Source organism: Ostrea edulis, chromosome 9 (genome assembly GCF_947568905.1).
Source record: "Ostrea edulis chromosome 9, xbOstEdul1.1, whole genome shotgun sequence".
NCBI lineage: Eukaryota > Metazoa > Mollusca > Bivalvia > Ostreida > Ostreidae > Ostrea > Ostrea edulis.
In genome coordinates, this window is record NC_079172.1 from 46,886,835 (window position 1) to 46,947,782 (window position 60,948).

General features: G+C 35.1%; 4 protein-coding genes and 1 long non-coding RNA gene across 24 annotated transcripts in view; 2 read left to right on the forward strand and 3 right to left on the reverse strand.

Moving 5' to 3' along the window:
- LOC125657528 (Kv channel-interacting protein 4-like) overlaps positions 1-2,625 on the forward strand; it is a 190,611-nt gene extending 187,986 nt beyond the window's left edge. For all 12 annotated transcript variants that reach the window (XM_056149401.1, XM_056149402.1, XM_056149403.1 and 9 more), the window contains one exon: positions 1,097-2,625. In XM_056149401.1, coding sequence (XP_056005376.1) covers positions 1,097-1,144 — 48 coding nt within the window. In that variant the 3' untranslated portion in view covers positions 1,145-2,625. The remainder of the gene's footprint in view (positions 1-1,096) is intronic.
- Positions 2,626-13,765: 11,140 nt separating this feature from the next.
- LOC125659399 (uncharacterized) lies at positions 13,766-32,394 on the reverse strand. 2 transcript variants are annotated; one of them, XM_048891067.2, is made up of 15 exons: positions 32,339-32,394; positions 30,464-30,595; positions 29,526-29,603; positions 28,649-28,817; positions 28,173-28,249; positions 27,862-28,006; positions 27,367-27,422; positions 26,945-27,070; positions 25,652-25,723; positions 25,535-25,564; positions 25,152-25,360; positions 22,089-22,328; positions 20,360-20,423; positions 16,526-16,800; positions 13,766-14,286 (listed from the first exon to the last, which is right to left on the reverse strand). In XM_048891067.2, the coding sequence occupies exons 1-15, from the start codon at positions 32,384-32,386 to the stop codon at positions 13,785-13,787; spliced, it is 2,223 nt and encodes a 740-aa protein (XP_048747024.2). In that variant the 5' UTR covers positions 32,387-32,394; the 3' UTR covers positions 13,766-13,784. The 2 variants fall into 2 exon arrangements, with proteins under 2 accessions (XP_048747024.2, XP_048747025.2); XM_048891068.2 differs by lacking the exons at positions 30,464-30,595; positions 32,339-32,394 and having other exon boundaries at positions 28,713-28,817; positions 29,526-29,602.
- A 3,554-nt stretch (positions 32,395-35,948) lies between these two features.
- LOC125658281 (shootin-1-like) lies at positions 35,949-57,592 on the reverse strand. 8 transcript variants are annotated; one of them, XR_008798605.1, is made up of 20 exons: positions 57,427-57,592; positions 56,143-56,195; positions 54,820-54,880; positions 54,500-54,594; positions 53,375-53,531; positions 52,996-53,093; positions 52,574-52,655; positions 51,710-51,804; positions 51,190-51,336; positions 49,790-49,925; positions 49,103-49,196; positions 46,917-46,969; positions 46,748-46,774; positions 46,548-46,654; positions 43,170-43,214; positions 42,282-42,338; positions 41,251-41,404; positions 40,936-40,972; positions 37,972-38,106; positions 35,949-36,193 (listed from the first exon to the last, which is right to left on the reverse strand). XR_008798605.1 is itself a non-coding variant. In XM_056149410.1 (19 exons), the coding sequence occupies exons 1-18, from the start codon at positions 57,491-57,493 to the stop codon at positions 38,006-38,008; spliced, it is 1,629 nt and encodes a 542-aa protein (XP_056005385.1). In that variant the 5' UTR covers positions 57,494-57,592; the 3' UTR covers positions 35,949-36,193; positions 37,972-38,005. The 8 variants fall into 8 exon arrangements, 6 of the variants coding, with proteins under 6 accessions (XP_056005385.1, XP_048745454.1, XP_056005386.1 ...); XR_007363676.2 differs by lacking the exon at positions 46,748-46,774; XM_056149410.1 differs by lacking the exon at positions 40,936-40,972.
- On the forward strand, positions 55,783-57,582 carry LOC130050188 (uncharacterized). Its single transcript, XR_008798606.1, has 2 exons — positions 55,783-56,532; positions 57,004-57,582. It is a non-coding gene; the product is annotated as an uncharacterized LOC130050188 (long non-coding RNA).
- Positions 57,593-59,324: 1,732 nt separating the features above from the next.
- Positions 59,325-60,724, reverse strand: LOC125658846 (uncharacterized). Its single transcript, XM_048890273.2, has one exon. The coding sequence runs from the start codon at positions 60,664-60,666 to the stop codon at positions 59,956-59,958; it is 711 nt and encodes a 236-aa protein (XP_048746230.1). The 5' UTR covers positions 60,667-60,724; the 3' UTR covers positions 59,325-59,955.
- Between the last annotated feature and the right edge of the window lie 224 nt (positions 60,725-60,948).

Genomic DNA, 60,948 nt, shown 5'->3' on the forward strand with positions numbered 1-60,948 from the left:
TTTTCGGAAAATTCTGTGACCTTGGGTTAATTTCGTCCTGCACACACGGCAACTCTCAGGTTAATGGGCGGGGGGAGGGGGGGGCAGGGAGGTATACAACCACTACATAGTGATACAGAAGGTACTAGTCGATGCTGAATTTATCGAGTAAGGATGAATTGCTATGAAAAGTATGCATATTAAAATTATGCATATCAATATTTCATGTAAGGATTTTCCTCTTGGTTCAAATAAGCCATCATCAAAAGCGTACATTTCACACATGAGCACATACTGTGCAATTAATATCAGAAAATTATAATTCTGTTAGATTGAACTTCACCGATAGATTGCTACTAAAGGATTCAAAATCTCATTAATAGTGATAAGAGCTGCCCATTTGGGCTTTGAAGGATGTTGATTCCTAGCTGAGAACGGCTTCTATGGTAGGCCGCATCAGGTTGATTAGCGTCGCAACACTTGGAATTCTCCAGATCGATACAGGTCCCTTATTATCATGGATACCGTCATTTATAAAACCAGGAAAACCGATTTAATACCTTGTACTTTCGTATTTGATGATTCCTCGCGGCTAGATGGATATCCTGTGCTTTAAGTTCTAAGGAAGAAGAAAAAACCTTTTAAAAATATCAATGCTATAAGCATGGGGGTGCACAATCTTATTTGCCCTGTCAATTCTGAATGTGTCCACATATAGTATATATACGTAAATAAAAAATACGTATAATTTGCTATTCACGAAGTTCATGACAATTTGCTTTTCCTCATTATTTGAAAATGTAACCTTTTAATAATTGGACCGTAGATAGACAACCTGGAGATGGTTTGTTTAACGTCCTTTCCAGGTTTTTCTTACTCATATCGTGACATTTACATGTACGTAGTAGCGGGGCATAGCGGCCGTCAAATTCCGATGAAATCTTACAATCAAGACTGCATATAATCTGTATCGTAATGCGCAACAGTCAATATTTTTTAAAGTGGTACCGAAAAAACGGAATTTTGAAGATTAAACAACCGAGTAATGTTAACTTTAATTGTAGATTGATATTTGTGAAGTTTGGCTAAAACGTTTTTGTTTTCTCTTTATTTTTAGGATGAAAATATTACCAAGGGGATGGCTATTTTCGATACAGTCCTTTAACGAATCCGTGAAGCGGTCGAACCAAACCTTTTGGGTTGTTTTCTTGCCAAAGTGTTTGAAACGATAGAATGTTGATATCGTCGATGTGAGTAATATTGGAATACTACATTGTGGTGGAAACATTGCCAAAATAAGCTCACATACCCTATCCAAGTCCACAAGACCAATCAATGTTTGTCCCAAGTGTGCACTTCCGGTCCGGTTATAGCGGAACCGGTTGGAATATGGAAGATATACTGTAAATCTACATGCCTTTGTTTACCAAGATCTCATTGACCTACCGTTGTCTGCGAGATTATCGTTTAGATCTCGTTTTAACTATGGTCATATGCGAGATTGAAAGACATACGTTAGTAAAATCAAAAAATCTGGTTTATAATAGATTGGTAAATGATGTCAATTTTGTAGTTTATCAAATAGAGCTGCCCCGCGCAAGATCTTCGATTTTACAAAACCATGTATATACATGACCAAAATACAGGGAAGGCATTAGGAAAACGTGTAATGCAGGTTTCAAAAATCAAAATATATATCGTGATGCTGTCTTTGCATGGGGCAGAACAAATACCTGTGTTATGCATGTAGCTTTATCTTAGTAATGTTAAATGTAATTTCATTACATGACGTTTTTATTATTAAACGTCATATACATTATTTCATGACGTGTTAAATTTTTTTTTATAGATAAGGTACTTCGGATGTTCTATGACGCTAATTTTTTTTTTGTACATGTATGTGTTTTTGTCTCAATGCTAGTTGTTTTATATTTGTATGTTCAAATGTGTGACAAATGTGCACTTAAAAACTCCAGACTAAGTTTTGTTTAACTTAACAGGCGAGCCACTGTAAATAAAAATATGTTAACGTGACAAGTTTGATACAAATCTCTTGATTTATTCTGTAAAACCAATAATATCATGGGATACTTGTAGACATATCCCTATTTTCTCTGCAGTGCTCCAATTTGTACATTTAAAATTCTAATGGGTGACGAAAAATCATGTTTACCTTCCAATGCAAGATCAAATAAGAGATCTAATAAAGCTGAAATATTGCTAACAGTTGTTAATATAAATGATAATTTAATCAATGGTTAATGTCACTTTGTCTCTATTAAGGTATTGCGATGCCTCAAATAGAACCTACAGCAAGCGCAAAACTTGCACAGAAATGCCCAACTTAATATATATATAATGTTGTATGTGCGTAACTGATAACGCGGTTGCTAACTTACAAAGGTTGTAATCGTGTTTTCAGAACTGTGATTATCGATGGACATTCCTTCCCTTTAGTTACAATGACATTAAATCGTTGAAATGACCTGTAACCTTTTTCAAGTCGACGTTCAACAGAATACAGTATTTATACTTTTAACCCCCACCCCGTGTCAGGAAGTCCCATGTTTCCATTTTACTTCATCGTTTCAATGTACTTTTTTAATTCTTGGAAATTGTTGCCAATAAAAAAGATACAAAACGCTATTGACATTGATTTATTTCATTTTACCATTGCTTCCACAACTTGGAAAAAAAAAATCAATGTCCAATTACAAAGCAGCCTCTTCAAGAATAAAACTGAGGAAAATGAAATCTGTATCGGAAATGGAGCTGTAATGTGAAGTGCTGAATGCATAGCAGTATGGCTGGTGTATCCTAGATCCAAGTTGTGCGTAAAAATGGTAATACAGTATTGAAGATGCCACATTTCAAGATGTTATTAATGGTTGTGTGCGTGCTGAAGACAAATGTGAGAATCATTTCCAGGACAAATTAGACATTGGGGATATTTTCCATTTCCATAAACTACCAAGACAGAAATAAGAAATCTCAAATTACATATTACGTTTGTATCAAATGTTTTTCCAGATTTTACTTTTAATTGTTTTTATATTACATAGATGCTAATATACTAGAAATAAGACAAGAAGCACGTGGATTATAACGCTCACCTGAATCAATGATATTATACAATTATTGCTGTTTTTGAGGTCCATACGATGATTTAGACACCTGAGAAGTACAATATTCACCGAGCCCGAAGGGCGAGGTGAATATTGTACTTCGAAGGTGGCTAAATCATCGTATGGACCTCAAAACAGCAATAATTGTTTTATTATATGATTAAATGATCAAAAAACCCTTCAAGATTGTTAATGTGACGACCGGAAAACAAACCTGCTGAAATCTTAGCCGAACTCAGTGAGAAACGCGGAATTTCATTGGACGGCAAAAATAAGTATAATCGATCGCGTCAAATTGGAAGTACCGGACCTATTTTTGGTCCTATGTGGAAAAAATAATTCCTTATGTTCACCTGGAAGGTCACGTGCAGGTAGACATAACGTAGTATGATTTCTACATTGTTGGATCTCAGCCAATTAGAGAACTAGGAATGATTCAATCATATAATAAATATAGTGGCTAACAGTTAAAATAAAACAAAACCTTCTGTTAGAACTTACTACAACCTTGCATTTTAAAAAAAATTACATTCATTTATTAATTCCAAATCAGGGATCTTTCGGCATACAACATACATGGTTATCAAACAGTGCATACAAGTATGACTAGTTACATTTACAAATGTGATTTTTGTATACAACACATTTTAGTATACTCGATCATAATTATCATATTCACAAACTAAATTTTTAAAATCATTCTTTTGATTAATTTATTTATTTGCTTCATACACGTTGGAAAAGATATTCTACGTTCCCCATGGGTAACAATCTCCTATGTAGAATCTGGGAGGTCATAATTCCTAAAGATTTTCACGTATACTGCGTACAAGGTATATCTATCTATAGCTATTTGGACATTAATTTTTAAATGCACGTACTTGTATTCTTACATATATAATTTTCGCATGGGATACTTTTCTCCTATTCTAGCCCCTGTGGTCATTGGTTGAATCTGAATCTACAGTATTTGGGGATGCTTGCATATCGAATTCAGAGATAATAACCAAGTGATTCTTAAGAAATAAGAGGATTTTAAAGAATTTTTCCTATATACACACATGCCTAACTTTAAACCCACGTGGTTGGAAACAGAGGTCATGGGTTCAACATTCTCGGACCTTCCTTTTATAATGAAGCTTTCATGCAAGATCTTGCTTTTCTGGTTTATTGATTCTAACAAAACTACCTGCCCTTAAACATACTTATTTTAACCACATCTTTATACTATCTTCATTTGAAGAGAGTGATTTCCCTTACCATATGATGCTTTGTTCAAACTTGGTTATAATTGGCCAACAGGGTCTTGAGAAAAATCCAAAAATATGAGAAGTTGACAGAGGATGAACAAATCCTGATTTTCGGCTTCGGTTAGCTAAAATATTTCGTTATGATATTGTATTTGTCTAAGGTTTGCACAATATCGAATTTGTCCGTATCTTTGACGGGCCTCAACAGGAGCTTCCATCTAGTATGACGGAATTGAATCCCGAAGGTCGTGTTCTAATTAAACTGCTATGGTCTCGGAGGCAATATACGGGATATAAGGTTAACTCTGAATAATATATTGTCTGGTAATCACCCTTTCAACACTGAATTAGTGATAAATATTGTTATAATGTACAACTGGGAAAATCTTCACTTGGTTACGCAGTGATCTGTTCGCTGGTGTCCATTTAATAAATTCTTTGCTTGCCCTCTATCGACTCTTTATTACAAAATTAATAACATAATCAGTAAAAAGATATTTCTTAAGGGAGGCTAAACGATATTTCTGTCATTATTATTATTTATTTATTTTTTTGGTGTGCACTCTATCTAAAAACTTTGGTTATTTCTCCTGTATTTTTACATTTTTATAAACAGAAAATAAAATGAAATGTATATAAATGAAAATATACCATCATCATAGAAGGGTTCCATGTTTCAAGTCAAGCACTATATTCAATGTAAGTCCATCGTAGTAATTCATAACATTCAATAAACAAAAACACAAGTATGTAATATAAAAACAAACCACACACACACACACACACACAGAGAGAGAGAGAGAGAGAGAGAGAGAGAGAGAGAGAGAGAGAGAGAGAGAATGGCTACATGTACTTTCTGGTTCTTCCCCACCCTGTCTTCTTTCTGTATACTTACTACCAATCCTAACATTATAGATAGCTTTCCTGATATCTATATATGATTTATAAACTATCTACCAATCTTTGATACAACACAACTTAGTTATCACTGATATAAATTACATCAAGGGGAAACCAATCACTTTTTTAATTGGTAGATCTACAACTGTAGGTAAAATGTTTGGGGATACTTCCTTAGCTTGCCGGGGCAATTGATTGATTGTTTGTTTTACGTCCCGTCGAGAATTATTTTCTCATCTTCAGACGTAACCAGCTGTAGGTGAAGTACCAGAAATTTAGACCTATGCTTAGCACTCAGGGCCGCAGCAGTGGGGGTTCTTTATCGTGCCAACGCCAACTGCGACACGGGACCTCCGTTTTTAAGGTCATATTCGAAAGACTCGTGATTCTCACTTCTAAATGCCGAGTGTTTGGCGAACGGGCAAACAATCTATCAAATCACTACCTATTTAAGTCTTAGGTTTAACACGGCCATGACACGAACCGGGCTCGAGCTCACGACCTCCCAGGTACGAAGCGAACGCTCTATTACTGGTTCGATGTTATTTCATTGGTCCAAATATATACATTTCTTAAACCTATCCAGTTATACACTCATAAAATCGCTTGGGGCGATGACAAGAAATCTCCATCTGGTTCTGTCTGGGGGCGGTGTCGAGAGTTACATGTAGTCCTTTGTCTTTCAGCTCTCTTTCTATTGTTTTGCGCCAGGTGTCCTTCGGTTGCCCCCGTTTTATTATACGGGGGGGGGGGGGGGGGGGGGTTCCAGCGTATTACTGTTCTGGGGAGCGAGCTGGGTGGCACGCAATAAACATGTAGCCATATCCATCGGCTTGCCATGATGGTGTCATCGTTTGATCTAGTCTAATCCGAGATTCCTCTGACTCTTACCCCCGCTTTTATATTTGACATGTGCGGGGGAGAGTCAGAGCGGAGTCCATATTGAAAAGTGGGAATTCAGCGACACTAGCTGGTGTTTGCTGCTTTACCTACCTCTTACAACTTTATTTCGCGGACCCATCTTCCAAGACGCGAGGATTCAGTTATCGGAAGATTATTCTACAAATACATCATGATTAATACGATGCTATCGCCGTTTAAACGATGGAATTTCGTGTTTATATGTGCTGACGTCATGCGCAAAGAAATCAAATGGCGAGGCGGCGACCTAATTCAAGTGATGCTCCATTTGTCGGTGTTAGGGCCGTTTAAACGGCGATAGCATCGTATTAATCACGATCTATTTATAGATTTATCTTCCGATAACCGAATCCTCTCATCTTGGAGGATAGATCCGCGAAATAAAGTTGTAAGAGGTAGGTAAAGCAGCGACACCAGCTGGTGTCGCTGAATTCCCACTTTTCAATATGGAGTCCGCTCTGACTCTCCCCCGCAGAATTAAGAAGTCACAAAATAAAAGCGGGGTTAAGAGTCAGAGGAATCTCGGATTAGATCTAGTCCTCAGGTCTTCATTTGAGATGATGATCGGCTAGAAGATACATAGCAGACACTTCCAGCTTTTTCTCAGTGGTGACGGTAATCTTCCAGCACTCTGAGCCATACAGTAAAACGCTGCCAGGCGCACGTTTGTACACACAAACGTCCACATCATTTTTGCTAAAAAAAAAAAGGGGGGGGGGGAGAGTGAGTGGGGGATTAGGAATATCAAAAGGTAGTGAAGGGCAGTATTTATGGCAATTATATTTGTCCTCTCCTACTATCAGTCAATTACTTGGCCTGTCTAAACCAGTTAACCACTCTATCTTTCTCATTTTTGCTCCGCATTTCGTAAAAATTAAAAAACAGAACAGACCTGGAATATGGATGCGTAACAAATTTTATAAAGTGTACGAAAAATGCGTTCAGGACGGTCGAATATACACATCGAAATCGTCTAAAATTTACAGCTGGACCCATTGGGGACCTTAAGGCGGCCCCCAAACCTCCTGCCTACTAGGGCGTCCACATCAAAAGTATTCTCTTTAGAGAAGTCGAGAGGCATAGCCTTCATCGACTTCTCTTCGCAAGCATTCATGTTTTGATTCTGGAAAACGTGTAAATGCCGGAGTCGGTGATGGTTTAAGCTTCGACCGACGTTTCGACTAAGTCGATGAAGGCTATGCCTCTCGACTTCTCTAAAGAGAATACATCAAAAGTACCCTGGCTACTGACATTGCTGTTGAAGAGTCGAATCTTCGTCTGGACGCCGAGGACGGTGGATCTCCATATCATACAGCTATTAATTAAACTTCTTTTTAAGTCGATTTGTAAATTAAACCGAAGTTTTATGAAATTCATGAAATTATTTAAAAAATTGATTCAAAAGTTTGGAAAAGACTACATTTTGTGAGGAAAGGATTGAATAATTAAACTATGTACTATTTTACAGTTTCTGTTACGCCCTATATCGTCAATATTTATACCCTTAGACGTGTATTTCAATTGTGTAATTTGTGATATAAGTACGTGTATTAAGTGCAAAAAGGCCATCGTTTATTAAATTTTCAATTTACTAGTATATTGTCAGAAGCCACGAGTTGTATTAATTTTATGTAATGATTGATTAGTGTTGTTCTGTTGTGTTGATACCAACAATCCAACATACAAATCAAGTTCATAAACTGTAACACACTGTAGCTCAATAACTACAATATGTAGCACTATAGCCTCAGTTTTTCTTCTAATTTCAAAATTCCCATTCAATGTGGAAATCAAAAATATACCCCCCACCCCCCAAAAATGTCAAAACTAAATCTCAGGTGCAAACCTCTTAAAGTCATGCTTCTGACGAATTACATTGTCTTCTGACGACGAGTTACATTGTCTTCTGACATCGAGTTACATTGTCTTCTGACATCGAGTTACATTGTCTTCTGACGAGTTACATTGTCTTCTGACATCGAGTTACATTGTCTTCTGACATCGAGTTACATTGTCTTCTAACAACGAGTTACATTGTCTTCTGACATCGACTTACATTGTCTTCAGACGAGTTACATTGTCTTCTGACATCGACTTACATTGTCTTCTGACGAGTTACATTGTCTTCTGACAACGAGTTACATTGTCTTCTGACAACGAGTTACATTGTCTTCTGACATCGAGTTACATTGTCTTCTGACGAGTTACATTGTCTTCTGACAACGAGTTACATTGTCTTCTGACATCGAGTTACATTGTCTTCTGACATCGACTTACATTGTCTTCTGACATTGACTTACATTGTCTTCTGATGAGTTACATTGTCTTCTGATGAGTTACATTGTCTTCTGACATCGACTTACATTGTCTTCTGACATCGAGTTACATTGTCTTCTGACATTGAGTTACATTGTCTTCTGACGAGTTATATTGTCTTCTGACAACGAGTTACATTGTCTTCTGACATCGAGTTACATTGTCTTCTGACGAGTTACATTGTCTTCTAACAACGAGTTACATTGTCTTCTGACGATGAGTTACATTGTCTTCTGACATCGAGTTACATTGTCTTCTGACAACAAGTTACATTGTCTTCTGACAACGAGTTACATTGTCTTCTGACATCGAGTTACATTGTCTTCTGACAACAAGTTACATTGTCTTCTGACGAGTTACATTGTCTTCTGACAACGTGTTACATTGTCTTCTGACGACGAGTTACATTGTATTCTGACATCGAGTTACATTGTCTTCTGACATCGAGTTACATTGTCTTCTGACGAGTTACATTGTCTTCTGACATCGACTTACACATTGTCTTCTGACATCGAGTTACATTGTCTTCTGACATCGAGTTACATTGTCTTCTGACATCGAGTTACATTGTCTTCTGACGAGTTACATTGTCTTCTGACATCGACTTACACATTGTCTTCTGACATCGAGTTACATTGTCTTCTGACATCGAGTTACATGTACATTGTCTTCTGACATCGAGTTACATTGTCTTCTGACAACGAGTTGTTTTACGCCTCAATGTGCTACATTTTATCATATCATATTGTACGTAAATAATCTTGTTAATCCTTCTCCAAAATAGTACTCTTTTTATATTTTTCATGATGCATTATTCAATGTTTTAAACTGTACATCAGAAGCTACAGCTTTCAACACTCTAATCCAAAAGTAACAGGGTTTTTTTTAGGAATGCAAGAATGGACTCTATTCAATATGCCAATTCTTATGACACATACACGTATAGCTACTTATGGTGGTATCTGGTATTACTTGAAAATAATATCTAAAGCAGCAGGATGCTGGACCCCGATTCAGTCACAAGATGCATGTCTAATGTATAATAGAACATCCTTACATGTTTGTGGGATCTCCAATACAATTCAGCTGTAGGAAATTGAATATCCCTTCTTATGGATTAAAATTCGTGATTACTGTCTGGGGACTGTTAATTGATGCGATTGCCTTACAGTGATCAGTGGCAGGGAAAGGTCATTCTACAAACTGGAGAACTACTCGGTGGCGGCATGAATTTTGCAAAAACAACAAAATCAAACAATTTGCAAATTAGCCCACGATAGCAATTAATGACGAGCAGTAGTTTTTACATTAAATGCAACCTGATTTCATCACTACATATAATGCTGACCAAGCCAACCTTTAGAATCGATGCAGCCGGAGATCTGTCTCCAAACACACATCCATCAATGCTGGGGGCAATGCTTCCTTCGTCTGTATAAATACATGAACAAACCTGTAAGGTTATGAATTATATAAGAGCACTGCAAAAAGAACCAAAATACTGAATAGCACCAAGTAATATTTACATGAAATATGCCATTAATGATACAGTACACTGCTGAGGTACATGATATAACATCTGGAACCATATGTATGAAAGGTGAAGATAACCATTTTGTACATTTTCTTGCCATAAAGAATCTATATACAAAATAAGAAAGCCCCACCTAGAATAGTTCCGGATGTATTTGATAGGTTGTTTTCTTAAAAGTAGGTCAAACTCCAAGTTCAAGGTCAAAGATCATGATATGAAATGAAATGTCTTGCAAAAAGAAATACATACATATATACACACACACACGTATATATATATAATATATATATATGTATGAAAGGTGAAGATAACGAACAGCGATCAATCTCATAAATCCCTTAAGCAATACAAATTAGATAGTTAGGCAAACACGGACCCCTGGACACACCAGAGGTGGAATCAGCTAGGTGCCTAGGAGGAGTAAGCATCCCCTGTCGACCGGTCACACCCGCTGTGAGCCCTATATTTTGATCAAGTAAATGGAGTTATCCGTAGTCAAAATCAGTGTGCCAAGAACGGTCTAACAATCGGTATGAAAAACGTTAGACAGCATTTGACCAAATGACAGGTTGTATTGGCAAACTAGATCGTTATAACGACCATAGAAATTGGAAAATGCTGACAGTTAACAAAACTGTTGAAACTTCTGTACCATGAACTTGTTTGTCAGTAGCTTGCCTCGATTTAAAAACTGACCATACGCAGAACAAACTCTTGCGTATCGAATCACTTGAGAGATATAAACTCCATATGCAGGTGATAATGGAATATTGCTACATAAATATGGGAAGATGACGATGGAGAAGCTGAAATCATCCCGATTGTCATAAAGTTGAGTTGTTAGTTTGCCGTTAATATCTACTTTTAATAAAATATCTAAGTATGAAGCAGAAGTAGACGACTGTGTGGTGTCTTTTATTTCGAGCTCACGGGGATATATCTAATCGACATATGAATGAAAGTTATTATTGTTAATAGATAAAACGTCGTCGATATATCTAAATATCGAATTGAAGGCCACAGCAGGAGATTTTTTCTTGTCATTTAGTTTTTGAATATATTCTGCATCATATGAATATAAAAACAGATCAGCTAACAAAGGAACACAATTTGTGCCCATGAGGATTCCAACAGACTGTTAGAAGACCTGATCATCAAAGACCACGAGGATATTGTCAGCGAGGAACTCTAGCATATTTTTTATTTCAACTTCTTGTGCATGGATTCTGGTATTTAACAAAATAATTTTTGGGATGATTGATCACTATATATGAATATTTCCGTTGTCCATTTTTGTTGACGAAGCAACTGTTGTTGATCTGAGAAAAGTTTTGTGATTTCAAGTCAGCTAAATGTTCTTTAGAATTTTTTAGAATCAACATTTGATTTACACCACTTCTGGCATATGTAGTCGCACAGTAAGTTTGAAGTATACCAGATATGAAAGATCTGCCATAAATAGTTCAAGACATGTTGTATAGGTCACACTTTCCTGCATCACATGAAAGGCATTTCCATTAAGAATGTATAAACAAATTATTAAAGCTCTAGCTTAAATAGTTCAAGAGATATTTTTAAAGGTTTTTCCTATATATATCAGCATATAACACTTTGATCCCCTATTGTGGCCACATCCTACTCCTGGGGGGCTATGATTAACAAGCTTGAATCTGCACTATGTCAGGAAGCTTTAATACCGCATGGTATGTAACAACGAGACGTTATGTAACAATTTGTTACATACCGTAGCACGAATGGCGATGCTATGTAACAAAATTTTTGTGTTACATAGCGTCGCCATTCGTGCTACGCTTTGTAACAAATCACCCCACAATGATTAAAAAGAATCTACAAGTCAGACTTTGTTTTTTCCACTAGAATCACCCCAAAAACGTAGCAGTCCCCACGCAGTATGTACAGTAACAATTTGTTACATACTGTTACCATCTGCAGCACAACTTTTCAGGCCTAGTGGCTCTTAAGAATATTTTTAAATGACCCGACCAAACTTTTGCATTTTTGATTATCTCCTGTTTGGAGAGAGCAAGACCTTCATTTGAACAAACTTGAGTCCCCTTTACCCATTTGTACCAAGTTTGTTTGAAATTGGTCCATTAATGCAATGGTTCTTGAGAAGATTTTTAACTGATGCCACAAAATGTTATTAATTCTTTAGATTCTCTCACTTCAAAAAGGGCATGGGACTTCATTTAAACAAACTTGAATCTTCTTTACCCAAGCTAGCTTTGTGGCAGGTTTGGCTGAAATTAGCCCTGTAGTTCTTCAGAAGAAGTGGAAAATGTTAAAAGTTTACAGATGGACATCACACAAAAAGTTATCAGAAAAGCTCACTTGAGCTTTTAGCTCACATGAGTTAATAAAAAGATATCAAGAATATCATTGTAGAGGCTATAAGAAATGTTTAATTTAATATAAAATTTCCATCATAGTACTTAAATTACTTTAGTTCATAAATTTTTAAAGACCTTTATTATCTGCAAGTAATGTTTGGGAATTTTATTGGTTGTTTGCATTGCAATTCAAGACAAAAAGATGAAATATTCAATAAATCATGTTTAGTTTAAGGAGTCTGAATAAAATTAATACGAAGTATTCAATTTTCATATAAAATAAAAGATCTGAAAGCAAATGCTTTGTTTTGTCAGAAATGTCAATCAATGCAAAGAAAAAAACTCCAAGTGACTTTACAAACTGCCAAAGAACAGCAATTTTCCCATGCAGTGAATGTATAGCAATTATTTTTAGTTGAGGCTATGCATATCAATCGATTGAACAAATGTGCATTGTGTATAACCTGCTGTTCTATTAAGAAGTTATTTTCAATCAAGATTGGATGTCAACGGAGTGGACGAACATCAGCTGTGTATTGCCTGCTGTTGTATTGCAAATCTGAACACTACGGTAGCTGCATTATTGCTAGTCCTGTATCTAAAAACAGTTAAAGGAGGAATGACACCCCCAGAGAAATCTGATATGGACGGAAAGTGGAGAATATGTACAGTATATTTTGAATTGAAAATTGCCTTATTTATTTTTAAAAATGAAGTTTAAGTAGAAAGTAATTTGGAAAAATAATAAAATAAAAAACCCGATTGACTCGAACCCAAAATCTACCGATCAGCAGTCGACACATTAACCAACTGAACTAGTCAATGAAAAGGAATATACAACTATTGCTGATATTTATATTTCATTCATGTTTCAGAAGGAAATCAGCCATGTGACCACAGCTAATATGTAAAATCATGGTGGCAAATCGTACGACTTTGACATGATCAAGTTCTACAAACGATAGAAGCAGAGAACACTGACACAGTTTTTTGGCGGTCGGAAAGTTTTCGACTGAAAAAAAAAACCAAAACTATGTCAGTGTCCTCTGCTTCTATCGCACGTAGAACTACCATTTTAGTATAGATTTGTTCCTTAGAAAATTCTTCAAATGTTGATATAAGTTATGTGACAATTCATTATTGATAAAGACATTATTTACTCATTTGAATTTTCCCTTGTGTTGACTTTCGTTGCCAATTTTTTGTGTAATTGATTCTCCATTGTGAAAATGAATGCCAAATCATGGAATTCAAACATACATACTACATTGTACCTCCAAAAGGACTGTTGTAATGTGTTCTTTGAATGGTATGGATGCCAATGCTTTCATAAATGAACAGATTTTTTTCATACACCAACTGAATACAAATAAAAAAGACTGTTTTAAATGATGGGATATTGTTTTAATTAGAAAAAGATTTCGTCTAAAATAGACAAATCTGGTTTGCGAGTAGTTTCGGGGTCACTTTTCACCACAGTTTTTCTAATTTTAGGTGAATGGGTATCACTGGACTCAGTTCGTCTTTTCATCGGCTCTCTGACTTGAGACTTTGCGGTCTCACTGCGGTCTGTGTGCGTGTGTTTGGACAGATTTTGATTCGGCTTTAATCGAGTCCTGTGGAACACATCGGAAGGGCCTGGTTCCTGAGAATCTGGTAGACTGCCTTCAGAATCACCCCAAACACAGCGCTGTGTTTCCGTTGGGTCCTTCTGCTTGCCTTTCTGTGGAAGTCTGGCTCCCAATTCGAATGACTCACCGGTTTTAAATTTCTCTGATTTATAGTGTTGGAATTCCTGGTCTGTGACATTCAGGGCATTTTTTGGAGTTTCTTTATCAGTGTTACGTAACCGTTTCCCTAGTGGAGATTTCTGAGTATTGCTTCCTTCTGCAACTTTCTTTAGCTGGAGTCTAAAATTGTAATACATCAAACATACAAGCCTAGTATTAACTAGTGATCAAAGAGTTGATTAAAGACAACACAAGATGTGTGTTCATGAAACTCCTTCCCCTCCTCCTCATGTGTGGCCATGTAAGTTATGACACATTCAATCAATAAAATACTTTCTTTGTTGTTTTATCGGGTGATGAAGGTAGCTAGCATAGTAAAAAAAAAAAAATAATAATAATAATAAAAACATGAAAATTCATATTCATTATGTAAATTTATTCTGTAATGATTCCTACATTCATCACCCAATAAAAAAAAAAAAAAGAAGACATTTCATTGTTTATATTTATATTTTTTTGGGGTATTTTTTAAAACTATAAACTAGATTTCAGTACTGAAATTTATATTTATATCATTGACCATTTCATTACTTTAATGGAACAACCAATGCACCCTTTGACCTTGACGAGGCTCCATATTTGGTATGATTATGGGGACAGGTGGTACTAAACAAGATGCCCATGCATGGGCTACATTGTTTACCTGAGTCACCTTGGCCCATACCTAATTTAGATTTTCCCTACATATTCACATGTAAAACTTTTATCCCTATTGTGACCCCATCCTTCCCCTGGGGGCCATGATTTTTACAAACTCGAATCTGTACTATGTCAAGAAGCTTTCATGTAAATATAAACTTTTCTGGCCCAGTGGTTCTTGAGAAGAAGATATCAAAAGATTTTCCTAAATATTCGGGTGTAAAAATGTCACCCCCTATTATGGCCCCACTCTACCCCTGGTGGCCATGATTTTAACAAACTTGTATTTGCACTATGTCAGAAAGCTTTCATGTAAATGTAAACTTTTCTGGCTCATTGGATTTTTAAAGATTTTCCCTATATATTCCCACGTAGTGATGTGCAATCGGACCAAAAACCATAATCGGTTATTGGTAATAATCAGACACATGTAATCGATTATAATTGAAATTATCATTTTTAAAGTGTTTTCCCCTCAAAATAGATAACAGAATCATTAAACATATGGAAACAACAATGAACATTTAAATTCTTTTTTGTTTCCTTTGTTCACAGGTAAATAAATCAGAATTTCAATATATCATGTAATGGAATTTATAATCACAATGTCTCAAAGATATCAGAGACAGACTCCTTTATCTGACTGTGTGAGTATCATTGTTGTTACTGTCCTTCACTTCTCACATTTTGTTTGCTTGCCCTTTTTTTATATCAAGTTTCACATACAGAAAATAAAATCTGCACAAAATTGAAGTGATTTCCGGATTTTTTCTTCTTTGAGACAAAGATGTCGGCGACTTTTATTTTATAATTGATTATTAGCATCACATATCTCTGAACGACCGACAATTGATCATTGGCAACAATCATTTCATCACTATTCCCGTGTAAATCTTTGATCCCCTATTGTGGTCCCACCCTACCCCTGGGGGCCATGGTTCAAACTTGAATCTGTACTATGTCAAAAAGCTTTCAAGTAAATGTAAATTTTTTTCCTCAGTGGTTCTTGAGAAGATTTTTAAAGATTTTCCCTATATATTCGAATGTAAATTTTGATCCTCTATTGTGGCCCCACCCAATCCCCGGGGGCCATGGTTTTAACAAACTTGAATTTGCACTATGTCAGGAAGTTTTCATATGAATTTCAGCTCTTCTGACCCAGTGGTTCTTGAGAAGAAATTTTTTAAATGATCCAACTCTATTTTTGTGATTATCTTCCCTTTGAATAAAATTGAAAGCCCTTCACCCAGGAATGCTTTTTGCCAAGTTTGGTTGAAATTGGCCCAATGGTTCTGGAGAAGAAGTTGAAAATGTGAAAATTTAAAGACACACACACAGATGACAGACAACAGGCATTCAGAAAAGCTCACTTGAGCTTTCATCTCAGGTGTCTATTCATTATTCATTTCATTATTCACCGTTTGCTCTGCGTGCGTTCACCGTGCAAGTGGGAAAGAAGAACGTTTCAGGGACTGTAACAGCTAATTTATGCTATGCGTGAACCTACTTCTTTGTGACTTTATTGAATTTAAAAAAAAATTGTTAAAATACCTTTAACATTGTTACAGTTGATTTGCGAATTTTTTAAATTTTTTTTGTTAAAATCTATGTCATCTTTATCCACTTGTACAAAATTGAACCTATGCCAAAATTTCCTGATTCACAATAATACCTGTACTTAGATGTTGTTTATTGTTAATGTAATTAATTAAATCTTTACCCTGTCCTGGTCTTTCGGGGACTAGCCCTCCTGACCCCTGTGTCTGCCATCAGATCCTCTAGTACAGCACAATTACGACCGGTCCCATCCCTGCTCGGTCCTGGCCTCTCCCTGTCCAGTTCCCTTGCATTACTATTCGTCAATACTCTTGTTTTCAGATTACGGATTTTGGTTGCAGAAGTTGGTTTTTTGTTCTTCAGATCTATTTTTGTCTCCTTGGTTAAATTTTCACTTACTGACCTTGTGTCAGTTGCTGTAGAAACATTCCTGCCTGCCTGTAAGTAAAAAATAAAAATGGCTGTAACCGCCTGTTAAGCAAATGTTCCATGAACACAGCATACATGGTAGGATATCACAATGTACATCTACATGTACATACATCTATTAATTCCAAAGTCTGCCAAGTTTTTCGATTCATTTTGACACTGAGCAATGCAACTTTTTGCCTCAGCAAGAAATTGATTACATTTGTAAATATGTGATATTAAATTCTACTTCTGATCTGAGTTGATCACAAAGCTGAAAGATGGGGTTTTGAACCAGTGCATGATTGTAATTAACTGTAACAAATTATTTTTATTTAAAAAATAAAGTTTTCCCGATACTATAATTTACTAGTTCTGCTGACAGGTGACTAGTCCAGCTGCCAAAGGCAGATGGCCTAGTCATGAAGCGTACCAGTGTACCAAGTTTGGTGTCAATCAATAGAGGAGTCAACATATTACTATATCCGATTTGACTCTTGACCATGTGAACCCAAAGTCAATAGGGTTCATCTACCTCTTACAATGTACCATTGTACTATGTTCGATGTCTGTCAAGGAAAAGGCTCTCAAGATATTGAGTGGACAATACCTTTACCTCACTATGTCCAGAGTATTTTGACCCATGACCTCAAAATCAATAGGGTCATCTACTTCTTAAGATGTACTAGTGTATCAAGTTTGAAGTCTGTGAAACAAAGGGCTCTTACGATACTGAGAAGACAAGACCTGGTTTACAGACCGATTAATCGACAGGCGCAAAACAATATGCCCCCTCTTTTTCAAGGGGGGGGGGGGGGGATAAAAATAATTGCATTGTATTCTGTAATATAACAAAAATAATGTATGAATTTTTTAAATAAAACTTCACTACATATATCATGAGTTATCTTTCTTTCAAGAAGTTGGAGACATTGGTTCTGTTTAAGTTTCCCGAGACTTATTTACAGTACATGTTCATTTTTTAACTCTTGGCTTGCTCTGAAAACACTCATGGATACCATCAGAACCCCTTTCCTGATGTGCCAGCTGTCAGTATTTAAACAGCATCCTGAAGATATATTTTTACACATGCAATGCGAGTTACCGAACCTTGCTGAGGACTGTAGTTTACATCGTTGCAAGCCACGCCTATTGACTCTGTTTGAACTATGTCAAATGAGGTAGGGTAGGTACTACAGGACTCGGTAATCGTGGCTAGCGACGATGTGGAGTTTATTAAGTAAATCATACTGGTCTGTGCATTTTGCTGAGTTTTACACTTGAAATATAAAACAAGACGAAATGCTCCTAATAATGACCAATTCCAAAGATGGCCAAGGTCACAAGGACAAATATCTTGGTACCTGTAGAAAGATCTTATCACAAGAAATGCTCATGCGCAATATGAAAGCTCTAATGTTTACCATTTAGAAGTTATGACCAATGTCAATTTTTTGCCATGATTTTAACAAACTGAAATCTGAAATATGTCAGAAAGCTTTCATGTAAATATCAGCTTTTCTGGCTCAGTGGTTCTTGAGAAGATTTTTAAAGATTTTCCTTATATATTTGTATGTAAAACTTTAACCCCTATTGTGGCCCCATCCAACCTTCGGGGGCCATGATTTGAACAAACTTGAATCCGCATTATGTCAGGAAGCTTTCATGTAAATCTCAGCTTTTCTGGCCCAGTGGTTCTTGAGAAGATTTTTCCTATATATCTCTATGTAAAACTTTGATCCCCTATTGTGGCCCCATCCAACCCCCGGGGGACATGATTTGAACAAACTTGAATCTGCACTATGTCAGAAAGCTTTCATGTAAATGTCAGCTTTTCTGGCCCAGTGGTTCTTGAGAAGAAGATTTTTAAATGACCCCACCCTATTTTTGCATTTTTGTGATTATCTCCCCTTGGAAAGGGATATGGCCCTTCATTTGAACAAACTTGAGAGCCCTTCACCCAAGTATGCTTTGTGGTAAAATTTGGTTGAAATTGGCCAGAGGTTCTTGAGAAGAAGTCGAAAATGTGAAAAGTTTACGACGTTGCCGCCGACAGACAACGGACAAATGATCAGAAAAGCTCACTTGAGCCTTTGGCTCGGGTGAGCTAAAAAATGTTGGTACCCACATAAAGGTCTTGTCACAAGAAATACTCATGTGAAATATCAAAGTTTAGCACTTACTGTTCAAAAGTTATTAGCAAGGTTAAAGTTTCAAACAGAATGACAGACAGGACAAAATCAATATGCCCCCCCCCCCCCCCCCCCCCATCTTCGATCTCGGGGGCATAAAAATCATTATCTACTTGCATACATGTAAAGTACATGAAGATCTGATACCTAACATCTTGATTATAACATAAAGTAATAAACCCCATGTCTGTCCTGAAGCCTGACATCTTCATTATAAATGTAGCAGTCAGCCGGTTTCAATCACTGGTGGCCAGATAGCTCAGTTGGTAGAGCACCTGACTAGAGATTCAGGGGGCCCAAGTTCGAATCCCTGTCTGGTCCATTGCATTTTCTCCCTTCCTGTTACATTTGGTGCCGTAGACCAGCCCCTGGAACTGACAGGTGAAAATGTCTGCCAGGGGATTAATATCCTGGGTTGAGGTGTAAAGACATTTTAGGAAGGAGGAATGTAGCGGTCAGCCGGGTTTGATTGCCGGTGGCCAGATAGCTCGGTAGAGCACTTGACTAAAGATTCAGGGGTCCTGGGTTCCAATCTCAGTCTGTCCTGTTGCATTTTCTCCCTTCCTGTTACATAAGCTTTAAACCAGACTGAGCTGTACTATGGTACAACGGTGGAATTCAGTTTGTAAATTTATATAAAGTATAGCTGTCCATAGTTTTAGATGTATAAGGTTATAGATGTACTGTATTATGGATATTTACAGAATTATTGTGATCTCCAATGCACAAGTGAGTAGATATCATGCTAATATACCCCCAAAACTAAACTATTTTTACTTTATAAGTTCATATAGACTGTTTTCTAGTTTTCCAAATATGATCTATATTCTACATCTTATCTATTTTCCCTGTAGATTCTACAGCGAGTACCTAGGTTAGGTACTATCTAGTCATAAAAGCCCACACTTTAAACTACTGTACATACTTTCACTCAATAGTGATGTCACATCTGCTTAAATAACTCAATGATTGTGATGTCATATTTTGTTTATAAGTAATAATGGACATAAATAAACACTTCCGTCTCCTACTGAAAATGTAAACAACTGTGCACTTCTAATATTAAAAGTGCATAGAATTCGAAAAATATGTAATAAAAAAGGCAATTGATTGAAAATTAGGAAATATGTCTGCTGTTTGTCATTGCTCAGTCTGCTTTATTACACAATGATCTTGGGCATATTTCCGTCAATTCAGTCGATAACCTATTAATGATGCTTCAGATTTAATTTTCAAGAATTTCACGGATAAATAATTGTTAGTGCGACATCACAACTGACTGCATCCCATTGCATCTATGGGAATATGCACATGTATGTCAACAAATATAAACATTTTCCTATCAATACATAGAATTTTCGACAAATGTTCTGTAAATCTAAATATTGTACAAGTACCTGCTTCAAAACATGTATCGCAGCTTCTCGGAGCTCCTCTTCTGTCATTACATACACTGTTTCTCTAGAAATAATGACCAGCAATTGATACACATATTTTTAAATCACAATAAGACATTTTGCTTCTTACTTTGATCTCAGAAGTTATGCTACACTTATTGTTATCTACTGTGGAGTCATTTTAATTTGTGGGGGTCCAATGTTCGTGAGTAAGCAAAATTTTGCTGGTTTGTGGGGATGTAATTTCGTGGGTAAGCGATACGATGTTACTAGGAGAGATAACTCTCCTTGGTTTTAAAAAAAATGTTCAAGGACACATAACTTTGTGGGTAAGAGTGACCCACGATATCCACGAACATCAATCTCCCACGAACAATGACGATTCCACAGTAACTTGATCATTGTAAAATTTGATGATAAATATGAAAATTTATCATTTCTATTTGTGAAAGTAAATAACAGAAGTATTCATCAATGATTATTGCAAACTGATAAAATATTGATAACAAAGTTATTTTTACTTCTTTAAATCATAAAAATGATTTTTAAGCCCGTTTCCATGTTAACAGAACAGTCACTTTCTTCAATATCATATATTTGAATAATTCCAAGATTTCTGACTGACTGAGATCCAAACAAACTAGAAATAATAGAACATTTGGTTCACTTCCATGGGCCTTTTAGATAAATATAACATTTAATTTCTTCAACATCAGATAAAAAATAAATAGCGAATTTCCAAATTGATACAAATCGTAATCATCTTTTTGTCGCCCAAAACATGCATCTCTTTAACATCTTTAACTAGGTGCACTCTAGCTGCATTCAAAAATGACTGACAGATATCATTCTATAAGCTCTAGTAGCTGGTTTCAATGTTTGGAATTATTCAATCATACAATAAAACATTAAATGTATTGACCTCAAGAATGTCAATAATTGTCTAATGAGTACAGTATGTTTCCATGTTTAAACCACATTAAGTTTCCCTTTCCATATTTACAGTACACTAAGTTAACCTTACATATCTGCACCACTCCAATCTTCCCTACATCCATATTTACACTAAATTTCTCTTTACATGTCCACACCACCACAAGCTTCACTTTCTATATTTACAGCACACGTAAACTTCCCTTAATCTAAAGTTTTCCTTGACTTATTTACAGTACACTAAGTTTTCCTTGACTTATTCACAGTACACTAAGTTTTCCTTGACTTATTCACAGTAAACTAAGTTTTCCTTGACTTATTTATAGTACATTAAGTTTCCCTTGACTTATTTACAGTACATTAAGTTTCCCTTGTCTTATATTTACAGTACATTAAATTTCCCTTGATTTATTCACAGTACATTAAGTTTTCCTTGACTTATTTACAGGACATTAAGTTTCCATTAACTTATTTACAGCACTTTAAGTTTCCACTGACTTATTCACAGTACACTAAGTTTTCCTTGACTTATTTACAATACACTAAGTTTTCCTTGACTTATTCATAGTACATTAAGTTTCTCTTGACTTATTCACAGCACACTAAGCTTTCCTTGACTTATTCACAGTACAATAAGTTTTCCTTGACTTATTTACAGTACACTAAGTTTTCCTTGACTTATTCACAGTACCTAAGTTTCCTTTGACTTATTCACAGTACAATAAGTTTTTTTTGAGTTATTTACAGTACACTAAGTTTCCCTTGACTTATTTACAGTACACTAATTTTCGCTAACCTTGTGTGCCCCTCTGTAGAACTAGAAGTCTCTTCTCTGCATAATGAAGTTTTGGCAGGCGTATTCTTCCTCACCGGGGGAGTCTCCATTCCAATCATCCATGAAGGAAGTTTTCTAGTGGAGTCATTCAGTGTAGCTTTCTGGTCTGGATCTCTCTCGTCTTCTTCATCCCCACTTTGTGTATAAATGCTGGTCTGTTGTCTCAATACTGACACACAACTCTGGTATAGCTCTTGATAACTTGAAATATACATTTTCCTTATCACTGAAATGCCTTGTATATAGCAAGTTTTATATTCTGTTATTACTTTCACTAAAAACCCGACGCACGGGTCTAATTTTGTAGACTCCTACATAAGGATTAGCAATAAGGCAGCTTTTCAGCCAATCTTCACGTCATGATAAAATTCCAATCCTCCACTTTCTTTATTATTTTAGCTTTTATTACCAGGAATATAACGAAATGGAACAAAATTTCTACTTTGCATTTTCTACAAATTCAGAAGATATGCTTCTTCTCAACAATTAAATCAGGAAATATTGAATTATGAAAAGTATATCAACATGACATTGTCTAAATATGGCCACCTCTAATTTGGTAAGAATTGATGAAAGACTAAGACAAACAGCACTTTCTGCACAAAAAATCAAAATGATGTAATTTGTCACAATAGCATGAATGAACAAAGACATTGCTAGAAATGCATGTTTTAATAAAACCTTACTGAAAATATCAATCATTGAGAATGAACAAAATCTAGAATTTTTGGAAAAGGGGAAGTCATAAAATGTCCTAGTACTGAAGGCATGTATTAATTTACAGTTGTAAAACTGTGGCAGAAGACAAAATTGGTTTTTGAAATGTGATTGCCATATCCATGGGAGAAAGTGGTTGACTAGTTAGCTAACTGTGGGTGATATGTGGAATTTTGTATCGGGTTACAGTGGAATCATTTTAATTCGTGGGGGCCAATGTTCGTGGGTAAGCAAAATTTTGCTAGTTCGTGGGAACGCAATTTCGTGGGTAAGCGATTCGATGTCACTAGAAGAGATAACTCTATTTGATTTAAAAAATGTTCGAGGACACGTAAATTCGTAGGTAAGAGAGACCGACGAAATCCACGAACATCAATCCCCCACGAACAATGACGTTTCAATAATATATGAGGTAAATCCTGATTGATTGTTTTTACGTCCTATTTGTTTCTGTTTTACGTTCCGTCGAGGATTTTTCACTCATATTGAGATATCACCAGCTGTAGGTGAAGTACCACAAATTTAGATCTATGGTTGGCGCTCAGGGCCGTAGCAGTGAGGGTTCTTTATCGTGCCTACGCTGCTGTGACACGGGACCTCTGTTTTTAAGGTCATATGAGAAAGACCTGTGATTCTCACTTCTCATTGCTGAGCGTTTGGTGAAGGAGCAATCTCTACCTATTTTAAAGTCTTCAGTTTGATGTGACCATGGCAAGCTACTGTAACTGGTCGGGTAAATCCTGAGTCGGGCCTTTGGGCCTCTTGTTACTTAATCACTCCCTCCCCCTACTCAGGTAAATCATCAGTTGGGGGGGGGGGGGGTGACAAAGTAATAAGAGGCCCAAAGACCTTAATGGTCACCTTAGCGTTAGTTAAGAAATAAATTTCGTTTTTGAACTACGATGCTTTACACTTGAATTCTTCATATGTCCCTGTGAAGCACTGCTGTTCATACCCTCATGTGTTCTCACAAATGAAATTTATTTCCTATGTTTACATTCTATTTTCCCAGCCATTAAAATAGTCACACTATATTTATCAAGATACATATGCACATACGCTATCATTACAATTGGTGAAGACATCAAAGGCAAAAATATTGGAAATGTATATAACTAAAAGTCTAGTCTGAGGGCTATGAAATCTAGAAATTCAAGACTCCTGCTCCCCTGGGCCTTACGGCGGAGCAAAAACTCCCAAAAATTCACTAATTTTCAAAAATCTTCTACAATTGCACATGTGTAAAAAAAAAAACTAAATGCATAGTCATAAAGTCTTTATCAAAATTGCCAGTTTGCCAAAGATATGCATAGTTGCTAGTTTGCCAACAGAGTTGTCGCAAATTGTTGGTCCTGTCAGCAAGGCAGATAAAAAATTCTCTGGACCGATAACTTGCTAGAAAATGTCGGTCCAAATGACCGTTTGAAAATATCAGGTGTGATCCGATTATTTTAGAGCTCGGGTTTGGGATGCGCAAATGAAAGTCACCCAAACAACATGGCCGCGCGACCGATCTAAGTGAAAGGTTCTCTACCCAGGAAGAAAAGACTTGTTGTGGTAGCTCAGTGGTAGAGCGTTCGCTTCATAACTGGAAGGTCGTGAGTTCGAGTTCTGCTTGTGCTGTGGCTGCGTCAAACCTAAGATGTAAATATACCCTCGACAAACGCTCGGCATTTAGCAGTGAGAGTCATGGTCTTTCAGATATGACCTCCCATGTTGCGGCAGGTGTTAACACGTTATGGCCTTGAGTCAGACTACAGAGCTTAAGTCTAAATTTTTGGTATTTCACCTGTAGCTGATGATGTCTCAATATGAAGGGAAAAACAAACAACTTGGTAAGAAAAGGAAAAAAAAAATTCCTGAACCTGGACCAATTAAAAAATTACGAAGGCTTCCGTGGTGTTTGTGAGTTCCAAGATGGTGCAAAACTGACCATGTTTGGCTGGATATGAGTGGGAGATACATTGCTGTTAAAAAATAAAAGGCATTTTGGTGCAGTACATTTTTCTTTTTTCTTTCTATTCAATACAAACATGTATCTGGTCTGACAAAACTTTGTCCGGTCTGACAGAACCTTTTAACTCTGTCAGACCAAATGTCTGACAGTAATTTAAAATTTTGACAACTCTGGCCAACCCTCCACCCCTATTGTAAGATAACAACCCAAAATTTTGTCAATTTCTCGCTATTTTTTTAATGACTCAGGTGACCTAAAAATAGTGAGAAATTTGGGGTTGTTATCCTACAATAGGGCTGGAGGATTGGCAAATTCGCAACTATGCATATCTTTATATAGGGGTCACTTACCTCAAAATAGTTTTGAAATCTTTGGCAAAAATGAACTCCTGTCTCCCCTGAGGAAGTCTGCATGTCATGCAGTTCTCCAAAAAATCTCCCTTCTCTGTCACACATGGAAGACTGGGGGTTCCAGAGGGTGTCTGGTCTGTTGGTAGAATCTCCATGGTTCTGAGGTATTCTGGGACAGGGGATCTAGTGATCACATGACTACCAATAACCTGCAAATAATGGTGTGGTTAAACTAGACACATGTGCTAAAATGCTAATGCTTACAAAATTGACTATCCATGAAAAAATTCTATCTACAAAGCTAATGATTTTTATGCTTAATCAGACTACAATTCATTTCATATTGAATCACATCAATTGAACAGTTGACTGTGGCCACTCACCAGAGCTGGATTGTGTAGAATTTGAGTCATCTGCAAAGATTGATAAAAAAAACTTTCTTAAGAACCACATCAAAACAAAATTCCAATAAAATCATCGTCATAGTTAAGAAAACTGACCTTGACACAGTTTACACCAGCAGCCCTGGCCATGTCCATGTGATCCTGGGTGTTGTATATATATACAGTTTTCTATGAAATAAAAAATATATCAAAAGTTTTATTTCATTTTCCAGTCACCTACACCTTCATGGGGCCATCTTTGCAAGCCAAGTGTCTAATTCTCAAGATGAGAGAAAGCGAATCAGACACTTGGCTTGCGAAGATGTCATGGGGCATGCATGTTGATGTCAGCAACACCACTAGAAACCTGTCCACCTGAACACTAGTCACCCCTAAAAATCAGCTGATTTAGAAAGACCTTAAAAACCAAACATCAGCCACTTTCTGTACGATCACTGTTACAACAAATGTAAGAATAAAACCAACTACACATTATCATAATAGAAGAAAATGTTACCAGAGATGTGTTTGCCAGCCATTATTTACATACTGATAAGTGTTTGATGGATTTCTGAGCCATTGTCTGTTCTTTAGCATAAAATGGATAAAGGGCACAACATTATTTGTTTTAAAAAATTTCATTTTCAAACTTTAACAATTTTGATATAGAATACATCTACATGTAGATTCCCAAATTATTATGCAACATGCATGTAAATAAACCCAGACACGATTGATGTTAAGCATCATTCAGCAATCCAAATGGACCAATAGCAATTGTAATTAATACATGAATTTCATAAAATTAAAATGCAGTTATATTCACAAAAATGTGTAACTAAACATGTTGTAGTATTCTCACTAAAAAATATGTCCTTGCATGCTTGAGCCCCTTTAGGATAAAAACTTTTGAAAATTTTTTTGCCTACAGAGCCCCTTTAGAATAAAAACCTTTGGAAAATTTTTTTGCCTACCTACAATTGTACCAAATTATTTTTAGTTATACGTAGTATTGGTTAAATTAAATATAGTATCAGGCAAACAAAGATATTTTAAAAGGATTGACTTGAAACGTTTTGTTATATCATTTTAGCCTGTACTGCATTTATAAAAGTACAAATGATGAGAACTTATATATATAGTGCAAGAAAAATCACATTTAGTATAACACTCCCCCAACACAAACAAGTTTCCACATTTACGATGCATGGTGGTTCATCAATTTAAATTCTGAATATCCAGAGAAATCATTAACAAATGGGTCTGATAAACAAAATTGTCAAGCAGATTTCAACTTTCTTGACAAAATTTAGGCTTACTGTTGCTATAAAGGTTCAGAACTTTCTATTCCTAATTCTTCATTCTACACTCTTCTGTAGATCACTGACTAACACAAGTTGGCATACTTACTGTACAATGTAAAAACAGACAATGGCGCTTTTGTAGGAAGGCCAGGATCCCTGGATTAGGAGGCTCTGAGAATGGTCCTGCTGCTGTTGGATCAACAATGTGGAACAGGTAGACTGGAAATTCTAGCTAAAGAATAATATCTGTAGACTGGAAATTCTAGCTAGAGAATAATATCTGTAGACAGAAAACTCTAGCTAGAGAATAATATCTTCTTTTTGTTATACTGACTATGCTTCTCTATGAAAATAACACTTTAAAGAATGCATGATTTAAAGAATGCATGGACTGGGTCCTGCCTAGCATACCACAGATGGGATTGATAACAATGTACTATTTTCATAAAGAAACCTCAGGATATCAACCAGCTTTTACTTCTAGATGTGGACAATTGAACCATCCCTTCCACTGATCACAATCCTTACCTCTTTTGCTAACCTTGACAGCAAATTTTGAATTTCTTTTGGAAGTTCTCTGTTACCTGAAATTCGAATTAAGATTCATAACAATTTAAAAACTTGAATCTTGCATAACTAATACAAGAAATGTGTGGATAAATAAATGTATTTGCATTCTTATAACATATAATCCAGTAATAATACTAGTATATAATTATTTCAAACACTTTTTAACCTCAAAGCAGGCTACAAGTGAGTGAGTGACATGAATATGTTATTTCGGTGATTAAATAATTATTGTCTTGTGAGACAATAATTCTTCCTTATACATGTAGATTGCTTTACACTAAAAGCAGTTATCTAATGTAGTTTTAATAAGTTTCTCTTGGTTTTTGTACAAAATAAATGTGTTATTAGTCATCAATTATACATGTATATATATTCCTATGCCATTGAGAGAAAGGTAGCCATCACTTTCACTACTAATGCCCCTTTATACACAGTGCCAGTGTTTTTTCGTACCATACTGAATAAAGATGATTCTTCCAACTGGGTTTTGTTCATTCCAATGCATGAAGATCTCTTTCAGCCCTTCCTTTAGTTTGAGTGGGCTGTCTGATTTAACGTATATTGCCTCTATCTGTATTAACAGACCTGGGATATCGAACTGTACAAAGAAAGATAACTCTTCAGAGAAGCATAATTGCAAATATTCCTTCAATTCTACAATCTCTTTACAGTGCCTGAAGAAAGTTTATACAACACCTTCTACATGTATTTTGGTTCAAAAGGATGTTTAAAAATTTCAAGAAACTTTATTAATACAAATGTACCTTGTATGTTGAAAAGTTTTCCAGGTGAGATTTTTTATAGAATATTTTATATCCTTCCTCTTCATCAGGTTCTTCATCTAAAACAAAGTCCAGAAAAACATTTGAATAATTTCTGCCTTATTTCTGCTTACTTATAAATACATGTATATTCATCTATGTATGTTCATGGTTATAATTACATGCACAATACATAAAATGTATATCATTTTCATATCATTTTCTTTATGTCAGGATTTAAAAAATTTTTGTTTAAGTATTATCATGCTGAACTATTGAAAAGTTTAACACATTATATTTTAAATGGAAATGAAAATGCCTATGAAAAACTTAACTTCTAAATTTTAAAAAAAACCAACTTTACAGCAATGAGCCACCCTAGGCTGTAAATATCTGATCATGAATTTGTTTCGTGTAAATAATTCACAAGGGGTCATTTACACACGATTATGAGAGAACAAAATGATGTGGGTACTTGCTGGAGATGTAAGACACTTGGCCAGTTGTTGGATCAAACCAAGACTTAATGTCAGTGTGACTGACCCCCAATACTTCCTCTCCATTCAGGCAAACTTCCTGGTTCCATAATACTTGAACTTCTCCATACTTTGGTAATAAACTAATTAGTGCAACTGTCTTATCTGGAAACTGAAATTAAAGCATTACAATTTTACAAAATTAAATAAATGTCAGATTTATCATATCTACAGTAAACATAATGATGTTCGGGCAGTAAAAGACTGTCTTCTATAACGAAATGTTTTATAAAGTCCTATACTGCCTAAACTGCTCACTGGGCAGGTCTATTAAGTTACTGTAATCATGAAATTTTCTCTACCTAGTTTTATTTTCTTTTAATTCACATTCATCCTTAATTCATTCAAAAACTGAAAAATCAAAATTTACTTATCACCCTCAAGCAGACAGACTAAGCAATTAAAAAATGGGACAAAATCATTTTTTCAATACCTCTCAGCAAAAATAGCATGGGATAAAAATTTCCTCGTGTGGTGGATTCTTCTTGTAAATGTGAAAACTAAACACATGTATATCATCTCAAAATAAGCATTCTGAGAGTATTGCATAGCAATACACAGTCCCCTACTGGAGGCCCAAAAAACTAAACACATGTGTATCATCTCATAATAAGCATGGCATTTGAACCTCCACACTGTAATTCCCTTAAATAACCCAAGGAATTAATTTTGCTAAGATTGGTACAATATGGCACATTAATGCTAGAGTAAAATGCTTTAAAATACATATATAGGAAAACTTTTATACTAGAAATGGATGGAGAGAAATACAATATAATACATATCAAACTAATGTCAGATCTGGTGAGCTAAAATGTACCTTTTTCTGGATCATCTTGAGATATGCTGATCTTTTGGCAACACTGGCATTGTCATCATCAATAACCACTTTCTGGTCCTAAAAATAATCCACTTCACAAGTATTGTACATGATCTACTGCATTAACTCTATAGCAAACATGGCGACTGTGGACACTTGTTTCATCCCAAGGAAAATGTTAAAGCAATACAAGCTGTAACTGATGGTAAATAAATTAAAAAATTAAAGAACAAATAGTCAACATATATGTGATTGAATATATATAACTTAATAGAATCAGAGTGAATCTGAAGCAATAAACCCGTCAAATTAGCAAAAAATGTTAATTCATGAATCATTGTCATCTGTCAGTAATTCCTGCTCGTAACCTCCGATGTGCATTGATCTTGGAGGTCACCAGTTTGGAAAAAGCGAAAGAGAGGCACTGAGCACGTGTTAGATTTGTAAACAGTTTAACATGCCAATTTTATAGAAAATTCATGATCAAAATTTCATTTGAGTGGCACATTTGCGTAATTATTACCTTTTTACACTTACATAGTATTTCTAGTCATTCATGAAACAATGTAATATTTTAAAACAAACGACACGTGTAGTTACTCGCGTCAGTTTCCGTCTTTGTATATGGCCTCGGTCTCAGCAACCCGATCATGTTCGGCAATCATCGTTCCCATGTTCGTGTATATGACACAATGGCGGTTTATACGAAACGCTCATTGTAGGTGTGCTCTCAAACAATATTCCCTTGTTTATTTTGCAGAATTTTTCTTCAGATCTTGGGGATTATATTAGTTAAACCGGTAGGTGTTATATTTGGTGAATAATTGGATAGTTGAAAAAATACTGTCAGTTACAACTTGTATTGCTTTAAAATGACAAATATTAATACATACATGTATACAAGTCTTATCTACTTCTTGCATATAATTATAAATTACCTGCTTCAAGCATTGATGCACATCTAGTACAACATCTCTCAATCCACATTTCTGGTCAGCAGCAAATATTTGCCTTGGACAAATCCTGATGTGATCTTGGGAGAGAAATTTCCTGTAGTGTATGTTGCTTCCCTGGATAAATGAATATATAGTGAATACATCAAACTCCAATGTCAAAGTGGAGGAGAGCTATAGCGAGTCTCCAGCTCTCATACCAAAGTGGAGTAGAGCTATAGTGAGTCTCCAGCTCTCATACCAAAGTGGAGTGGAGCTACAGTGAGTCTCTAGCTCTCATACCAAAGTGGAGTAGAGCTATAGTGAGTCTCCAGCTCTCATACTAAAGTGGAGTGGAGCTACAGCGAGTACTCCAGCTCTCATACCAAAGTGGAGTAGAGCGGTAGTATGTAAATCAAATTCTAATGCCAAAGTAGAGTGGATTGTCACCATCTGATTTAACCATTATCCTTATGCACATGAGAAGTATCGTGTAAAATGTTTCACCAACTTGCCATCTGTGTTCACTCTATGGACAAGTCAGACAGTTGTGAAATGCTCTATTTCCTATAGAATGGATTCTTTTTCTATAGATTTTGTCTAGATCATACAGTCTACTGTTAATTTCACATACTGTTACAAAACATTAGAAAGTGGTATATTTACCTTTGGGTAAAGTTGTTTACCAAATTATTTAATGTCCATGCAGCATTACCTGTTTACCTCTACTGAGTACGAAATATGATGTCACCAATACAGTAGGCTTTATATTTTTTATAAAATATGAAAAAAAAGGAATTTTGAATATCTGATATCGTTCGTTTGAGTTTATAATCACTGCCAGAGTTTTGAAGTATATGTAAAATGGCACAAATAATACCATGTAAAACTTTTAAGTGATGCATGCCAGCTTCGGCAGATTGTAAAACTGCTTTTTATGAAGAGTCCTGCTCTCAAACTATGAGTGTGTATGAAACTGCCATTCCCGTGCTCCACTCTTGGAGTTACGAATGATGAGAATGTTCTTGTTTCTTGACTACTCTACAACAGAGGTGGTGCAATTTCTTGCTCCTTGAATGCATTCTCGTGATGTTTAATCTGCATTCGGGATAACCAGGAATTTGTACTCATGCAAAAAAAAAACCCAGCGGTATTGAATGCAGCGCTCTAAATGATTCCAAGTAGTAAGTGATATGACCTAAGAATTGAAAGAGGAAGAAGCAATACTGGTCAGAAAATGCCTCTAGAAAGAAAGGAAAAATGTGTATTATACAACTTATATTGTATACAAGATGAGTTACATTTCAGTACAATTGCCCATTCTATGTTGAAGAAAGAAATATGTTGGGTTTTTTTTAATGATGTATCCAAGCTCAACAAATTTTTTAGCCATTTAACAAATATTGAAATAAGACAAATTTACTTGGTTGATGATTAATGAAGACAAACCAGTAATTGTCAAATTGAGTGAATATCGAGTTAAAACCTTCAGGGAGAGTTGATGCTATAAAACTGCAAAAATCCTGCTAGTTGGTATAGATCTACCACCGATATTTTCAATTCAACTTTTGTATACATTTACTTGTTTCCCCATATGCTGCATCTACATATAATTTCAATTAATTTGTAGTTAATGTTGTAATCTTTTCTGATATTTTTTCCTCTATAAACTGTATTTGCTGTTATGCCATCTTTGCCCAATATTGGAATAAACTTATTTTGTAGGGGGGGAAACTTGATGTGGAAAGCTCGGCTTATCATTAATGACAGCTTGTTATACAAACTGTTTAGTCATGATATACACCGTAGCCGAGTGTCGACAGATTCTTTTTACAATACAAGGTCTGTTTACAGGGAAAACATGACATAAATTAGCATTACTGAAAAAGGTGGTCCATGCATCAAAATGCAATCATATTTTGCCGCCATCTTGAGCCTCTTGTATCAACGATGAAAGGGTCTATTGAACATCTATGGAATAAGCATAGCCTTCTTTATCTTTCATACTGTTTGATTGATTGATTGATTTAAAATTTACAGATCTTCTATGTATAATTTTGCTAACATTCATGTGTTATATGATAATACGATAAGTTTTCGAAGAAAATAATGATATAAGGGACGTTGTAATTTCAGAATAAATCCCAACGTAATTGGATCCGGGTCCGATTCGTCCCATGAGACAGTTTGATAAAAAAATATATATTAGACATTCTCTAAGTATCTTCTCCTCAAGAATCACAGTACTACAAATTGTCAAAGTAATATATCTCCAATATTATTATATCATATCTACATTGTAATACCTGCATGTATATAACTAATACCTATTTAACTCTATAATTAGAAAAATGCATTCAAAACTACTAGATATTAATACCTTATTTTGTTTACTAAATCCACATAACCTTGTATCTACAACACAAACCTGTCTATACATCAGAGACTGTTTTAATGTTAGAAATAAGTATTCAACAGTTTGATATTTTGTAATGTATCAATATATATGTGTATCTATGTATGGCTAACAACACATTCTTATATAATGTGCTTTAGTGCCAATAAAGAATTGAATTGAATTGAATTGAATTGAAATAATTATATAGTGTTGATTCAACAACCACGAAGGCTAGGGAAGGTCAATGACTGTTGTTAAATGTCTTAAGACAAAAGGAAAATATGTTTTCTTTTAAAATGCCTCATGCAGTATAACTGAGATATTCACTTAAAGCATCCGCTGGTCAGTAAATTTTACACAATTATATATACTTTTTTGTTTGTTTGAAAAAGCACCAGAGGCACATCTTTTCAAATCAATATGCAAGTTTCCTCATATAAAGTAGATTCAAATTTGTGCACATGATCTTGGAGCCATGGTTTGGTTAAAATGGGGGCTAGAGAATGAGGCTTGCTCATGTGACATCATAGGTTTTTGCAAACTCTTTAATTACACTTTGTGCATAAATAGAAATATATCTTCTGAAGGAATTTTATTCACTGGGTATAATAAACAACCTGATAAATAAAACTATTTGATACTGAAAAGTTTATATTCTCTAATTTGTCAAGGGCAATATCTCCTGTAACGGGAAGGGAGAAAATACAATGGACAAGACCGAGAATCGAACCCAGGACCTCTTAATCTCTAATCAGGTGTTCTACCAACTGAGCTATCTGGCCACCAGCAGTCAAACCCGGCTGACCACCACATTCCTCCCTCTTTAAATGTCTTCACACTTGAAGACACCAACCCAGGGTCCTTTCCCCCTGGCAGGCATTTTCGCCTGTTAGTTCCAGGGACGGCTGGTCTACCGCACCAAATGTAGCAAGAACAGAAAGCAATGCAACGGACCAGATCAGAATTCAAACCTGGGCCCCCTAAATCTCCAGTCAGGTGCTCTAACATCTGAGCTTTCTTGCCACTTGTGATCAAACTAGGCAGACCACTACATTCCTCCCTCCTTAAATTGTCTTAGTCGTTAAGGAAAGTCCGTGCTTTTACGTATCCGGTTTTAAATTTTAAACACCGACTAGAAAGTTCCAGTTATAACTTCTTTGTCTGATGTTTGTAGTTTACGAGAACTGTACGAGTCAAATTTAGCATTCAAATGTGAATCTTAGATATATTTACCATGATTTATTATAGTGTCAAGTCCTCACTAGCTCCAATGGTACAAAGCAATGTAATATCTACACTGATCTCTAAAAGGCTCATAGCTTGCAATCTAAGCCTGAACAAGTTAAAAATCATACATAGGCGTGACCCTCACAGTGGAATTCAAACTGTTTTTAGTGAGTTTGTGTTTTGGTTCAAAGAAACCAAGAATTATAAATCCTCAGAACAGTATCAGTAAAGTTGTTGAATATTTGAACTCCTCTTCACAAGTATTTTCAAGAAACAAAATTATTTGTACATGAGCTGTAGTTGCTAGAATCTACACATGTTACACTATATTTATTTTTCCTATAAGTATGAGATAGCATGTAGGTATTTTTATGTATGATATGATTGATAGCCAAACCAAAAAAGAATAACACATACACCAAAAAAAAAAATTGTGAGAAAAAGGAAGGGGTGGGGTCCCCCCCCCCCCCCCCCCCCCCACTCCTTATGTTCTAATTGTCTGGTGGGACAAAATTTTCAGTATGTTTTACATATACACTGTATATATATTGTCATATTCTGTTAATCTTGATTTTAAGACTGTATTTGCTGTAACAATATACTATTTTCAAAGTGTGCAAAGAATAATTGTAAAACTTAAATTTAAAAATGGGGGTTTACGTATTCAAGAGACCATTTTGCAAAATATCTCTGGTCAACTATGGTAAAATATGTTTTATTGTTAACCTTATATATAATTCTAAATATTTTTAAAGAAAAACTGGCATGTAAACAATTTAGATTTTGAGAATTTTTCAAAATTGCGATATTCTGTGATTTTTTTCTGAAGGATGTACGCAGATTAAACAGCAATTGTGTATGTTTTCAATTGAATATCTTTAAAAATTCTCTCAGTAAATGAATAGCTATTGGTCTTTATATATTATAGCTTGATATAATGTGCTTTGGTGCATATTTTTAATAAAACATGAGATCATGCATTCTTGTGTTAAAATTTGGCTTTTGCATTTGGGGGTATATGTGCTCTGTAGCACATAGTATAAAAATAAACCCGCAAAGGTATGTCTAATATGGGTTTTTAAGTTAGTTTATGAGTTGTTAAAGTTATTTAAATGAAAAAAAATTTTGATTGACAGAAATTTCTAATAGTATTTACCTACCTTAAAGACGCACAACCCAGATTGTTTTATTTATTGCCCCTGGCAAGAATTTCACCTGCAAGTCCAGGGGTGGTTAATGGCACCAAATGTAACAGGAAGGGAGAAAATGCAAAGGACCAGACCGGGATTTGAACTCGGACCTCCTGATTCTCTAGTCAGGTGCTCTACCAACTGAGCCATCTGGCCACCAGCAATTAACCCCTTCTGACTGCTAGATTCCTCCCTACTTAAATGTCTCCACTCTTGAAGACACACATCCCAGATTCCCTTTGCTCGTTGCAGGACTTTCACCTGCAAATCCAGGGGTGGTCTATATATGGCATTTAAAAATGTAACAGGAAGGGAGAAAATGCAATTGACCAGACCAGGATTCAAACCCAGGCCCCCTGTATCTCTAGTCAGGTGTTCTACTAACAGAGCTACATGTATCTGACCACCAGCGATTGAACTGACCGCTACACTCCTATCCTGATATTCTCTCTATTGTATGTCTATTGTACACTGATTTCCGAATATATTGTAGGAGTAAAATTCATCCTTTGTACAGTTTCTAAGAAAGCTTTTTATTATAAAAATGCAGTTGATCATTACAGTATGTTGCTAATTACACGACAGCATAATAATGTTAAATCACCTTTGACAAAGTATTGAATCAATATATGAATTTATGCATTGAAAAGCATTGCAAAAAAAACAAAACAACATATAACTTTTGATTTGACAATTATATTAAATATAATATGATTAAATGTGATTTATGAAAATCATGTACAACTGAAAATATAAATACAGATAGAGATATACACATTTTAACATTTAATTACAGTGTTATTCAAAAGTTTTTAGATATATGTTCTTTCACAATATATTCCAGCTACATGGTCCATGGAGAAATTGTAATTAAAACATGTCTTGAAATTCCAGCTTGTAGTTTTTATGCAATGGAACATTCTGTAAACAGAAAATACAAAACTTATTAATAAGGATGAGTAACACCACAGAAAGTTGATATGGATAAAAAGTGGAGGATACATGTATGTACAATAATAGTTTGATAACTTTTAGATTCACTTTATTTCGTCAAAAAAATGCAGGGGGGGATTAAAATCCCTTCTGGACTCTAACCTGCAATCCACAGATCAGCAATCAACACATTAACTGACTGAGCTACCTAGCTACGTGATTCCATTTAAAAGGAATACTAGTATAGAAATATTGCAGATATTTGTATTTTCATTTGTGTTTTAAAAGGAAGTCAGTCATTATGACAAAGTAGTATATCTCCTTAAAAATAAATCAAAATTCAAATATATCTTTAGAACAAGAGGCCCATGAGCCACATTGCTCACCTGAGTCAACTTGGCCCTGCCATTGTTCAGCTGTTGTGATTTTTAAAAGATTTTTTTTTTATCAATCTTTATTCCCATGAAAAATTTGGACCCTATCTTGTGACCCCAACCAACCCCAAAGGATCACAACATCACTGAAAATGAATTCACATAACACAGAGATGCCTCAACACCAATATGTCTAACATGATCTTGTTGTTCTGGATAAGATCATGGTATGATATGAAGACCTTGCATACAAAATATGAAAGCTCTATCTTAAATAGTTCAGAATATTGAATAGGTAAGATATTAAAAAGTAGGTCAAACTTCCAGGTCAAGGTCACAAGGTCAAGCTTAAAAAGATAATAAGGTCTCTTGTCATAAAGAGCCTATATAAAAAATATGAAAGCCATACCTAAAACAGTTCAGGAGATATTGAACAGGTAAGAATTTTCTTTTTAAAAAGGTCAACTCTAAGGTCCAAAGATCAAACACCATTGTGTACAAGGTCTTGCCATAAAGAGTCTATACACAAAATATTTAATCTCAGGTTGCTTTGTGCCAAGTTTGGTCCCTGGGGTCATGATTTTTACAAACTTGAATCTCCATTAATTCAGGTAGCTTTCATGTAAATTTAAGCTTTTCTGGCCCAGTAGTTCTTGAGATCATTTTTAAATGACACCACCTATTTTTATTTTTGTGATTATCTCCCCTTTGAAGGGGGCATGGCCCTTCATTTGAATAAACTTGAATACCCTTCTCCCAAGGATGATTTGTTCCAAGTTTGATTGAAATTGACCCAGTGGTTCTGGAGAATATTTTCCTACATTGTATATATCTGCTGCATGTAAAACATTGATCCCCTAATGTGGCCCCACCCTACCCTTGGGGGCCATGATCTGAACAAATTTGAATCTACTCTATATCAGAAAGCATTCACTTAAATCTCCGCTGTTTTTAGAATATGTTTAAAGATTTTCCCTATATATCCGCATGTATAACTATGATCCCCTATTGCGACCCCATCCTAACCCCAGGGGTCATGATCTTTAAAAACTTGAATCTCCACTATGCCAGGAAGTTTTCATGTAAATTTCACCTTTTCTGGACCAGTGATTTTTTATGAGAAGATTTTTAAATGACCCAACGCCTTTTTTGCATTTGTGATTATTTCCTCTTTGAAGGGAGCATGACCTTTTATTTGAACACACTTGAACCCCCTTCACAAATGGATGATATGTACCAAGTTTGACTGAAATTGGCCCAGTGGTTCTGGAGAAGAAGATGAAAATGTGAAAGTTTACAGACAAATGGACAACTGGTGATCAGAATAGCTATAAAATAGAATCGACACTAGCCCATGATATTAAAGTTTTAGTTTTAAAAGCCCACAATTACCGGTTCTGGGCTATTTGTTGTTCTAGGTTCTGGTCTATTTGTTGTTCTCATCCGCAGGCTTCAACAGATGCTGTAAACGGCCCCCTCTCAACTTGAAATTAGCAGTCAGGAATTCCGGTTTCTCCTCTTGTTTTTCTGTAATACATATATTTAATGAGTAAAAATAATGTATCAGATAAATACTGTATCCCTGAGGGCAAATAGGGGATAAGCTTTTTCAGCAGGTAGAATTTCAACACTTGCAAAATTATTTAAAACCAAGTCAAACAATTCAATACCTTCAATAATTAGTAATGTTCATTGCAAGTTGGTTTTGAAAAGGAATTTATTGCATCACATAGAATAAAATTTTAATTCATGTAGTCATGATAAAACAGTGAGTGAATAATTTGTGCAAGTTAAACTCGAAGTTCATCCATTATCAATGCCTGAATTGCCAAAGATTTATTCCTAAATAATTTAGTTGACATGCAATAAGATGTCCATGTTTATTTAAAAAAATATATTACACAATAAAAACATGATAAATGGAATTGAACATGCCAATAAGATAAGTAGGAATCAATCAAGATAATTAAGGCTGGTTATATGTCTATATAAATGTATTCATGAAGATGATTTCAGAGTTGCCAAGGAGACGTGAACATATTTGAACAAGAAATTTTTGATACTACATGATATTTGAAAACCAGTCTCATATTCTATGTGTACAAAATTAACAATTTAATTACATTCACTGAAATATATGTACATTTCAATGTATGTTTCCAATTAAATTATATTGTTTGTTTAATCCACAACAAAAATCCATTTCAGGAAACAAGGACTGAACACAACACAGATAAATGTAGAGCAGAGATGCTGCTTGTATAGATCCAGTCAAAACTAGTACTGAATAGGTTAAGTCAGCAGCTTGTATAGATCCAGTCAAAACTAGTACTGAATAGGTTAAGTCAGCAGCTTGTATAGATCCAGTCAAAACTAGTACTGAATAGGTTAAGTCAGCAGCTGCTGTTTGGACACTTTCACATACGTGTAAGCTGTAAATTTCAAAGGTACTGATTGGTCAATTTTTGCCCCACCCTTAGGCCCCAGAGGTGCAGGAATCCAGAAATTTACAATCAGCCCCCCCACCCACCCCCCCCCCCCCCTTTGTTCCAACGATGCTTCATACAAAATTTGAAAAGAATTGCAATGGTAGTTATCTAGAAGAAGTTGAAAAAGTTCTATTGTTCACACATTTAATAACTGACCATTTTGGCCCCACTCTGATACCAAAACCCCTACCCCTGGGATCATCAAATTTACAAATTTTGGTTGAGGACTACCTGCTCTTTCTAAATATTCATTCAGTTTCAATTTAGTATCAAAAGCACTAAAGATTTTATTTAAATATTTTACACATAAACTCTATGTACCATTTGCCCCTGCCCTTGAGTCAGAAACTCTACCCCGAGGATCATGAAATTAAAAATTTTGGTAGAGGCCTTCCTGCTCTTCATCACTATGCATTTAGTCTTTCTTAGACATACATTGTATGTGGTTGTAGAGAAGATTTTTGAAAATTAGTCAATTTTTGGCAGTTTTTGCTTCCCTTCAGGCCCTAGAGGTGCAGAAGTCCTGAAATTTACAATTCATGTCCCCCTCATCCTTATAATGCCTCAAACCAAATTTGAAAAGAATTGGAATAGTAGTTAAAAATGCTCATTGTTAACGCACAACGGATGAAGCATGACGACAGACACAGACCATTTGCAATAGGTCACGTGAGTGACTCAGGTGACTTAAGAAAATTTGAAAATTTTCAGTTCAAATAGTGTCCATGCCCCTTTAAAAAGTAAATAATGACTTTTGTTTCCGTTAATTTTCAAGCATTGGATGACTGCTGTTTGACATCTATTGTACTAAATACAGAGGACAATGTAGCAACAGAGAACATTGGAATGTTGTTTTAAATTCAATATTTGAAATGTTTTAACCTTAAATTGAACATTAAAATTGAAAAAGTATTATTGCTTTTTACATATTAAGAAAATATCATCCCAGTATCGAAGTACTTTTACAAATACTACAAGACTGAGGAATGTAAAATACCAGTTTCACTTTAGTTCCGGATTGATGTATAATAAAATGACATTATTATATACCTAATAAATAGTCTAATATAAAATCTGCGTAAAATCTAGAGAATGTTAGCGTTCAATATCCTGAGAATTTATTGAACGCTAACTTTGCATTGCATAAATTGTATGCGCCCGAAACATTCCGAGTATGAGCGTTCAATATTGACGTTACTGTAACGACGTAAACAAGCCAAAATGGCAGACGACGGTCCTCCGAATCTGAAAGAGCCGGTATTTAATATTTACTTAAGCAAAATGTTTTACTGTACATAAATTATGATGTCCCCATTTACAAAATCAGTTTGCTTCATGCATTAATGACGGGTTAAATATTGAACAGTTTAGAAGTGCATGCTGTTATTGCACACTGCCAATATTGATGAATTCTCGTCTATTTTGGAGTAGTTTGAGTGAAAAGGGATATAATTTAACAACTAAATACTTTAGCTATATAATAAAAGGGTTATTGAACTTATATAGGTGAATATTGGCACTCGTTGGCTGTCAAATATTCACCAATATAAGTTCAATAACCCTATAATACATGGCAAATTCTGGATCTAGTGTCATATCAACTCTCCACCAATATCATTTCACAGGGCCTTGACCTGTGGGTTGATTGATATCAGAGTCTCAGACCAATATGATTTGAAATACTGTAACACATTTTGCCATGTATTCTCTATTCATTGAAATGAATATGAGATTACAGCCAATGAAATCGCAGCAATTTATCCAGTCCAATAATAAATATGTTCAGAACATTCAAAACAGAAGTTATATACATATACATGTGTAATATGAAAAAGTTTTAAAGCCATATCATAAAAGACATTCTTACTTTTGCCCAGTTTGGTCAAATGTCTGATGCAACGCATCTGTTACACACCGCATGTATAAATTAAAAACAATCAAAATTTAATTCCCAAATTCAATATAAAAGCCTGCACTACATTGATATAATACTGATGTCTTATTCATTTACAGATGGGTGGACCACGCCATTGATGATAAAACAACTACATACATTAAATCTATTCCAAGAATACATAGCATCATCTAGTGGCACTGTGGCTGTGTAACATTAAACACTGAATTAGAACCAAACCCATTAGAACAGCAATATGTATATGTAATTGTTTATCTGACACATTACCTGGGATTCCAGAATCCACAGAAATTGTTCTTTTTTTCAGAGAGAACTTAATGGTGGACTCTTTTGGGGTGTCTGGTGTTGATTCATTACCCCTGAGGCCACCACCTCCCAGACCGGTTAGGTCTGCCTCGCTCTGAGTTCGCTTCATTTTATTCTGTATTAAAAAAAACATGATGAAAGGCATGGATATTTCTCAACTCTCCATCTGTCCGTTTCTCTTATATCCCTGTTATCTTGTCTCTTCCATCCACCTTCCCTATTTCATCTCTCTTCCCATCATCTCTTTCATCCCTCTCTCTATCCTCCATCTTTCTCTCCCCAATTCTATTCCTCTTTCTCTTCAAACTCACTTTTTCTCATATCCCATTCCTCTTTCTTTTCCCCTTCAAACCCTCTTCTATCCCCTCCTCTTCCATCCCCTTCTCTCCCTTCTTCCTTCCTTTTCTCTCCCCTCTTCCAAGCTTTTCTCTTTCCTTCTCCAAGCTTTTCCCTCTCCCTTTCCAAGCCTTTATCTCCCCATTTCCATCCCTCGTTCTCTCTCCTTTTGCAAGCTTTTCTCTCCCCTTTTCTCCATCCCTCTTTTTTCCCCTCTTCCATCCCTCTTTCCCTCTCCTCTTCCATCCCTCTTTCCCTCTCCTCTTCCATCCCTCTTTCTTTTCCCTCTTTCCCTTCTCCTCTTCCATCCCTCTTTCTCTTTCCTCTTTCATCCTTCTTCCTCCCTCCCTCCCAAATGTATTTTTCATCCATCCTTTTTTCTCTTCTCTCTTCCATCCCTTTCTCCTTTTCCATTCTTCTTTCAACTCTCCTTTCCACCCCTCCCATCTCTTCCATCCCTCTTTGTCTTCCATTCCTCTTTCTCTCCCTTCTTCCATCATTCTTTCTTCCTTCTCTTCCTTTTTTCTATTCTATTCCATTCCTCTTATTTTCCCTTTTCCATCTCTTTATGTCTACCCTTTTTAATTTCCCTCTATCTTATAACACTTTGCAGTAAAGATTTTGCCATGAAGACAAGAAATCCTCAGTCTACTCACTAATATGTTGTTCAGTTCTTTCATAGCCCCATTTTCAGACTCAGCTACCTCAGAAGGCTGTGAAATGAAAATGCTGGGTTTATAAACGTCCACATCAGATCAAATACATTTAATCATTGATTTTGTACTGTGCTAACATGCAAGTAAAGTAAACACACAGAATTCAAATTCCTAAAAAAAAAAAAAAAAAAATCTAGGATAAGATTCCACTCTATGAAAACAGTGAACCTCAGATCATTATCTTAACATGAAATGACTTTGCAATACATATACATTAGAATTGAATCCAATAAATATCATTATACAGCCAATTCACTATTTGTTTAATTCTCCCTTCTCTTCTTTTTACCAATCCAGCACAAAGCTTGTGCATACAAGGAGCTGTGACATGTAAGCATGATTAGTGCATGTTTCTTGAATGTTGAGGTTTGGGAAATGATTAGGAAATTCATAACACTACAGGTGTTACAGTGTCTCCATTCCTGTGTCTTGTCTCCATTTTAACAATGGATACTGTTCTGTAGTTATTTGTAAAAATTCTATAATTATAGCAGGTGTATAGAAAGATCAAGTACAGACACACAGACGGACGGAGTGGAGATCATGTAGCTGACATCTGTGAAAGAAAGTTGAGTGTAGATCTTGAATATTTCATCCCATTTATAATTGTATATGCATATGCAGTTGTAATAGTAATTAGTTTTACAATTTACAAAGAAAATGGAATTTCATTCAAGTAAATGAGATTTCTCAATACACAGGGAACATCAATGGATCAATACATGTATATGAATTTTACATGCATTAAGCAATACTGATGTTTAGAAAGAGTACATTCCCATGCAGCATTCACCAATTAAGCGTGTAGTCAGTGGAATATACATGTACCTCCTCAGATAATGATCCCAGTCCACCAGTACTAGTGTTTGTTCCCTACAGTCAAACCTTGTTATTACAGAAACTACCTAATGGTGTGTGTTCTCATTATATACCAGAACTAAGACACTAAATAACTCTAAAATATGGAGGCAAGGTTCAAACTCATAACCATGCACAGCATACATTCCTCATCCTCGACAAAGACGGAGCACAATCACACACAGACTACATATAATCATGTACCTTCACTGAGCTATCAACATATAATCATGTACCTTCACTGAGCTATCGTCACGCTGCAGTACATTTGTAGATAACAGTCACAAATATATTCTTTTTATCATAAAACTAATGCAACATTTTTATGCATAGTATGTAGGACAAAATGCATTTTTTCCCTCTCCAATGCATTCAAGAAATTAATATGAATATTCATGGAAGGGACAAGGAGTTTCACATGTACACGTATGTACAATTTATGTACACTAAACCACTTCGAAAATATTTTTGAAGAAATAAAGAACATGTAAGAATAAGATACCAATATTGCCATTATAACAAATTTTGCGAAAAGTCACCATGGATGTGATCATTTCCAAGTTTACTGTACTTTCTCCAATTAACACTTCTATTGAATTGATATAGGAGTCATTATCTAGAGATTATGGTCATTGGACTTTAATCTAAATTTAACGACCATTAATCTTTGATATGTAGGACATACAGCTTGTCAGGTCCACAACAAACACACAACAGGAACGCAGAAGTAGATGTGCCATTTTGTACAAAATATCATATGGACGACATGTACAAGAACAAGAGGCCCAGGGGCCTTATAGGTCACCTGAGTATCATGTAACAACCTTCCAATGTTTGAATTAGGTTTGTGTTTAAATATAAGAATTTTACTTTTGGATGGAAGAAACATTGAATAGCTATGTGGTCATGAAGTACATGTGTCATTTTTACGTTCAATCAATAATCCTTTTTAAAAAACCTAGGTCTGAGACATCATAAAGAAAAGGGTTATTTACTCCTTAGATAAAACCAATATAAGAAGATTTTCAAAGAATTTCTACATTTTCACTATATGACCAATAGAGCTCCACCCTAACACAAGAACCCCTGCCCCAGGGGCCATGAATTTCACAATTTTGGTAGAGGGCTCAACGCTCATTATAATTATGCCCACAGTTTGGCTTCTTGATGTCCAGGAGTAAAGAAGAAGATTTTTTAAAATTACACTCATTTTGATGGTTTTTGCCCCACCCCTCAGGCCCCAGGGACCATGAATTTCACAATTTTTGTTCCCCTCCACCCACAGATGCTATATGCCAAAATTGGTTGAAATTGGTTCAGGGGTTTCAGAGAAGAAGCTGAAAATGTTCAAATGTTAACGCACGACGACGGACAAAAACAGAAGATTTTCAAAGAAATATTGCATTTTCACTATATAATCAATCAGCCCCGCCTTTGCACCAAAACCCCTGACCCAGGGGCCATAAATTTCAGTTTTGAAAGAAGCATCCTTGATCATCATTATCATACTATTAGTTTGTCTACTTAATACCCAGCAGCAGAGGAGAAGATTTTCAAAGAAATAAAATGCATTTTCACTATATGATCAATAGGGCCCCACCCTAATACCAGAACCCCTGACCCAGGGGCCATGAATTTCACAATTTTGAAAGAGGCATCCTTGCTCACCATAACCATGCTATTGGTTTGTCTACTTAATACCCAAGGACAGAGAAGAAGATTTTCAAAGAAATAATGCATTTTCACTATATGACTTATAGAGCCCCACCCTAGCACCAGAACTCCTGCCCCAGGGGCCATGAATTTCACAATTTTGGTAGAGGGCTCAACGCTCATTATAATTATGCCCACAGTTTGGCTTCTTGATGTCCAGGAGTAAAGAAGAAGATTTTTTAAAATTACACTCATTTTGATGGTTTTTGCCCCACCCCTCAGGCCCCAGGGGGGCAGGGACCACGAATTTCACAATTTTTGTTCCCCTCCACCCACAGATGCTATATGCCAAAATTGGTTGAAATTGGTTCAGGGGTTTCAGAGAAGAAGCTGAAAATGTTCAAATGTTAACGCACGACGACGGACAAAAACAGATAGCAATAGGTCACCTGAATGAATTCAGGTGACCTAATTACAGGAAGTGTGGGGGTAACAGGTAATTTACATATACACGACATTAAATTAACATATAATCAATATTAAATTAACATATACGCAACATAAAATTCCACTACTGATGTTCTCGGGATGTTACAATCTCTAGCAGTCTTCCTGAACCCAATTTACATACCTGGTCAAAATCTCCCTTGATAACATTAAAGAGAAAATGTAATTTAAAAATAGACAAATCTATTAGCTAATGTTAAACATGATTATGGGAAAACTGAGAAATATATAACTACATATGAGATATGAAATATATTCATTTTAAATATCAATTCCCATGATAATACTGAAGACAAACTTATTTCAACAAGTCAGATCTAGCAATTTCCATTTTGCACTATCATTTACATGGCAAAATGACTAAGAAAACACAGTGGTATATATGAGTAACCAGATAATGTGCATTTTTATAAAAGTACTATCAACTGAAACAAAGTATCATGCAGGAAAACTACATCTACAGTACTCGAAACTAATTTTGTGCCATTGTCAAAAATGAAGCATTAAGTTGTTCTGAATATCTAGTATGTAAAAAGGTACAAAAATATGCACTTCTCACAAAAACTTTAAAAACCCCACCCCTCCCCCCAAATAGTATATTTATGAAGTGGTATCTTAAGATCACCAGCATTTTCTTCATACAGATACTGTAAACCAACTTTTATTCACGTGCGAGAAAATTTCGCAAGAACCCCATTGTCACGAATATTCTCGTCATGAAACAGTCCTTCAATGTTTGTCTTAGGCTCGAAAAAGCTCGATCGTGAAAATGACTCACCGCGAACCAGTTTACCACAGGTGAATCGTGAAATAAAGTAGCTGCGAATAAGAGTTGGTTTACAGTACCTGGTAACACTGTCATAATAGAATTTTATGCATACACTCTTCATCAAATCAAGATAATGTCCTTTAAAATATTAAGTCATTTTAGGAGTCCAAATTAAGCCACATTTCATTGTGTTTTATTTATATTTTTGGGCTTTAATACGTATTATAAAAATGCATTCTGCAGTATTGAGAATGTAGTAAAAACTTGAAATAAAACTATATTTATATGTGTCGCATAATAGCTGCTTTCACAGATACTAAATTTATGTCTCGACAACACAACTAAATCCCTACCACAAGTCTTGAAATGTATCCCAAACTGAACATTAGTGACCTCAATATTACACAATGAATACCTACCCTGCGTTTTGTACGCCCACTGGATGTTAGTGGCTTTCCGCTGTTGATGCGATCCATCATTTCACCTAATGCTTTTGAAAATGTGTCATTCATAGCCGCATGTTGTGCTAAAAATAGTTCTAATTATTATCAATGTTTCTTTAATTTTAAACAAGATTACAAATACAATCATGATCACAAAATATGCAAAAATAACTTGCTTAACCATGCTCTTTCCTGCCTGAAAACTAAGTCAGGGATGAGCTCAAGTCAAATATTAGTTCTTTAGTTTCACTGTACATGTGATGTACATTTTCAGAGAGAGAGAGAGAGAGAGAGAGAGAGAGAGAGAGAGAGAGGAGAGAGATCTGGTTCTTATAAAGCATTTACCACCAACAGGCTTCTTTTTCTTTGAGTCCTTTCTTTTCAGTCGAGATAAGAATCTGAAAAATTGCATTCTATCTTAAAGCACAATTGTTCTGATAAAAAAAAAAATTACCAGCATTGAATATATTTTGTAAGTATGTCTAGCTGTATGTAATATATTGATTTTGAAACTTTTTGGAAGATTTATCTGCCATTGGTTAAATAAAAAAAAACTAATTTTCTTAAAATATGTGCGGTAAATGATTAATTTTATTTCATATCTTCATAAAGAGAAAGTTTTATTATTGAACTTTTCACCAAAAGATTTGCATGAAAATATTCTGCCTTTTAAAAATATTTTTATAAAACAAGCTCTTCCCATGGACATCAATGAAAAATGCTAGGGTAAAATAAATCAAGCAGTAATCAAAATTTTGTAAATTCCTATGGTGGAGAATACTTCTAATTACCAGCTCGTTGGAGTTATCGCGCTTTGATGACTCTTGTGCGTCATTGGTAAGAAAATGCACAAATCTCGCGAGAAAGTACGAGATTACTGGGACATAAACGAAACGTTCAGAGTACCCCCCCCCCCCCTTTTAAGAGTTAAAATACATGGTATATTTTAAATAAAATTACCATTTGTACATGTATATGCCAAACTGCATTTTTCAAATATTCTAACACTATCTAATTAAAGATGTTACATGTTTTTTTAAACTCCACCACACCTATTTTAAAAATTCCAAACAACGATGTTCTCTGGACACCCAAGTCCATCAATATTTTGTAATTTTCAAATTAACTTAGATGCAGTTTGGAAACGTATTAGGTGTGTTAATTAGTGTTATAAACGTCTTTCTAAAATGCAGTTTGGCATATACATGTATATAACTTGTTCTAAAATATGGAAAATTACGGGGGGGGGGGTACGTGTACGATTACCAAGTCCATACCATATGAACCTGTCCTAATTTTATGATAAAATATAATGTCTTCATAGTCTGACAGAATAACTTTAAAAACATTTTCATCACATTAATTACAAGAAAAGTTCTTGTGTTAGATGTGCATATCGGTTTTTCCCTTCACAGTTCTTCTTGCGATTGACACTTTATATCGGTCATATTTGGCAAATTTAGTAGCTTCTCTTCCTCACATAGTTTAATAAGTTCGTCTGTTTTCTTGTAAGAATAATCAATTCCTAAATTTGACTTTAGAATTTTAATCAGTGTTGTGGTTTGCAGTCGGATATAATATGTATTCGATATCATAATTTATATTACGTATGCCTAAGTAATGTGTTTACATGATGTTGTCCCGGTAGCAGGACTTTACGCGCCTTTAATTTGAAGAGTTCCACTAATGGAAATGATAAGTATTAACAAACTCTCTAAAATGATACCATGATTACAAAAATTCCACCATCCATGTGTTAGATATGAAATATGATAGTTATACATTGAATACCTTAACTGAATTCATCAAAATGACAATACTGTGAAACTTGTTTATATTATTCATAATATAGTCTTTTGTGGTTTGAGAAAAATATGAATGTTGCTGTGACTTGATTTTTGTGGTTGAAAGAAAGTTGTTATTCCTTATCTAGGTCAGTTTCTTTTATCAGGGGTGGACTTACATTTGAGGGGTTTATATATTAGGGGGGACTCTGTAATTATATAAATTCTATCTATACTATTATCAGTGGTGGACTTATGTTTGAGGGGCTTTATATATAAGGGGGGACTCTGTAATTATATAAAATCTATCTGTACTATACATTACTGAAATCTACCAGCAATACCACTATGAAAAGTTTTTGGACAAAGCTGATGGTTACCTACCCTGTATATTTACAGGTCAATGATAGGGGTGGGGACATGTTGGACAAAGCCACAAGCAATTATATCGCTTGGGTTTGAATCTAATATCAAAGAGTAGTAAATTAGAACTCAAGCAATATACTGTAGAATCATTTAAATTCGTGGGGGCCAATTTTCGTGGATTGCTGAATGTTTACGGGTTCCTGGGGACGTAATTTCGTGGATTTATATATTTGTAAGATTCTTGTATACTAATTGTCTTTATTCGTTGAGGATACAAATTCGTGGGTGAGGGGTACCCAGGAATTCCACGAAAATTGAGCCACCACGAATTCTAATGATTCCACAGTAATTGCTTGTGGGATGAAGCCAATGATTACTTACCCTTTAGACTTGGAAGTCAGGGAAGGGGGTGGGGGTGGAGGGGGTGGGGGTGGTGGTCGTGTTGCCTCTTCAAACTTCAACTCCAAGGCTTTGTCTACAAAGTAAAATAAGAGAGTGCTAAAAGTAGTATGGCTTCACTGCCAGGCGTTTAATTCACAGAGATTAAAGCACAATTGTTTCTGCCAGTGATGAATTGATTACATACTGACAAAACAAGTAAGATTGAAGCATGTCCCAACATAATACATGGACACAGAGTGCCAAAATAGCCCATAAAGATTTGTTATTAGTTCATATTCTGTTTCTCTACAAGATATTCAAGTACATACTCTAGAAACAATCTTGTATAATGTAGATTACTTATTTTACACAAGTACTTAATATGGCAAAATGACTCGTATAAATGTCAAATTGCTTGAACATGAATTCGCATGTCATATGTTAATCAAGAGATCTTTAAAACATGTATTGTAGCAACAGAAAATTAAAAGTGAGTAATTTTATTTCACGAATGATGCCTCTTTCGCAAAACAGCTTGAATTTCACTCTAATTCATACAAAAGATAGTTTTTATAACGATGGGCATGAGTAAATTCTATTTTAGGAATGATTTGTAAATGAGAACTGTTACCAAGAGAAAATGGGGATTCTGGATGGAGATATGCATTCTCTGTGTTTTAGACTTACATTTGTCCTGCAGTTTGTTATACTGTTCCTCAAACACTTTGACCTTTTCCTCCAATCGCCTGATTTCCTCCTGAAAGGCAGAGTTATCTGGCTCCTCAAACACCTTGTCCTCCGCAGTTTCCTTCAACTCTTTAATCTATGGACAGAAAAAAAATTATTTCATTTTCCCCCCAGAGAATTCAAAACCTAGGTATAGAAAGGTATATTATGCATATCACCTGAGTAATTGCATTTTCTAAAGTAAAACTTGAAAAACACATCATGGACCCACTCTGGCACCTGGACTTAAAATGGATACAAACTCATTTGTCAGGTCATTTTCAAGAATATTTTTGTAAAACATTTCTTATTTACAGTATGAAACAATATACACAGTGCATTTGTACACTTTCTCTTTTTACTATACATTTCATAAAAAATTATATTGTTAAAAAAAGCAATATCATGATTATTTTTTTCAGGGCATTATTTTCTTAATCACACATCAAACAGATTTCACGAGAGCATCAAGGAATGTAATTTCCATGAATATTCATGCAATTTTTATATTCTTACAAATAACTGAAGTCAAACCAAAATTACATGCATTTGAAGATGTATTCTGTTTAATTACAGGTACATGCATATAGTGAAAGTGTTGATAGAAAATATTTTCTATGTCAATTTGCTATTGTTTTCAAAACATCATTAAAAAATAAATGTAATGACCATGTTTCAAAAATCAAAGAAATTCTGCCTTACACAGTAGAAAAATGAAATATCAATTAAAATCAGAATTATATAGAGCTTAATTACGAAAAATGTAGTTTTGTACAAAATACATTGTACATCCTAAATATCAATATTGTCCATGAATATATATTACATCTTATTAATAATCAGAATTTGATGCTCAATGATTGGTCCAGACAATCTTTTCAGGTGTGTTCGGTGTACCTCAAAGTGAGTTTACCTCAACATTAAGTTTGGGAGATTCATTTGGGATTTTTCTCCTGACCAACCATAAATTTGCTGACATTTATATTGTCCAATTAAATTGTGCATTTGTTGAAATATTATCATAACGTGTTGGCGCTTCATGAAAAATATGCTGACGCACAATCTTGCTTCATATATTTTCAAGAATGAAGTTTGTTTCTTATATTTACATTCTACTTTTATTTCTTTCAGATTTTTTTATTAGAACTCAATCACACAGGTACACATGTATACTGTATAAAGAGAAATTTTCATTCTTGTTTAATTTTTACTCAATTTGTGTTCCATCTGAATAAATTCAATCCTAGAGTAATTTGAATTTAATATGTAACTCTAAAGTAGTGAATCATCTTTGGGCATATTCTACGTGCAGTGAAATAGTTTCTGAAAGTGTTGAACAAATCTAATATGAGGTGAAGTACCTCCTGCTCATATTTCTGCTTCTGGGTTTCTATTTCCTGGGTGAGTTGCTCCACTTCAGCCAGAGCCATCATCAGCTTGGGATCAGAGGCAGCCTCTGTTAATAAGATCATGCTCTGTTTCTTCATGGCCTCGTTCTGAATCCGAATCTAACAGGAACAAAAGATGGATCTTCCACACTTATAACTTATTGAAGAGCACCATTGTCAAAAACAAATATACATGTACTTAGTTTTGCTCATTCAAAACTATGTGAGCAAAGAATCATAAATGAACTACAGTGTTTTAAAATCTTCATCTTAATTGTAAGATTTTTTGTGAAAAGGGCCACTGATCAATAAAATTAAAGTCAAACATGTGATGGTATCCCATATGTACAAAATTCAGAGATTTCTGGTCTTATATGACTTTAATCAATGTTCCAAATCTGTGCTGAAAAACCACCTATATTACATGTAAGTAACTATTCAAAAAATGTCCTTGCTATTGGTAGGTTGCTTAAGACAGGTTGGCAGTGTTTACCTCTGTAGCAAATTGTTCTGCTCCAGACCGGCACTGCTGCTCCAACTCATATTTCTGCTGCAATGCTTCATACTCCTTCACTGCCTCCTCAGACACTGCAGTATACAATTTATCATGTATATAAGCAACATCTGTAGGGGTCAATATCCACTGCATCCAAGTCCAGTAAAAGGACCCAGTTGCAACAGAAAATTAATTGTAATTTTCCAAAACTGAAGTGAAAAATTCCCAAAGGAAAACTGTCAAATTTTGGGAGTTGTTTTAATGGCCAGTTGTTCTTGATCCATTCATAAAATGAAGAAATGCATAAAATGAGAAGGTGCATAATTATTCAAAAAACAAAATATAAAAGCAAATAAAAGCACATCATTATTTCTGCTGCATTTTTAAAATTTCACTACATAGGTAGTGATAAGAAAACTGTATATAAAGTAAACTTGAAATGCAGTAAGAACAAAAGTTTTTTTGAGATCTGATTACTAGTGTCTGTGGTATGGAAATAGCAACAAATTCAAATCCTCAATGAACCGGAGAAAGTAAATGACCTTACAGAACAACAATTCTTCAACCACGAATTCAAGACCCCATATATATTCCATCACATCAAAACCACAGAAATTTTACCTAATGAAAGTGTGTTTAACAGTTATTCTGGAATTATTTAACTCAGACAAAGCAGCATTTACGTGAAAACATGAACAAATTCAAGCACAACTTTACAGCTCTATACAGTGGTTGGGATATGAATTTTAAAATGTGGGACACTGCTTGGTGTATGTCTCTATTGACATTTGGCAAGACACGTCTGTTAAATTTTGGCAAGACACGTCTGTTAAATCGAGCAGACGACAATCAGCTGAGTACCTTTAGAGAGGTCTTTCATGGCTTCCTTGTACTGGGCTACCACTATCTCTGTCTCACCCTGACTCTCTTTCATTTCTTCAAACTATAAAATACAACATTTCAGATTTAAAATGGAATCAAAAGCTATGCCATCTTCTTTGTTTAGAGAAAATCTGAAAGAATATAAGAATTGTATGTGGAGTAATTTAACACAATGTGGAATCTCAGTTTTAGTGGACAAATTTTAAACTTAAAATTAATTCCTTGTTTTGGTGTACAGAAGCCATACTCACAAATTTACATCTCAAAAGACATGTAAAATCTTGGTAATCCACAAAATTTGGCCCCATGAATTTAAATGATTTCATAGTTCTCTTGTATTTTGGTGCCTTCTAGGTGGAATGTGGGATAAAGATAACTAAGTAGTTAAGCTTGTACTGTACCTTGTTCTTCCATTTGCTGGAGTGTTCTTTCTCAATCAAAAGGTCCTCTCTAACCACACTCAGTTCCTGTTTAATGGTGACGATTTCCTCTTCCAGCTCTGAAAGAAATGTTACAGGTAATTTCAAATTACTCTAAATTTGATGTCTCTGTTTACATGTAGAACTCTGAATTACCTGGGATTCTTACATTTGATTGGTTCTTGTTCTGAATTCTGGGGCAGTACTAACTTACGTCTGGATCTTAGACTTTACTTTAAATTATCCATGACTCTATATATAATCAAGATCTTACTCTGAATTATCCAGGACTCTATATGTAATTAAATTCTTGCTCTGAATTATCCAGGACTCTATATCTCAAATTTTATCAAGGACTCACTCTGAATCATCTCTGACTGCTCCTGATGATAATCCTCCATGGAATCTTCCTTTTCATCTAGATCCAGGTTCATCTTGGTGATGTCCGGAGGGTTTGGGCCTTGGAGATCCAACAACATTTTGGATTGTCGTTTCAGCTCCTTGTTCTGGGTGGAAATCTGTGAAGGAGGTGGAAATTGGACATGTCAGTAGGACACACAACATATATAATCACGAGGATGAGTACATTGTGAGAAACTTTGAGAACTGAGCTCCGAATTCAATGTGATGTCCTTCAGTCATTCATCTCACCTTGTACAAGATATAAGCTTCAAACACAAAAGAATGGATGGGCAGACAGCCGTATAATATTCACAGAGAAAGTCTGTAACCATGAAATATTACCTCCAATAATTATCAGCACAGTGGCATAATCTTAATTATCTTTAATTTCAAAATACTTAGTCGACAACAACAGCAAACCTCATAATACACTTAAAAATTACGTTTTCAGACTGCAACCTGCTTTAAATTTTATTTTCTAAAATTTAAGTTCAAAAGACTAAAAAGATAATCAAAATCATAAAACAAAGACAAAAACAATACATGCATAATAAATTTGATGAACATATTGATTATATATAAATTCCTTGCCATTAGAAGATTCTATATTCTTTATCATGAATATAACTGTGACACAGACATTTTGGACAATTGAATGACAAATTCTTAATTCATCCACATTTCTGGCAGTTACCTATTTTAAAAAGAGCCTACTTCCTGTCTCGGAGATTGGCAAACCTGATTTTTATTTGGCCATCACTTAATTTAAATCTTTATATCTAGTAAGATGATCGAGTACACCAGTCTCAAGTCTTGAAGAACCCAGTTGTCAATTTCCAACCATTATAATGGAGTACATTAAGAATCCAATGTGTAAAAGGTCAAGTCAGATATTCTTTGTCATTAAAATTTTTTGTCATTAGAAGCATTGTCTAGTCAGGTACATGTATTTTTGGTTGCAATTTACTTTAACTCACAGAATAAAATCTAAAAATTAAGATGCTACTTTGAGTCCTGCACAGGCATACTCTGTTGCTTAGAACTGAGAATCAACCATCTTGTTAAAATGACCTTTAACTCTCACCTTGGTGGCAAACACTTCTGCCTGAGTCCGACAGTTTAACTCCATCTCATACTTCATTTTCATTCTCTCATACTCTGATATAGCCGGCTGAATCACTACAAGTACAAAAGAAAACTCAAATATTTATCACATACTAAAACAATCATTTGTGAAAAGATATTGAGAGCTTAACCCCATATATTGCATCAACCAAAATCGAAATAAAATGTGCATTCTTATTTTAAAATAGATATACATGTAAATCAAATCTCAAATATCTTTATATCAAATTTAATATCACAAGAGATTTGCTTTAATGATGATTTATTGAGTTATCGTACATTTCTTCATCTCTTTCAGCTGACTTTCTCTGAGCTTCAGTCTGTGCACAACACCATGATACTAAATAAAAACGGAGAGAGAAAAATCCAATCAGAAGAATCAGTCAAATACATGTCAGTGAATATGTGAATATCAAGGTCAGTGAATATGCAAATCTTAAGGTCAACGAATATGCAAAAAACATATGTAGAGAAAATATTTACATCATAAGCCTGTGAATTTTTTCATAGTGTAAATCAATCATAAATTCATGAAAATGTAATCAATTTCATGCAAAGCTATAGGGAAGACAGGGGATTTCAATTTCATCATATGTTACTGCATTGCGTTTTGAGGCAAATATGAACATACAACTTTTGATCAGAATGAAAGAATCAGAATTGATTTAAGAGAAGATTTAAATGACAGATACGCCATTTTAGCAATTATATTAAAACCTGTTTAGATAATTCACAAATTTCCATGACAATCTTAAGATGTCTTATTAAAATCAAATTTAAAGTTAAAATGCTAATACAACATAAATATCAAAAAACGTTAAAACTTATCATGATCAAAACTAACACAAGTATATAAAAATGTTAAAATTTATCATCAAAACAACACAAGTATATATAATGTATTTTGCCATAATACACTGTTATATTAGATACATGTATGTATTATTTGTAAAACGTAACAATTTTATAACAATTCATTCATTGACTTCTGCAACAACACTGGGAAGTAGAAAGTCAGAATGTAAATGATTTAATTTTTTCATTACTGATGATATATATATATATACATGTACATATAACCTCATTGACAACTTCCTTTTTAACTCAGATCTCACAATCTCTGACTCTGCATGCAGAAACCCTACCTGTGTATTTGATGGAATATTTTCATAGAAGTAGCACTTAAACATCGTGCTTTTCCTCTTTTTGTTCAGGTGTGCCAAATGTAGTTGTGATATATGGCACTGTGTGTGTGTGTGTGTCTTATGCTATTTTTCCTTCTTTCCTTTTATGTCATGTATCATATTCATATTTAGGCAATAATTTGATAACTAATTAGGTGTGTCTTATGCTATATTTTTTCCCCCTTTTCCTTTTATATCGTATTTATATTTAGATACTAATTTTAGATGTTAATTTTATGTTTGTGTATATGTTTTAATGCAGGACCACAATGGAAACTCAGCTACATGTATATGCTAATTTGTGTTATCCTGGATAAATAAAGGCTATTATTATTATTATTACCTAGCTCTATCTGTGTTCATAATATAAGTAATGTTGTGTACATGTATCTACAAGATTATTATCTCCATATCTTACCGCTTTCTCATTTTCTTGGAATTTAAACAGCAAATCATCATACTGCACAAGAACTGAAAATATAATATCAATATTATAATAAATATAATAGCAAATATATGTCTTTTTTTTTTATTATTTATAACTGCATGTGTATGTAGTTCCAAAGATCTAAATAACCATGCTTAAAATTTACTTTATATAAATCGTTTTTAAAAATCAATGATTTTTAATGATTCAGTAATTCAATATACATACCATACTTACATTGTTTATGGGATTTATTTAATATTTTCAAAAGATGTATGCAATTATCATTGTATATATCAGGAAATTTTTTCCCCAGTTTTACTTTGTCATTTTTGCTCACAGGCAATTATATCGCTTAGTTTCGAATTTACTATTAAACAGGTTGGGAACACTTCCCCTATAGCAAGATATTCTCGCTAAAGCGCGATTATCCCTCTTTAGCGAGAAATAAATATTACCATAAACAGGTGTTTTGGCGTCTTTATTGAAAATAATGGCAAATCCCGTGCAACGCTGAATAAGTGCGACACACACCCAACATGAAGCGAATTGTTTCTATGAAATTGACAACATAGTCAAGAAATTTCATATCAAAGTTGCTGCGTAAGAGAGAAGCAGTCTGAAATCCAATACACACCGTTAGTGATTTTGTTTTGATTAATATATTTGCAGAAGTATCACATATTTTAGCACTTTTTCTTCTTTTCACGTGAAACACGATGAGACGTATTCCACAGGTGTTTTTCTCGGTTGTATGGGATATATTTACTCTCGCTAGAGAGGGATAATCGCGTTTTAGCGAGAATATCTCGCTATATAGGGGAAGTGTTCCCAACCTGTTAAAGAGTACAGGTGAAATCAAACTGAGTTCATTTTCATAATTCATAACCAAATAATTTTGAGGTAAATTCAAAATGGAATGACAATGTTTTCTAATTCTGTGAATATAACATTGGGCAAAAATTTCCAGTATACAGTACCGCATCTATCAAATATTGAAATAGCTATCTAGAATTTTCAAAACTCAGTCGATCCAAAGGTAAAAAATATTCTTTTGGATTTGCAGAAAGCGGCAGTGCTTTTCATTGTTATATATGTCCAGGTAAGAATGATAGACAATCAAGGAAGAAAACACATATAACAGGGAAAACAGAGGAATTAAAGTCAATGGAATAAAAATCACAGATGGGTTGTTACATCCCCCTTCCTGTTCTCTCTTACACTGCATCACATCTGTCCATGAATGGCCCCGTGATACATAAATCCTTAGCTTACCTTGACTAGATAGTGCTTTCAGTTTCTCATAACGCTCTTGTAACTCTTTAAAATCCCCCTGTTCCATTTTATACGATTCTTCCTTCTCCAAAGGCAAGACAGGTCACAGGACAATTTTCCTACAACCAGGAAGTTTTTTGTTTGAGTCCCGATCCCGATCAGAAAAATCAGGAAGGTTTTTGTTTTTGTTGTCTAATTTTTCGTATAACCCCATACATGGCTTTTTGGGCTTGCTCACATAAATGTAGGTAGGTAGGTATTTTTATATATTTTTTTTTTTTTTGCAGTATCGAAAAAACTGATTATTGCCATAAAAACGCAGACTTAGAGATTTATTGATGTTTTTATTAAACAAGACAGGTTTAATAATTATTGCTATAAAACATTCATCAAAAAAGTTTCTTAGAGAATATAAACCTTTAAAATGAAACAATGTCTATTTCCCTTGAAACCAAATTTTAAAAAAAATTAAAATACTGAAAAAAATTATTGGGTAGGGGCGATTTTCACGGGTCGGTCGGAGTACATCAAACAAATCAATTTTTATTTTTGGCCTTATATCTAAAATATATGACCAATTCTCTCTGTCCTCCTTTAACTAAAACAACTCCCTGCTTTTTTCACGTGTACCTTGCATATAATATATTCTATTTGTAAATGTATTGTACCTCAATATATGCTGTGAGTGAATAAAGTAAACTAAACTGGAGCTACCCCAGAGAGGTGTTTTGATAACAATAACAGCCAGTACCTACAGGCATTCTTTAGATCTTCAGGAAGCCCAGTATACCTGAGTTTTGATAGCACAACTGCTCTTTTCTCATAATTCAATTGTTTTTAGTCAGCTACCCTTAGGACTACAACCATTATTCAAACACTATGACCACAGAAACTCTGCAGAGGTCCCTGAGACACTGTCTCTGTGTATTTCTTTGAGAGCCATGGGATATAGCAATTAGCACCTTCGTAGACCCTGGCCACTCCAGGTAAATAACATCTGTTAGATTAGTCAAAACACGTGAAATTAAAATGTTCAACCAAGATTTCTCAACATCTTAATACACATATTTATATCAAATTAATTTCTAAATTAATCTAAATATTACTTTTAGAGCAAAAGTTCGGGAAAATTCCACGTGTTATTTGTGCTGTATTTAGATTAACCTTTATGGCCTGGTTTTTAATTCGTTGAAACCATCTGACTTACCAGACGGAATAGAGCAGGTCTCTGTTCGATCGGACTTTATATCCGTCATACGATATGATTTTCCTATAGGCCTTTACGGCATGATTTGCAAGATATGACGAGTCAGATCTTACAAATCAGATCGTGTAAATAGGGTTTAACACATGGAACCTGAACCCGATATACATGTATATGATAACTAGAAACGCTTGGGTCGCACATGGGCAATATGTTTAACAATAATAATAAAAAAAAATACCCTTCTCTTTTTCTTGGATAATACATCGGAATGAAAACTTTCTTCTTAAAACTACGGAACTCCCGTCACTTAATTTAAAACCATCTTAAAATTGTCGATGCATATGTCTACTATCCAAATAGTATATAAAGAATTTTGCATGATCTAAAATAAAACATAAAATACATGTATACTTAAAAAAAAAAAAAAACCATTTCGTGGACTGAACTCTGCGAGTATACCCCGGTCCGAGAGACCCACCTCCTTTGATGTCCTAATGGAAATATCCAAATTACTGTAAAACACGCTCCGTTTTTATGGTAGCTTCATCACATGCAAGTTCCCTAACCAAGTTGGCAATGCAAACACTTCCTCTTCAATACGTATAATTTCCCCACACTATTTCACCAAAACACTTTTGAAAAGGCAGTCAATATTACGTCATCGATTGAAAAGAAGACTACAATAATGATATAGTAATCAATATAATAATTTATTTATGGGAATATGAGTAGGGTTAAAGCACTAATATACTGTTATTTTTGTTAAAACCAATTCTGTACAAATTCAGCTAACGTCTACAATATACGATTAAAAGTAATCTGTGTAAATACAGATCAATCTAAAATCATGATTTGATTAGCTGTACACAATTCAATTAGCACCATTTCTAGAACAGGGATATCATAAGATTAAAATTTGTCATCTACATAAAAATCATATATATGTACGCTAATTTAAATCAATCATTTGACGATACAAGCATAAAAACAAGGTGATTTTCACTGTCAATAAAAATATAGCGTTCACAGTGACACTTTCAGCACAACTTTAAAAATATTTCTAGCCCCTTCAGAACTTCTCTCCGCGTGGAACATTTACAGTCCCTTCTCCGTGTGGAATACAGAACTTCTCTCCGCGTGGGATATTTACAGTCCCTTCAGACCTTCTTCGTTTGGAATACAGAAATTCTCTCCGTGTGGAATATTTACAGTCCCTTCAGACCTCCGTTTGGAATACAGAACATCTCCGGGTGGTCCCTTCAACTGTTCAGAACTTTTGATATGGAATATTAAGTCAGTTAGTGTTCTGTTCATTGTTGTCATCAGTTGCTATTCTCACTGTCACTACTGCGGCGACGCTTTCCACATAGTACTCGCCTTGTTTTACTCTGGATAAGACTCGGTGTAGAAATGTCGCATTCATTTTTCGGACAGTAGCGGATCGTGTGGGCGTTGTCTCCGGACACTCCACATAGAGGACATGTGTACTTACGGAGAATGGGGCAGCAAACTCGTCCTTCTGCGTCCTTCAACACGTGACTTGTGTAGATTGCAGAAGTTTCTCCGTTGTTCTTACAGAAAACACAGAGGTTCTTCAGCTTAGCTCTCCGGGCCGCCCTCTTCCGTTCCTTGAAGGCCAAAACTTCCAAAACTACCGGGTTAGTAGATTCCTGCTGTACGGAGATAGACGAATGTCTCCGTAACTCCACCTGGTAGCTGTCCAGTTCGTCCAGCTCCACGTCTCGACCGTTATGTCTGAAGTCCTCCAAAGAATCCCTCCGGATGATGTCCAGGGGATCGAAATTCCCCACCCCCTTGTTAGCGGACGAGCCGACACATCGAAACCGAGAAAAGCTATTGCCGAAAAATTTTCCATCACTGCTTTTGTCGTCATGAAAAGATGGCGAAAATGTCATTAAACGAGTGAGATTGGTCACTAGATCTTTATTCCAGGTAAAGCCATTGAAGCCGAGGTAGTCCTGGAAGGGTTTGTAAGGGTCCTGGGGACGTACGTGTGTTCTGTTCTGTGCCATGGTGCAACTGATGGTTCACTCTGTGATCGGTTACGTTTAAAATCCCAGAGAGGGCGGAGTTCTACTCAAGCTGTCAGAGGAATTTCACGCACGACTAATTAGAAGCGTGATTACTTTCTACAACGCGGTGTGGATTGGTCAATTGAGTTCCGAAATTGTGACGAGTCATTATAGATTTATCACACTTTCTCTAGCCTGGCCCCAACAAGGGCAGTTTACACGCTAATTCACGAACGAGAGAGAGAGAGAGAGAGAGAGAGAGACCTATGTGAAAAATGTAGA

Bases quoted from the DNA above. Each gene is read 5' to 3' on its own strand.
- LOC125658846 (XM_048890273.2), bottom strand. From the start codon at position 60,666: ATGGCACAGAACAGAACACACGTACGTCCCCAGGACCCTTACAAACCC.
- LOC125658281 (XM_056149410.1), bottom strand. From the start codon at position 57,493: ATGGAACAGGGGGATTTTAAAGAGTTACAAGAGCGTTATGAGAAACTG. The intron at 52,656-52,995 runs GTACAGTACAAG...TGTATTTTATAG, and splicing joins CCAGCAAATGGAAGAACAAG to TTTGAAGAAATGAAAGAGAG. The intron at 46,970-49,102 runs GTAAGTAATCAT...GCAATTTTTCAG, and splicing joins CTGACTTCCAAGTCTAAAGG to ATTCTTATCTCGACTGAAAA.
- LOC125659399 (XM_048891067.2), bottom strand. From the start codon at position 32,386: ATGGCGGCAAAATATGATTGCATTTTGATGCATGGACCACCTTTTTCA. The intron at 29,604-30,463 runs GTAATTTATAAT...GATTATTTTTAG, and splicing joins TGCATCAATGCTTGAAGCAG to GACCAGAAAGTGGTTATTGA. The intron at 27,071-27,366 runs GTAAGGATTGTG...ATTATTCTTTAG, and splicing joins TGTCAAGGTTAGCAAAAGAG to CTAGAATTTCCAGTCTACCT.